This window comes from Arachis stenosperma, chromosome 3 (genome assembly GCF_014773155.1).
Source record: "Arachis stenosperma cultivar V10309 chromosome 3, arast.V10309.gnm1.PFL2, whole genome shotgun sequence".
NCBI classification, from domain to species: Eukaryota; Viridiplantae; Streptophyta; class Magnoliopsida; order Fabales; family Fabaceae; genus Arachis; species Arachis stenosperma.
In genome coordinates this window covers 153,668,010-153,726,834 of record NC_080379.1, presented here as the reverse complement: position 1 = coordinate 153,726,834, position 58,825 = coordinate 153,668,010, and the positions used below count along the sequence as shown (strand labels likewise).

Here is a 58,825-nt window from a genome sequence, read left to right as displayed (position 1 = left end):
TTGTGGTTTTGTATGAAAATATGGTTTTTGGGCTTACTTTGACGGGACATAACTTGGACTACGGATCCTCGTTTTGTATCAAACCTGTTTAGAAATGAAATTGGATCCGGGATGTCCATACCGTTCGAAGAACGGGTGAAAACGATTTAAAATGAGGAAGTTATGTCCGTTGGAAGATTGGGGTTCAAATCTGTAAATTCTGCAGCTTTTAACTTAGAAAATTTTTAGCAGAATGAACCCTTGCGCGTGGGCGCACCTGGCGCGTGCGCGCCGATCTTCCGAGAAGTGCCATCCACGCGTATGCGTGATGTGCGCGGGCGCGCCGATTGTGCTGCACCCAATGTCCGGTCATTTTCCCGAGAGTTATGCCAGAACCGTGCCTGTGTTGTGCCTGGGGCACGAGAACACCCGCGCGTACACGTGGTTGACGCGTGCGCGTCGATTGGCAAGTTTTTAACCCACGCGTTAGCGTGCATGACGCTTGCGCGTCGATGAAGTTTTGAGGCCACCCACGCGTGCGCGTGGAGTGCGCGTACGCGTGGCCCTGTTTTCATCCCAAAGTTGATTTTTGAGTTTTAAAAAGCCAAATCTCATACTTCTAAGCCTCCGATCTCACCATTTATGTCTTAAATCTTTATGACATGCCTAGCTATTAGCAAGGAGCTAGTGAATGAGGTAACTTGCGAGTGAAGCAAGGGAAAAATGAATGATCAATGAGGATCAAGATGATTATGTGAGATGCGGAGGATGGTGGTGGAAGTGCTTGTTATGCCATTGGCCGAAAGGCCGTAATTGTTTATGTATTGGCTGGTTCTGGATTGAACCGTGAGCCGGAATAGCTGTGTATGCTATGAGTATTGGCTGGTTCTGGATTGAACCGTGAGCCGGAATGGCTGATATGGATGTTGATCCATGGATGAGAATTCATGCATGTTGATGCTGAATTATTGATAATTGTGAAATTGCACTTCCACTATCTGAGGTACGAGTTTCCTTGGGTAGTAGCAGTGGCTAGCCACCACGTGCTCCAGGTTGAGACTCGAAGCTCTGTTAACCCTATGTTGCAAGTGTGGCCGGGCACTGTGAAAGGCCCGGATGAGCTCGAACCCCCGTAAATATTCACCAGTGAGGGTGATGGATATGGATCATGTTTATGATCAAGTTTATAACGAGTATAACTCGAGTTTGGGGATGCGCGACAGAGGGACAGTCCAATGGTTAGCGACCAGGACTTGTCGGGTTGGCTCTATAACCGACAAGATGATATCATCGGCCACTAGGGACAGGCATTCATCATATGCATACTATGTGAATTGTTTGAGATTGCCTATTTGACTGCATATTACTTGCTAATTGTCTAAATGTCTTAACTGCTCCTATTTGTATATTCTTGTCTGGTATAACTGTGTTTGTTACATTATACTCCTGCTGGTGGTTGGGAGGTGAGAAGGAATTGGAAAGGGAAGTATTAGTTAGACTGAAGAATCTTTAGTCAGATGCCCTTACATGGTTTAGCTTGTTTATAAGCTTTGATATTATCTGGAGGGAGTTATAGGATTGCCTTTGGCTTTCCTCTATTATTATATATTATATATGTGGAAGCTGTTACCATGCTGGGGACCTCTGGTTCTCACCCATGCGGATTTTGTGGTTTTCAGATGCAGGACGTGAGGTTTCCCGCTGAGGCATGCTGGAGACTTCTATACTTGCGAAGATCCTTTGTTCTCGGGGCTATTTTTGGTTTATATGTTTTGTTTAGATACTTTTATCTCCATTAAATAATACAAACTGTGATGACTCCTTTTATGGGAGAATTTTGGAGAATAGGTTTTATGTATTTGTGTCCCTTTGGGTTTCCTTGGGGTTTTCCTTATTTTATCATATGTGTATATTGTTATGCTCGGACCGGTTATCTTCGCAGCCGGATCTTGAGTCTTGATATTCCTGTTTTTGACACTCTCTTGTATATATATAATCTCGCGTTGGTTTATCCTTGTGCGTTACGTTATCGATCGGAGTGTTGCGCTTTTGAGTTGCGGTTTTTGTTTACCACTTTTTCTACAAAGGCTCCTAGTTATAATCAATCATTCATACTACTATACGTACTAAATTTTTATTTTAGAGGTCGTAATACCTTGCCATCTCTGAATTATGACTTAAGCATAAGGCTAAGTATGGTAGGGTGTTACAATTTGTAACAGGCCTCTTCCCATATTATTTTTGCTCTTTTCCCATGAGTATTTGGTTACTTGTGATATCTTCCTAAATGATGTGTGTAGGGATATCAATCTATATATGCCTATTAGTCTATCTCTGTCCCATATGTGAAGCTTTCATTGTAAGCTTTAGTGTTTGTTAACTTTGGGAGTTTATAACTCTAACTCATCTGTTTATCTTCTCATCTTAGTTTTGAATTTTTCTCTTTATATTTTCTCCTTTTGGTGTTCTTATCCTATATATGTTGGGAATGAATAACCGTGTTGATTTGGTGGAGAAAATCACTCCCTGGAGAGAATCATGGAAAGTGCATGTTAAAGTTGTGAAGTTGTGGTACCACAAGAATCCTGCTTTGGATCGTTCTCAAAATCTGTTGCATATGGTCTTAATGGATGAGAAAGTCAGTTTTATTTTATGTTAGTATTTCCTTAAGTTGTTGCAACTTTTCTTTTTTTTTTTTTAAATATGCAAAAGGGAATTTTTATTTTTGGTTGCAAAGTGATGTGTTTTTGTTGTTTTATTTTTTTAATCAATTGTTTTTATGCTGTTTGGATACCTAAATACCTTAATAAATTCAAAATATGAGCCATTTTTTTCAATTGTAGTTACACAAGATCCAAGCAACGATTAGAGATCCGCTTATATCAAATTTTGCTGTGTCTCTAAACGAAGAGGATCTGTATTTGATGACCCATTTTACAGTTGTACCAAACACTGGTTTGAACAGAGTGACCAAACATCGATTCAGACTTTTGTTCCAATACAAGACCTCTGTTGTTTCTGTGGTATCTCCAAGAATACCTCATTCGGGTTTGTGTTTTACATCAATAGATGAAATTGATCAAATAACAAAGGACCACAATTTCTTCATTGGTTTGTACAAGTTTCTTGATCTACCTTTTTAGGATCATAGTATTATGTTTTAAAAAAGTGTGGTTTCTGATTCAAATTTGTATATGTTTCAATCTAATTATTAGACTTTGTTGGGATCATTACTGGTGTTTGAAAAGAAAGAGATGTAGCATCATATGGGAAGCTGATCAAAGCAGTTGTGCTAGAAGTTTTTAGTGATGGGTAATATGTCTCTGACTTTCTTCCATATCAGTAGTTATCTTCTATTCATTCAATTTTTTTTGTTCTAGCCTTTATGTTTATAACAATAAATATATAGTTAAATCCTTTTGATCTTTTGAAACTTATTTCTCCAGCAAAAGGGTGCAATGCAATGTGTTTGGAAATGCTTGTGATCTGTTGGAATATGATAAGTTACAAAAATATCCAAGATCTCTGCTGATTGTCCTCGAGTCTTTTAAAATCAAAGCAATTGAAGGTTAGTTTCAGGCATATTCAGCGAATTTTTACTCTAATATTTACTTTTCTGATCTTTGACTTTTTAATTTAAATATGGTTTAAGGCTAATAGAATATGATTCTTGCATGCAGGTGGAGTAATTCTACAGAATGTGATAAATGTCTCTAGGTTATTCATTAATCCCGATATTCCTGAGTCAGTTGAGTTCCTAAGCAGGTTAGTTGTGATAAAATATTGTAAAGCTACAATCTGCTATGCTTATTTTATTGGTATTCATGTACATGTTTTGTGTTATGAAGATTAGTTATTGTATCTTGTATGTAGATTTAGTGTTGCCAATTATGGATTCTCAAGACTTGTGACCAATGACCTTGGATACTTAGTTTCTAAAGTTGATGGTGATTATTTCAATCCCAAAGAGATCAGTAATATTCAAGATCTTCATGCAGATAAGGGGGTACTATTTTAGATTGGCAAACTCTCGATTTAATACTTAAACTTGAATTTCTTAAACATGTGTGTTGGGTTTCGTAATCTGGTTTGTTATTCATTATTCTATAGTATATCATTGTTTTTAAAATTTTACAGGATGCTCATTGCTTTGTTATTGGGACAATTAAGGAAGTTATGGATGAGCCAGATTGGTGGTACTACTTATGTGTATGTGGTCATGCCCTTGTTGAGCATGAGGATCTCTACCTTTGTGATGCTTGTGGTTCATGTGTTGAACATGTTATGGTCAAGTAAGGTTCATATGTAACTCTATTATGGAATAGATTAATTATCAATTTTTTGGATTTTTGGTTAGTTCTTTGTTATGCAGCACTCTATGTGTTGTTAAGCAGATTTCTTGGTTTTAGTTATCATTCTTGGTTGTTAATTGTGTTAGATATGGGATTTGGGTAAAGATTCACCATGCTGGGTGTGCTGTTTTGTTTGTTCTGCTTGATAATGCGGCAACAAAACTATTTGGAAAAACCTGTTCTGAAGCATTTCTCAGGATAGAAGAAGAATTTTCTGTTGATCCTAGTGTGCTTGCAGTATAAACTCTTTCATAGTGAACCTCATTTAATTTTTATTATTTATATTTTGTGTTCAAGTTTATTGATTCTTTTATATTAAACTCTCAAGGTCTGTCGGTCATATTCTCCATAAATGTTTGATGATGCTGTTGGAGAGGAGAAAGTTTTCAAGGTTGAAATTCATTCTGCAGTTGATCCAGATTACTCCAGGTGCTTTAAAATTGTAAATGTCTTTAGTCATAATCCGGAACCAGCTGCAACTGATGATTATATCAATGTATGATTCCTCACTCTATGTTACAACATGTTCATGCAATTTCCTTTTTTCTCAATCAATGCATTCGATACTTATTCTAACCAAATTATCCCAGGCAATGCTTCACGGTCCCATTTTTCCACCAATCTATGACACCTACTTGCAGTATGCAACTGGCAAAGATTACAAGACTCAAGTAGTTTGTGATAATTCTATTCAATCAGAAACTATTGAAGATATTATTACTGATCTTATTTCACCCAATCGCTGCTATTATGTTGCTGAGAATGTATTTTTTTCCTCATTTGCGATAAAATCTCTTAGTTCTTTTATTTTTGTTATTCTTGTTTTATCATACGCTGAAAAGTTAGTAATTGATAGTTTTGTAAATTATTTAAAATTTAAAATGCTGTAATGATTTTTTCTTTGCTGGCAGGGTGGTTTTGTTTTTATTTTGGGAACTATATCATCTGTTTTAAAGAATCATAAGTGGTGGTTCTCAACTTGTTTATGTGGTTCTCTTGTGTCAGCTAATAAACAAATTTTATCATGTGATCTATGTCAGCTTCAATGCATTGATGCTGTCCCAAGGTGTTTTGTTCTTTAGTTTATTCTGTTTTAGTAACTAATTATTATTTCAATGTTAACTCAAAATTTTCTTGTTTTCTCCTGATTTTCAAGATTCTGCTTGAAGATTGTAGTGTCTCATGCAAGTGGCAACAATATATTTGTTCTTAAAGATCGTGAGGTTGTGCAAATAATAAAGACAAGATGCTCGAGCTTTTTGAATAATCACCCAGAGTTGAATCAGGTTGTCATCCAGTTGTGGTTTTGATTAGTATATAGATATAGATATAGTTAGTTTGTATCTATTGACATTCCTAAGGAAAACCTAAATTATTATTATGCTATTTTTTAACTATTTTATTTTTTTTCGTTTTTAGGGATCTTATTACAAAGTTGTTCCATTGAAACTCATTTCAAGTGTTTTGCACAAAAAAGTTGTATTCATGGTTGATGCTAGGCCTGTGGGTTATGAGATGAATCGATCTGTGTATATTGTTCAACAAATTTGGGATGATGCTTTCGTTATTAATGTTTTTGAGGCTGCTGCTGAGATGAATGAGCATAAAGTTTGGTTGTATAGTTTTTATAATTTGTTCAATTATTAGTATTTAAAAATATTAATAACTGAGAGGATTTCAATTTTGTTCAAATTCATGTTCTGGTTGATTCTATGCCTGAAGTTGAAGATGCTTTCAGCCAATGTGGAAGCGATCATGAGGCTATGGAGGATCTGCATGCTTTTTAGTTTAATATGTTAAGATACTAATTTAAATTGTTGTTGTGGAGGATCTTCATGCTTTTTAGTTTAATATGTTCAGATACTACTTTAAAGTGTTGTTTGATTTGCAATACAATGTTAGTATCTTCTGAATTCTAATGTGGATATAACTATGATATTTATATATTTAATCAAAATTTTTTTTAATTACAACAAAAAAATTTGTGTTTATTTTACCAGTTTCAAATAAATCGGTGCAATCATTAATTAATTATTAATCAATATTAAAAAAATGATAATTGTTGAAAAAAATATAGATACTGTTTAATAAAATGGTTTTCATTACCATTTTTAAATGTATTTAAGTTAAGGTTAAATTTAATTGTTATTTAAAAATATATATCTCCTCAGTTTTTTTTGTATATTTAATCAAATTCTTTTTTAATTACAACAAAAAAATACACATTTATTTTACCAGTTTTAAATAAACCTGTGCAATAATTAAATAATTATTAATCAGTATTAAAAAATGATAATTGAGAAAAAAATATAGATACTGGTTAATAAAATAGTTTTCATTACTATTTTTAAATGTATTCAACCTAAGGTTAAATTTAATTGTTATTAAAAAATATATATCTTCTCAGGTTTTTTAATTTTCTTTTTTAGCAAAAAAATGCCAATTCAAGGGTGCCATACTCTCATTAACACATAACTCATCTTGTTCCTTTTCTTCATTTTCTTCATTTACGGGTCCCTTCCTCTCTTTTTCTTTCTCACTTTGAAACCCGAATTCATTTCCGTCACTTCAAGGATCACTTGCTCGCACTCGTCCTCTCCAGAATCAGAAAGCCAAGCACCCAGACCTGGGAACTGTTCTCTTGAGGTCATCGATCTTGTTTGTTGGTTGTGTGATTCAAGGAGAGTCGCGATTGATGCTGTTTGTCAATCAGGGGGCTTTTCTCTCTTCCAATTATCCCAAAAACAGGTTTTTATACTTGTCACAAGGTTTGAAACACATTACCTAACATTTATCATGGGTTATTATTTCCCAAACTGATTAATGGGTTTCCCGCAGAATCTAACATTTATCATGGGTTTTCCAAAAATGAAAAAAATTTGCTCCTTTGCAAAGCTGAGGCGCCTTCTTCTGTTGCTGATGGGTTTGTCAAAGGCTTGATGAGTCTCATTTTATCTACTATTTGAGGATTGGATTCTGTGGCTATGGTTTTCGCTGCTATTTCAATCATCCGCATGACCGTGAGGCGGTAAAATTTTTTGTTCGTTTCATTTTTGAGTTTGGAAAGGGTTTTTCATTATGTTATTTTTACGCTTGATGTGATTAATTATTCATGGTTGTACTTTGGATCTGTTAGTTAATTTTGTACATCCTCTAATTCAGTGCTACTTTGGTTTTATTTTCTAGGTTTAATTGATTTGTTCAGATAAAATATTTTTGCTGTTCTTTATCTGAGTTGATCTTCTTGGTTTTTTATTGTTGTCTTCTTGATTTAATGATTGGGCTCAAGAGTTGATTATCAATTTTCAGTTTCAATAATGCAATCTATGTTTCTGATTGCCAATAAGTTGAGATGTCTTCTATTTCACCAGTCATATTTATTGGGAATAGTATTATTATATAGTCAAAGATAGGATCAATCAGTAGGTATGGTTTTTTTTATAGATTTATAGATAGATAGATAGATGTATATAGATTCATAGATAGGTTGATATGACATATCTATATTATATAGAGGTATGAATATATCTAATTTAATTACCTATGGACACATTGAATGTCATATGTCAATCAATCAATCAATCTAGCCAAGGAGTCCAACAGAAACGTATTCTACAAGCTTTGCCTTACAAACTTGCTCATTTCTCTGGTATAAGTAGTAATGAGGTGATGGAGTATTGTTGAGATTTTTCAAGAGCTATCACTTGTTCCTTACTTGCCTTTTTTCCCTTGCATTCCCTTCCGTTGAGATAAATCTCAGATCCCACACAGTTTTCTGTTGCCGATATTTTGTTCTTTGTTTTTTTCATCCATATTCTTTCATCTTTACTATTTATTTATTGAAAAGATGAGCTTACTATTGATCCTCTTCAGAAAATCTCTCCATGGAAGGAAGCTTGGAGTATTGAGGCTAAGATCTTGACCATTTGGGAAGATGCTAGCATTGTTAATGAAAATATGCAGAAACTCTTATATGTGGTCTTGATTGATAAGCAGGTGAGTGTGTGTGTGTGTGTGTGTGTGTGTGTGTGTGTGTGTGTGTGTGTGTGTGTGTGTGTGTGTGTGTGTGTGTGTGTGTTTTATCAAAAACTCAGTTTTTAGTTAACTAAATTCTATATTTTAAAATTGTGTATGTGATCAGTTTTAGCATGTAATATGTCATGGTATGATATTTAGAAATTGTCAGATGATTTTTTCTCTTTTTTTAATTTGCAGCACGACAAGGTCCAAGCAATTGTTGAGGATGATTTGATCACAACTTTTATTCATTAGTTAAAAGAAGGACACGTATTCATTATTTCCGACTTCAAAGTGATACCTAATGGTGGATTAGTTAGGGTTACAAGACATCGGTTCCGCATCCTTTTCAAGTGTAGTACCTCTGTTGTTGTAGCTGCAAGTACAGTCATAGCTAATCCTGGTTTAAGTCTAACTTCTATGGACGAGATTCTTCAAAAGCGCACTGATTATGAGTACTTAATAGGTAAATTTTGCTTTTTCAAATTTGACCCGGAATAAAGGTATTTTTAAGTGAGATTAATAACAACTCAAGGAAATGTCTCGTGGTATTGTATTCCACGGTTTAATCTTTTCTGCTATAATTTAGCTAAACAGCTTTTGTTGGGGTCTTGTGCGGATTGAAAAGGAAAACGGATGTTGAGTGTAATGGAAAGATATTCAAAGTTATCGTCCTTGAAGTTTTTGCTGATGGGTATCCATTGCCTTTCTATTTTTCATCCTTTTTTTAAATTATGTTATGTCTGTTTTTCATTTTTTTATTACTGTTGAATTATTCTATTGTTGTCGCTCATTTATTATAATGATTATCCAGGAAAAAAAATCCCCTGCAATCTTGTTGGTGACTGTTTTGCTCTTATAGACATCAATAGTTTAAAAAAGTATCAGAGACCACCCGTTCTTATTTTGCAATCTTTCAAGATCAAAGTCAATGGAGGTGAAAAGTTGTCCATGTTGCACACATGTCTCAGTTTGATTTGTTTATATATATTTTTTTTACCAATGAATTGTTTCTTTATGAATTAATTTCTTCTTATTGTGTTTTGTGATTTGTAGATAAAGTTAGTCTCCAAAATGTGATCAATGTTTCTCAGGTTTCAATCAATCCTGATATGCAGGAAATTGTGAATTTTCTGAATGAGTTAGTTGGATTCAATTCTTCTCAAATTTTGTCCCACTGAACTAAAAATGTCTGCCTTTCTCTCCATCGCTCACTCACTCACACACTCTCTCTCTCTATTGCTCGGTCGCTCACTCTCTCTCTCTCTCTCTCTCTCTCTCTCTCTCTATTGCTCACTCACTCACTCTCTCTGTCTCTCTCTCTCTCTCTAGCTATTTTCCTGAAATTCTTTTACCCTAATATTAATTTTTTTCATAGATACCGTATTGCAAGCCACCATTTCAGTAGACTGCGTAGTAATGAGATTGGGGATTTAGTATCTGTAATTGATGATGAATCTTTTGATTGGAAGCTAATATGGACTATTGCTAATCTTAGGGGAACAACGAGGTGTGTACTATTAGGTTTTTAACATCCTTTAGTGCTATGTAAGAAGTACTCATGTTAATTGATTTTTGCATATTGTAGACATGCTTTGTCCATTCAATTCATAAATTTTTTTTTTAATAGGGTGGACAATTCTTTGTGGTTGAAAAAATTAAAGAGATTGTTGAAGATTCAGAGTAGTGGGTCTTTTCTTGTGTTTGTGGTTATCCAATTGTAGGTGATGATAATGTGTTTCATTGTCAGCTGTGCATCAGATAAGTCCAGCATTTTATGATCAGGTAAATCCAGGTTATGATTTAGAGATTTTCTTTCATCTGTTTTGATTCAATAATATAAGTAAGCTTCACGTATCAGCTTCTTGTGAGACTCACAAATAGATTAATCTGATATTTACTTTCTTGGTTATAGTTACAGGATTAAGATAGTTGTTGAATACGGGACTTCTTGTGGAATGTTTATCTTGTTAGACAGTGCAGCCACTAAGCTATTAGGGAGAACCTGTTCTGATGTGTTTTTGTTGTTAGAAGATGAAATGGAGGTATGGTTAATGCTCTTAAATTTTATTTCTGTATACTGTATCAATAACTATTTCTTATTCTTCAATTTTGTCCATTAATTAGTGATCACTTTTCAATATCTATGACAAAAAATTGAGCACCAATACTGTCCACAGTTTTTTCATCAACTCATTGGGAAAGAGATTGTTTTAAAAGTTCAAGCAAAGAGGATTAACACTCCGGGTTATTGTGGTACCTTTAAAATCATCAATGTCATTAGTGATGCACGTTTTTTCAACAAACTTCAGGCTGATCAGTGCATCAAGATTAGTACTCTTTCTTTATCTTAGATATTAATGAATTGGAGGTATCATTTTTAGATATAGTTTGTTGATCCCCAGTTTCTAATTCTTTGGCTGTTGTTTTGAATGGTATCTTTTACATGCCCACATGATTTTGCCTCATACTTTACAAAGTTGGCTACGTTTTGTAATTCGTTTTTCGCTTCCAAATTTTAAGGATGTTAGTTCTGATTTGGCCTTTAGCCCAACACTTGAAGACTTCCCTCAGTATGGACAGCTTAGAAGTTATGAGAATCAAGTCATATCTGGTGTTCCAATACAACTGCATAGCATTAAAGAGATGCTTGCTGACATTCTTTGTGCTAAAATATATTCTTCTGCATCAAGAAATGTTAGTATTTATGTTTATGTTCTCAACCGTCTGAACTATGTTTCAACATGTGTAGTATGATAAAACATGTATCATAATATACCAATTACTGTTTTTCTACAGGATCATATCTATTTTTTGATCGGTGAGATTATTGATGTGCTGAAACATCAGAAGTGGTGGTACTACTGCTATTTGTATAATGCACTTGTTTCTCATGTTGGGAATGTATTTTATTGTTATCTGTGTAGAGTTGAGTGTGTTGATGCCATAAGAAGGTATCTATTTTATCTCTCGGAGTTGTTGGTACCAGTTTTATTTTTGCTTTATTGCATCTTCTGCACATGTTTCTCAGTGTATATTTTGCTTTTGTTTACATTATTTAGGTATCGCATCAAAATTATTGTTTCCCATTCAAATGGCAGCAATATTTTCATACTTGAGGATGATGAGGTGATGCAAATACTCAAAAAGAGTTGTTCAGACTTTTTGATAGACGAAGGAAATTCCTCCCAGGTAATCATTTTGGTTTTAATTTAATTTAATTGTCCTTCTTTTCAGTTTAGTGTTTATGGTTCAGGTATGTGAATTTTGCTAATGTACCTTTTATTTTTTTTCCTTAGTCAAAGGATGATTACACTGTTCCAAATAGCATAATTTCTCAGTGGATGAACAAGAAAATTGTCTTCATAGTGGATCCTAGACCCGTTGGATATGAATTGAATAAATATCTTCATGTTGTTCATGCAATATGTGATGATATTGATATTGTAAGGTTTTTGGAGGACTCCACTCATGATAATCAACAGCAGGTGATAACATTATTATGTAAATCTGATGTTGAGTTTGTCCACTTTGTTTCTGATCAAGTTAACCTCAATTGGCTATATTGTTTTGTGTTTTTCATGTGTGATGTGTTAAGAGTTACTGATGTTATTCCTCTCTTGTTCCATTTAGAAATTTCATCTGGATCCCTTTGTTCCTCATTTTCCTTTCGAATTTAATAATCCAGTTGAGTTTCAGTCCAATGCAAGCATTCAATGTTCGTCGAGCTCAAGTCCTCCAGTGCGTCAGGTTTCACCAATTTCTGTTCTCAACTGGAATTTTTGGGTATTTCTTGATCTAATGGACTTTGATTCTTTATCTCTTAATAAACTATGTAAACAGTAATATGTATATGCATACATGTAGATCAGTTAAATTTGTTTTCTTTAATTTTTTAATATTTCTTTTATTAGTCTTCAAATTTTGATCATAACTTATTTGTTTTTCATCTCAATTTTTTTTGGCTTCTGCATTCCTTGTTCTTATATTTCACTGTGTTCTCTGTAGACTGTTAACCATAATTTTCATGCAAAAATTTTGTCCTCACAAGGTTCCAATTTATTTGAGAATCATCAGCCTCTCACTATTAGGAAAGAGCTTCGGAGTACTTTTGGACAATGTGAAAATACTGGCAACACTGTTGAAAGGATGGATGAGTGTAGTGGTTAATCATTTATTACATTAATATATATATATAATTCCAAGCTTGTAAAGAATTGTTAGAATTTTGTTTAGTTGTGTTAAGTAGTTAAAAAATTGGTAAAGTATGTTGTTAACAGATCTATTTTGGTATGTAATATCAACTCATTTTCTGGAGTTGTGATTTTTATGAAATTTATTGTTCTCTTTCGCATGCTTAAATTTGTATGTTTCTCTGTGTTTTTGAATAAAGCATGGTTATTATATATAGACATGTGCTTTGTTTGGTATATATATATATATATATATATATATATATATATATATATATATATATATATATATATATATATATATATATATATATATATATATATACAAGTTATTAAAATGTATGCAATAATTTAAATAATGAACCTAAGAATCATCTAAAAAATGTATTTTTTCAAGCGTGTTATAATTTTATATTTAAATATCTCATATAAAAAGATATTTTTATGTAAAATAAGTTAAAGGTACTTTTTTATTTATTTATCATGTGAAAATATATATTTAAAAAAATAAAAATATAAATTTGACCTTCTCAAAAAAAATTATAATGAATTTTTTAGTAATTTTACTTTTATTATTAGAAATTTACCAACTATACTAAAAAGTAAGTAAAAATATATTTTTCATCCTTTTTTTTCGATTTAGTCATGCCTAAACAAATACTTAGTTACTTTTATTAGTTTATTGATATATTTAACATAGTTATCTATCTTAATACTTTAATAGTCTAGGGATACACATTTTTTGGTAAAAAAAGTTAAAAATTTCTAGCATACTGGATGCATTAGATGAATAGATGTGGACCACATGATGGAGTTAGAATGATTCTGATTGGGGAACACGCATGTTCCATTGGGAAGACATTATCTCTTCCTCACTACTTTCTTTTTCGTCAAGCCGGTTCTGATTCGGAGCCTTCTCACTCACACATCTCTTCTCACTCTCCCTGAAATTTCGGCGAAGATAGAGTCCGATCGGAAGAGTAATAAGTCTCCGGTGGTGCCGGCGGAGCAGAAGGAGAAGCATAAGCCGCGTTTGAACAAGACGAAGAACATATCGTACTGTAGCAACAACCACGGTGGTGATGGAGGTGAGGTTAGGGCATCGCACATACTGCTGAAGCACCAAGGTTCCTCACTACTTTCCTTTTTATGAAGCTGATTCTGATTTGGAGCCCTCTCAGTGACACATCTCTTCTCACTCTCTATGGAATTCCGGTGAAGATAGAGTCCGATCGGAAGAGGAAGCAGTCTGCGGTGGTGCCGGAAGAGCAGAAGGAGAAGCATAAGGAGCATTTGAACATGACGAAGAAGATGACGTACTGCAGCAGCAGCCACGGTGGTGATCGAGGTGGGGTTAGGTATCACAAAAATATCTATTTACTTAGTAGAGGAAGTGAAAAAGTGTTGTTAATATTTCCTATTATGTTTAGATCTTGCTTGAGCAGTTAGATATCATTATGAATTGTCGTTGTTCACTCTGCAATCTCTGATTTGTTAGCAACTTATCACGATAAATAGGTCACTTCCAATTTGTTTTGCAGAAAACTTCAAATACTGCTAGAGGATGGGAACCATATTCATAAATTTGGTTGTTAAAGGGGTGTTTTCATTTACACTGGTATGTCATCAATTGAGATTTGTGTTGGAACTATTCTAAAATTCCAAAGGCATTGTGTTTGAATTTGGATGGCTTGATTTGTTAGTTTGTTACCTTTTGGATTGATGCTTTTTTTCCTTCTGGTTGTGAGTGAATTGTGTGTTTTGAGAATCATTTTTATGCTTATTAATTATTGAGATGAAATACTGGTTTATGAATTCAGGGAGTCAAGTAGAGGATATGGTAACTAAAGCTGGTGGATATAACAGAGTAGTAGAAGAGAATAGGAAATTATTTAACATGGTTCAAGATCTGAAAGGTTGAATTTTTAATTGCTTATTTAATTAATGGCCACTTTCTCTTTATATATTATTGACCAAAGCTAATTTTGTCAAACTTTTCAAGTCCAAATGATAGGTAATATTCGAGTTTAATGCAGAATCAAACCCCACATTCTAGGCTGAATCCAAGAATATTATTGATTTCATTGGGGAGGATGGTTTTGTATTCGTTTTAGATCCATCCAAAACATTGAAAGATGGAAGGAAACTTTTTCAGTTCAGTTGGATTTTTGGTGCAAAGGCTGGCTAAGGTAGAGTTCCACATGCTGATTGCAAAAATTTTTGCTCCCCTTCCCTCTCTTTTACATCATTTTATTGAAATTTATTTTAACTTTGTACACAGATGAGGTTTTTAAGGACACAGAGCTGTTAATTAGATCCGTGATGGATTGATATAATGTTTGTATTTTCGTATATGGTCAAACTAGATCTAGGAAGACATACACCAGGGTAAGATAAAAGAAGTATGATACACATTGTATTCGTTCTTCCATATATTAATTAATGTGGACACAGACCAATGAAATAACAAGCAATGCCTGCTTACTATATATGCAAACTTAAACCAATTATATATCCATCTAATATTTTTTGTTTCTTCTTTCTTTTGGCAGAGTGGTCCATCAGGTGGAACGTCTAAGGATATGGGGATCAATTATCTCGCTCTTAATGATTTGTTTTGAATGTCTACTGACAGAAAAGACATTATGACATATGACATTTATGTTCAAATGGTCGAGGTTTACAATGAACAAGTTAGAGACCTACTTGCCGAGGACAAAACAAATAATAAATTAGAGATTAGGAGTTGTAATGATGATGGATTGAGTCTTCCTGATGCTATATTGCGTCCGGTGACATCTACAAGTGATGTTTTGACCCTCATGAAACTCGGTGAGGTCAACCGTGCTGTCAGTTGCATTACACTGAATAATAGGAGTAGACATTCCCACAGGTATTTTTTAAAATTTGTTCAGACCCTATAACTTGAATTTAAATGTTTAATGCAGACACTGATAATAAAGGTTGTTTAATTCACTGTACTCACCGTGTATGTTCACGGAAAAGATACATCCGGTAACACAATTCGCAGTTGTCTGCATTTGATAGACCTTGCTGGAAGTGAATGAGTAGAGAAGTCTGAAGTCACAGGGGAAAGACTAAAGGAAGCACAATTCATTAACAAGTCTCTTTCTTGTTTGGGAGATGTGATCACAACACTAGCTCAAAAGAATTCTCACATTCCATACACAAATAGCAAACTCAGACTTCTTTTGCAGGACTCCTTAGGTACACACTATGATGAACTGTTTGACTTTTTTGGTGAACTGTTTCACTTATAAATTTTAATTTAGGATAGAAAAAGATTGGAGCAACTTTACTCTGAGCCATTCCTGAGGTTAGTTTATGATTGCATTCTTATGGATGCTGAAATGGGTATTGGCTGTCGTTTCTAATATTAAAGGAAGCATTGCTATTTTATGTTTAGATAATTTTAAAAGTTAGCCTTCTTTTAAACCAACTTCTCCTTAATGATTTTCTATCACATCTTTGATGGAGTTTGTTTTTTTTAACTCCTAATTCTTAAACCATTATTATAACTATATATTTTCTTTAGACTAAATTATAATTTTAGTTCTCATACGATTCAATTTATTTATAAAATTATTTTTGAAAAAATGGATATTTTAAGTTTTCAAATGTCATCTTAATTTGATAGAAGTTTTAAATTTTATTTTGTACTTGAAGATAATTGATATATTTAATATTTAATTTTCTTCTTTTTTTCTTCTTGGTTTGTGGGTTAATTAGAAACTTTATTCTAGAGTACATATAAACAATTATTATCTACATAAACTTTACTTTTTTATGTTATAAAAGTTATTCATTCGGCCGATATAAGAAAAAAGGAAAGATTAGTTTAAAAAATTGTTAGGAAGATTTTATTATTAAAAAGAATTTTTAATGATAAAATTATTAACAATAATTAATTTTTCTTTTAACAAGTATCATGTTTAAGAGGAAGAACCATATTTTTTTATAAAAAATAAATATATTCTTAATTATTTTTGTTAATTTGTATGTTAATCTCTTTTATATTTCGTAAAATTTTTGTTGATTAATTATTTCTTTAGTTTTTCATTTTTTCTGTGATTTTTCATCATTTTTTCTCTAATTATCAATAAAAAATAAAAATCGAAAAAATATTGTGAAAATTAGTTAAATTTTGGGACACATAAAATTTATTGATATCAAAAATATTGAAATGAATAAAAATATTATATTAAATATATTTTTCTCAATATTTAGTTATTTTTAGCTATCATAAATATTAAAAAAATTTGTGATTAATAATTGTGAAATTAATTGTATTGTCTAATGATTAATTTCTGATAATCATTCTTTTAGTGTCATTTATTTTAAAGAAATTATCTAGATTATTTACATTATAATCTTATATCTTCTATTGGTATTTTTACCTCTTTAACATTACCATGAAAACATTAAAAAACCTAAAAAACCAAAGGTCACTCTCTCTTCTTCCACCCCTCCCTACCCCTACACACACGCGATAAAAAAAACAGAGGTTACAAACAAGATACACACACGCAATAAAAAAAAGAAGGTCACAAAGAAGACCTAACGCAGTGATCGACCATCCTCTCTCTCTGGGGTCTCAGCTCACTCAACCCAGAAAGACACCACCCAACTTTTTGCAGGGTTAAACCCCAAATCATTCTACAAGATACAAACTTGTCGTCATCTCCAGTGGTCCCGGCGTCTCCATTTCGTTCAACAAGTAAATTTTCTGACAATCGAATAACAAGTTAAGGTTTTGCCCTAACTGTTACAGTCCCAACATAATCTTCTCTTCACTCTGTTGTCTTTTGCTTTTCTTCTCATTTTTCGTAGCTTTTCTTTCGGTCATTTTATCAACTAAAGTTTTGTCTTCTGAAAATATCCAGTTAATACCTTTATGCGAATAGGCTCAGTTCAAGTATCCTTTGTGATTATTTTTTTGACTAATACTAAAATTTTTATTGCTCTCGCATGTTGCTGAGTCTTAATTTGAACCAATATAAGAGATCGTCATATATTTTGGCATGCATGTATCATTCAAGGATATGTCCAACATCTGATTCTTATTAAGTTCTTTTTTTATGCTTTTTGTTAGCAGGTTGTAATACGTGGGTAGCTGCTACTTTTGTTAATCGTCTTGATTAGGAAGCTACATTTAAGGTAACATACTAAAATGTAAGTTATTAACATGAAAGAAGTTCAAAGGATAATAACAGAAAGCTATTTTTTTTATTAATTTCTTTTTAGCAAGTTAATTAATTCAGTTTCACTGGGGTTGTATTGGCAATGTGAAATTCTGTAATTTTGGTATTACTATATTATATCCAATAAGAAAAAATATTAAGCAGATAATTTAAAACAATTTTAATAGTAAAAAAAGAAAATCATATTTATAAATTTTTAATATTGATTCTGGTCTTTTATATTTTAATATTAATCTAATTTTTGTATATTTTCTTTTTTTTTTCATATCGTTTGTAATGCATATTCTAATTAACAAATTCATAATTCATGATTGTTTGTTTAAATTATTATTAGTAGTAGTGGTTAGCTTTCTGAAACTTCTCAACATTATAATTAGCATTAGTAGAAATTTAATTTACTAGAATAAATAACGATATTTTTGTTCATCTATTTCTTCTTTTGTTTATCAATGGTTGCTGTTCCTTCTTTATGTTTGTTCTTTATGTTTATGGATTCAATTTTATCACCTGTTTTTCTTAAATTTGTTGAAATCTCCTATTAGGGTTTACTTTATTATAATGCTCTTTTTTGTAGTAAGAGACAAGATCTTTTCTTTCTTCTTGAATCTTTATACCAAGTCTCTCTATCTGATAAGGCTGAATGGCGATGGATGCCAATAGAGAAGATCCAAACAGGTATGGTGCTCAGCATTAGAGAAGATGTTTTCTTTGTTGCATTTTCAATTCTATTGAATTTTTATTTATTTTTTCATTGAATATATTTCATATTAACTTTTGAAAATTTTAATGTCAATTAAATATCGATGTTATGCCATCTATAGTTTTTTTTTAAATTCTTTCTCAAATATTTTTCATGTTGTAATTTAATTCTCATTTATATGTAGGCCAGATTTCAGAAGTTGTCGTAATCTGTAAAATATGTTGTATAGTAGTTTTCCAAAGTAGTTTCTTGGGTATTTTTCATTAATATGCCTTTAATTTGTTACTTTTTTGTATACTTAGTTAGTTGGTTTCTTGGTTAAAAGTCTCAGTCTTAGATTCTAATCGTACCATTATTTGCTAATAGGAGATTTTTGGCAACCCAGTAATATTGGCCCAACGGAAAAGAACTGATTTTTAGATTTCGCATTTTTAGTAACCAGGTAACGAAATATATTATGGAATATATATCATGCATGTTAACTGATTAAAGCGGTGGGTTAAATCTTTAACTTTGAATGGTTTGTTTTTAATTTATATTCAGTTAGTGGTCTTTTCTACTTTCCTCTTCTTGATAGTTTCTTTTTCCTGTTAGATGAGTTTGATTAGCTAATTCTGAGTTCTTAATCTTTCTAATCTCAAATGGATGTAGACTATAACAACTCTAAAAAGATTAGTTTTGATAATTATCAATGTCCATTCAAAATAAATAATATAATCTTTACTAATCATATATATATTGATACTGACTTTAAAAATTCAGCATTTATTAATACGTAAAAAGATGATTCGAAGTTCATGTACATGATTTGGTTTCAGAATCCATCAAGATAACAACAATTTCTTTTTCATTGTTTCTTTCAAAGCTTCAGTATTTTTTCTTGGACATTCAAAAAGACCTCATATGTGTTAGTTACTTAGTTACCTATTTTGTGATGCTCATTATAATGTCAGTTCATTTATGTGATTATTGTTCTCTTGTGTTGCTTAGTTGATAATAATGGTAGATTTAAAGGTATATATACATCTCTTTGTTAAATAATTAGGTAAAATTATGTGAAACATTTTTAGCATATTTTGTTACACATGAATTAACTTTGGGAAGAAATTTGAATATAGGGTGAGAGACCTCTTCCCTCAAGTTTTGTTTCAACTCATGGCGAAGGATTAGGGCTAATTGTTTAGTGCTGGAGGTGATAAGAAAGAATGATCAGTTGCTCATAACTGACTACTCATTTAAACAGATTAGAACTTTCTATTTTATCGATAGAGGGGCATTTGTTCAATTTAGGTATGTCGGTTTTGGTATTTTTTTATTTTATTGTGGAATCATGACAACCAACCCATCCAAGTTCACCTTGATCCTCACTCATATGTGCCTGAGCTAATGGACCCAGAGACACTTGATAATGTATCAAGAGTGTTCCACATAAAGTATACCAGGATTGATGAGGACTCATCAGCTGATGTAATGGTTCTATCTAGGTTTGAACCATCTGATGATCAGTTTTCATCGGATGGTGATGAAAACAATGACCAAGATGAGACACTGGTTGGGGATAATCCGCATAATCTGATAGATTTGTCTAGTGGAAGCACTTTATCATTGGAGGTCAACGAACAAAGTAACGCGATAAACGAATTGTCTGATCATAGGTAATGCTAAATGTTACTTTTTTTCCTTCTGTTTTGGATTTTAATATCATGGGATAGCTTGCTATTTTTTAGTGTGGTGACTAACATATTCATATTATCCTGAATTAGATACACTCCAGAGGTTTATTATGAAAAGATCATCACAGCTTCGGATCTGGGTCAATCTAGATTGGTAACTTGATCTCAAAAGAGTGGTTTCTTTTATTTTTTTTCTTGCAAGCTTATTGAATATTCTTCCTAAATCTGTTATTCATTGTGTATGAAAATATTATGTTTATCTTAACTATGAATTATTCGTTGCAGTATTTGTCTTCAAAATTTGCTGCGTATCTTAAACTATCTGGAGATGGTTCGATTTGGACGATCACTGGTCCAGATTCCAATGTAGAGAAAAATGTGTTCTTTTTCCACTTACTGAAAAGTGGAGGAAGAGGTGGAGAATGGAAGTTTGGGATCGGGTGAAATGAATGTTGTAGAGTATATAATTTAAAGGAGGGGAACTCATTACCTTGAAACTCGGCTCGATAGCTAACCGCCAGATAGAGTTGTCGATTCACCGATGTTAGGCCTCCTATGTATAACTCTATTTGATACATATTTTGAATTATATGTTAAGTTGTTTTGGACATATATTATTTTTTTATTAATGAACAAATTTATATATGTTGGAAATATTTTGTTTTGGTATTAATAGGTATCTTGACGTTATGTGTTTTTAAGATTATACGTAATAGTAAACTACATCTCTTTTGGACTTTTTTTTCCTGTTTTTTAGTGTCTAACAATTGTTATTATATTTTATTATCTTTTATTATCTTAGAAAATATGTTATACCATTTATTCACATACTGAATAATTGTTGTATTATATTTTTTATTTTAACGTAGTGATAATTTTGTAATTATCCAAATTTAATACAACATATCTATTTTTATAGAATACATTTTAGTTATATTCTTAATATTTTTCTTTTAACTAGTTTAAATTTTGTGCGTGCATTACACAAGTTATCACGCTAGTATATATATAAAAGCCACGTTAACTTTTTTTTCGTTTCTCTTAATGGCTTCGACAAAAAACTAAAAAATAAAAAAAATGGTATTAGATAGTGATAACTTAAGGTAATAATAATAATAATAATAATAATAATAATAATAATAATAATAATAATAATAATAATAATAATTTAAAATTCAAAGTATCATAAAATTTAATTTAATTATTTTTAAAAAAATAATTTTTTTAATTAAAACAATAAATCATGAATAATTCATTATTTAATTTTAAAAATTCGAATTGTTATACATACTCATGATGTGTAATCTATCTTGAAGTTACCCATATTGCTCCTCGTCGTTGATGTACTCTCTAGCCACATTTTGGATTTCTTGCAATGTCCACACAGACTTGGTAGTAAGGTGTTTCCTGAAATCTTCGTTCAACAGCCCGTTTGTCAGACACAAACTGGTCATCGAGTCGGTCAGGCCGTCTATCTCCAGACACTCGTCATTGAACCTGTCCAGATACTTTTTGGTTGATTCTCCGCTTTTCTGTGTCACTCCTAGCAAGTTGATCGAGTGCTTAGCTTTGGCAATATGCGTGGTAAATTGAGCCCGAAAAGCACGGGTTATGTTCGCGAAGGTTGACATAGATCCTTGGAGAAGAGCGTTGAACCAACGAATTGTTGGCCCTGCCAAGGTAACGGGGAAGGTGCGACACCTCACCTTATCGCCCACACCTGCCAGATTCATCCTGGCCTCAAAGGCTGTTAGATGTTTCTAAGGGTCCTGGGTTCCGCCGTATCTCATGTCCGTTGGCTTATTGATGAACGGATAATTTATACGCTTTTTGGCATTGTTTTTAGTATATTTTTAGTATATTTTAGTTAGTTTTTATTACATTTTCATTAGTTTTTAGTTAAAATTCACTTTTCTGGGCTTTACTATGAGTTTGTGTGTTTTTCTGTGATTTTAGGTATTTTCTGGCTGAAATTGAGGGACCCGAGCAAAAATCTGATTCAGAGGCTGAAAAGGACTGTAGATGCTGTTGGATTCTGATCTCCCTGTACTCGAAGTGGATTTTATGGAGTTACAGAAGCCCAATTGGTGCGCTCTTAATTGCGTTGGAAAGTAGACATCCTGGGCTTTCCAGCAATGTATAATAGTCCATACTTTGCCCGAGATTTGATGGCCCAAACCGGCGTTGCAAATCAGCTTCAGAAATCCCGGCGTTAAACGCCGGAACTGGCACAAAAATTGGAGTTAAACGCCCAAACTGGCATAAAAACTGGCGTTTAACTCCAGAAAAAGTCTCTACACATGAAAGCTTCAATGCTCAGCCCAAGCACACACCAAGTGGACCCCGGAAGTGGATTTTTACGTCATTTACTCATTTCTATATACCCTAGGTTACTAGTTCACTATTAATAGGACCTTTTGATATTGTATCTAGACCTCATGACACTTTACACGTTTCTCATTGTATCTTCTACGGCATGAGTCTCTAAACCCCATGGTTGGGGGTGAGGAGCTCTGCTGTGTCTTGATGGATTAATGCAATTACTACTGTTTTTCATTCAATCATGCTTGCTTCCATTCTAAGATATCACTTGTTCCTAAACCTGATGAATATGATGATCCGTGACACTCATCATCATTCTCAACTATGAACGTGTGCCTGACAACCACCTCCGTTCTACCTTAGATTGAGTAGATATCTCTTGGATTCCTTAATCAGAATCTTCGTGGTATAAGCTAGAATTGATGGCGGCATTCAAGAGAATCTGGAAGGTCTAAACCTTGTCTGTGGTATTCTGAGTAGGATTCAAGGATTGAATGACTGTGACGAGCTTCAAACTCCTGAGTGCTGGACGTTAGTGACAGACGCAAAAGAATCACTGGATTCTATTCCAACCCGATTGAGAACCGACAGATGATTAGCCGTGCTGTGACAGAGCACGTTGAACATTTTCACTGAGAGGATGGGAGGTAGCCATTGACAACGGTGAAACCCTACATACAGCTTGCCATGGAAGGAGCCTTGCGTGCTTGAAGAAGAAGACAGTAGGAAAGCAGAGGTTCAGAAGATAGAGCATCTCCAAAACCTCAACCTGTTCCCCATTACTGCAAAACAAGTACTTATTTCATGTTCTTTTGCTTTTTACAATCAACCCTGATAATTATTGATATCCTGACTAAGAGTTACAAGATAACCATAGCTTGCTTCAAGCCGACAATCTCCATGGGATCGATCCTTACTCACGTAAGGTATTACTTGGACGACCCAGTGCACTTGCTGGTTAGTTGTGCGGGATTGCAAAAGTGTGATTGCAATTTCGTGCACCAAGTTTTTGGCGCCGTTGCCGGGGATTGTTCGAGTTTGGACAACTGACGGTCTATCTTGTTGCTTAGATTAGGATTGTTTTATTTTTGTTGGTTTAGAGTCTTTTATTTGAGTTTAGTTTCATATTTTAAGTTTGGTGTCAATTGCATGCTTTTGTTTTCTTTTAATTTTTTGAATTTGCATGTTCTTAGTCCTTTCTTGTTCTTTAAAAATTCAAAGTTTGGTGTCTTCTTTGTGTTTTTCCTTTAAAATTTTCGAAAATTTGTGTTTGATTTTCTAAAAATTTTAAGTTTTGTGTCATTTTGTTGTTTTTCTCTTTCCTCATTTCAAAAATCAAATCTTTTTCAAAATAATTTTCAATCATATATTTTCAATTGCTAATTCCAAAATCTTTTTAATTAACTAATTGATTTAGTTTTCAATTTTCTTTGATCTTATTTTCTTTTAGTTTTCGAAATTTGATTTTATTTTCCATTTGTTTTATTTTATTATTTTCGGTCAAATAAAAAAAATACTTTACTGGTGAATTCATATCATATTCTCTTTCTCCATCATGGACCTAAGTGGAATTGAGCAGTCCAGAAGGACTCTGGGGTCATATGCTAACCCCATTACAGTTGCATATGGGAGTAGCATCTGTATACCTCCCATTAAAGCAAGCAGCTTTGAGCTAAATCCTCAACTCATTATCATGGTGCAGCAAAATTGCCAGTATTCCGGTCTTCCACAGGAAGAACCTACTGAGTTTCTGGCACAATTCTTACAACTTGCTGACACAGTACGTGATAAAGAGGTGGATCAGGATGTCTACAGATTATTACTGTTTCCATTTGCTGTAAAAGATCAAGCTAAGAGGTGGTTGAATAACCAACCTACAACAAGCATAAAGACATGGAAACAGTTATCAGACAAATTCCTGAATCAATTTTACCCTCCAAAAAGGATGACACAGCTAAGGCTGGACATCCAAGGCTTTAAACAAGAGGATGATGAATCCCTTTATAATGCCTGGGAGAGGTATAGAGGTATGCTAAGAAAATGCCCCTCTGAAATGTTTTCAGAGTGGGTACAGTTAGACATCTTCTACTATGGGCTTACAGAAAAAGCTCAGATGTCTCTAGACCACTCGGTTGGTGGATCTATACATATGAGGAAGATGATTGAAGAGGCTCAAGAGCTTATAGATATTGTTGCTAGAAATCAACATTTGTACTCTAGCAATGAGTCCTCTACAAAAGAAGAAGTTATGGCAGTAGCCACTGATCCTAATCCTCAAGAGCAGATAGTTGAGCTTAATCAGCAACTACACCTGATGATAAAATAGTTAGCAGAATTTAAAGAGATGCTCCAAGAAACTAAAATTGCTAACAAGAACATAGAATCACAGTTGAATCAGACAAAACAGCAGTTATCTAGACAGATAACAGAAGAATGCCAAGCAGTTCAACTGAGGAGTGGGAAGACATTGAATAACACTGCTCAAAGTAGCAAAAAGCCAAGAAAGGAACAGTTGACAGAGGATAACCAAACCACTGCTCAAAATCCCTCTGAGGACAGTAAGAGCCCAGAGAGGAATACTCCTGGTGTTCAAACGCCAGAAAAGGGGGAAAAGCTGGCGTTAAACGCCCATTCCCTGCCTAGTTCTGGCGTTCAAACGCCAGAAAAGGGGGAAAAGTTGGCGTTAAACGCCCATTCTTCACCCAATCTTGGCGTTCAAACGCCAGTGAGGAATCAGACACCTGAGAGTGCTGATAGTAACCCCTCTAAAAAGGCTTCTCCAACCACTTCTATAAGGAATAAACCTGCAGCAACTAAGGTTGAAGAATATAAAGCCAAGATGCCTTATCCTCAGAAACTCCGCCAAGCGGAACAGGATAAGCAATTTGACCGCTTTGCAGACTATCTAAGGACTCTTGAAATAAAGATTCCGTTTGCAGAGGCACTTGAGCAAATACCCTCTTATGCTAAGTTCATGAAAGAGATCTTAAGTCATAAGAAGGATTGGAGAGAAACTGAAAAAGTGTTTCTCACTGAAGAATGCAGTGCAGTCATTTTGAAAAAAGCTTACCAGAAAAGCTTCAAGATCCAGGAAGCTTTATGATACTATGCACATTAGAAGGTGCTTGCACCAAGACAGCCCTGTGTGACCTTGGAGCAAGTATCAATCTAATACCTGCATCCACTATCAGAAAGCTTGGGTTGACTGAAGAAGTCAAACCAACCCGGATATGTCTCCAACTTGCTGATGGCTCCATTAAATATCCATCAGGCATAATTGAGGACATGATTGTCAAGGTTGGGCCATTCACCTTTCCAACTGACTTTGTAGTGCTGGAAATGGAGGAGCACAAGAGTGCAACTCTCATCATAGGAAGACCTTTCCTAGCAACTGGACGAACTCTTATTGATGTACAAAAAGGGGAAGTAACCCTGAGAGTCAATGAGGATGAGTTCAAGTTGAATGCTGTCAAAGCTATGTAGCATCCAGACACATCAAATGACTGCATGAGCGCTGACATTATTGACTCTTTGGTGGAAGAGATCAATATGACTGAAAGTCTAGAATCAGAACTATAGGACATCTTCAAGGATGTTCAGCCTGATCAGGAGGAACCAGAGGAAATAAAAGAATTTTTGAAAATTCCTCAAAAAGAGGATAAGCCTCCAAACCTGAGCTCAAACCACTACCACCATCCCTAAAGTATACATTTCTGGGAGAGGGTGACACTTTTCCAGTGATCATAAGCTCTGCTTTAAATCCACAGGAAGAGGAAGCAATGATTCAGGTGCTAAGGACACAAAAGACAGCTCTTGGGTGGTCCATAAGTGAACTTAAGGGCATTAGCCCAGCAAGATGCATGCACAAGATCCTATTGGAGGATAATGCCAAACCAGTGGTTCAACCACAAAGGCGGCTAAATCCAGCCATGAAGGAGGTAGTGCAGAAAGAGGTCACTAAATTACTAGAGGCTGGGATTATTTATCCTATTTCTGATAGCCCCTGGGTGAGCCCTGTCCAAGTTGTCCCCAAGAAGGGAGGCATGACAGTAGTTCATAATGAAAAAAATGAATTGGTTCCTACAAGAACAGCCACAGGGTGGCGTATGTGTATTGACTACAGAAGGCTCAATACAGCCACCAGAAAGGATCATTTTCCTTTACCATTCATAGACCAAATGCTAGAAAGACTAGCTGGTCATGATTATTACTGCTTTTTGGATGGCTATTCAGGTTACAACCAAATTGTAGTAGATCCTCAGGACCAAGAGAAAATAGCATTCACTTGCCCTTCTGGCATGTTTGCCTACAGGAGAATGCCTTTTGGTTTATGTAATGCTCCTGCAACCTTTCAGAGATGCATGCTATCCATCTTCTCTGATATAGTGGAGAAATTCCTGGAAGTCTTCATGGATGACTTCTCAATATATGGAGACTCATTCAACTCCTGCCTCAACCACCTAGCACTTGTCCTGAAAAGGTGCCAAGAGACTAACCTGGTTTTAAACTGGGAGAAATGTCACTTTATGGTGACTGAAGGAATTGTCCTTGGGCACAAAATTTCAAGCAAGGGAATAGAGGTGGATAAGGCAAAGGTAGAGGTAATTGAAAAATTACCACCACCTGCCAATGTTAAGGCAATCAGAAGCTTTCTGGGGCATGCAGGATTCTACAGAAGGTTTATAAAGGATTTTTCGAAAATTGTAAAACCTCTGAGCAATCTGCTAGCTGCTGACACACCATTTGTGTTTGACACACAGTGTCTGCAGGCATTTGAGACCCTGAAAGCCAAGCTGGTCACAGCACCAGTCATCTCTGCACCAGACTGGACATTACCATTTGAACTAATGTGTGATGCCAGTGACCATGCCATTGGTGCAGTGTTGGGACAAAGGCATAACAAGCTTCTGCACGTCATTTATTATGCCAGCCGTGTTCTAAATGATGCACAGAAGAATTACACAACCACAGAAAAAGAGTTACTTGCAGTGGTCTATGCCATTGACAAGTTTAGATCCTATCTAGTAGGATCAAAGGTGATTGTGTACACTGACCATGCTGCTCTTAAGTACTTACTCACAAAGCAGGATTCAAAACCCAAGCTCATAAGATGGGTGTTGCTTCTGCAAGAGTTTGATATAGAAATAAGAGACAGAAAAGGGACAGAGAACCAAGTAGCAGATCATCTGTCCCGAATAGAACCAGTAGCTGGGACGTCCCTCCCTTCTACTGAGATCTCTGAGACCTTCCCAGATGAGCAACTTTTTGCCATTCAGGAAGCTCCATGGTTTGCAGATATTGCAAATTACAAAGCTGTGAGGTTCATACCCCAGGAGTACAGCAGGGTGCAAAGAAAAAAATTAATTTCAGATGCCAAGTACTACCTATGGGATGAGCCATATCTCTTTAAGAGATGTGCAGACGAAATGATCCGCAGATGTGTACCCAGAGAGGAAGCACAAAGGATCCTGTGGTATTGCCATGGATCACAGTATGGGGGAATTTTGGAAGTGAGCGAACAGCCACTAAGGTCCTCCAATGTGGCTTCTACTGGCCCACTCTCTATAGAGATGCCCGAGAGTTTGTGCGTAACTGTGACAGTTGCCAAAAAGCTGGTAACTTGCCTCATGGATACGCCATGCCTCAACAAGGGATCCTAGAGATTGAATTGTTTGATGTATGGGGCATTGACTTTATGGGTCAATTCCCACCATCATACTCAAACACTTACATTCTGGTGGCAGTGGACTATGTATCTAAATGGGTAGAAGCAATTGCTACACCCACTAATGATACTAAGACCGTGCTGAAATTCCTCCAGAAATACATCTTCAGCAGGTTTGGTGTTCCCAGAGTACTAATCAGTGATGGGGGCACTCATTTCTGCAATAAACAGATGTACTCTGCTATGGTCCGATATGGAATTAGCCACAAAGTGGCAACCCCATATCATCCACAGACAAATGGGCAAGCTAAAGTCTCTAACAGAGAGCTAAAAAGAATCCTAGAACGGACTGTAATTGTCCATAGAAAGGATTGAGCAAAGAGCTTGGATGATGCTCTGTGGGCATACAGAACAGCATTCAAGACTCCAATAGGAACCTCTCCATACCAACTTGTGTATGGCAAGGCCTGTCATCTGCCCGTGGAACTGGAACATAAAGCTTACTAGGCAACCAGATTCCTAAACCTGGATGCTAAGTTAGCCGGTGAAAAAAGATTACTCCAGCTAAATGAGCTAGATGAATTTAGACTCAGTGCCTTTGAAAATGCAAAAATTTATAAGGAAAAGGCAAAGAAGTGGCATGACAAGAAGTTGTCATCCAGAGTCTTTGAGCCAGGACAAAAAGTTCTGCTCTTCAACTCTAAGCTCAGACCGTTCCCGGGAAAACTTAAATCCCGGTGGAGGGGTCCGTATGTGATTACAAGAGTGTCACCATATGGATATGTTGAGCTTCAAGATACTGATTCTGACAAAAAGTTCATTGTTAATGGACAGAGGATCAAGCATTATCTTGAAAGCAATTTTGAGCAAGAATGCTCAAAACTGAGGCTTGAATGATTCTCAGTGAAGGTCCAGCTAAAAACAATAAAGAAGCGCTTGCTGGGAGGCAACCCAGTCATTAGCAGGTTATCTATTTTGTTTAATCAAAGTTTGATACATATTCTCAAAGGGCAATCATCAAAATTGAAGGAATTCACAGAGTTACAGAAGGATTCAGTGCAAAAAGCAGAGAAAAGGAGCTTGCTGGCGAAAAAACGCCAGTAAAGGGTACTTTGGGCGTTAAACGCCAGAATGGGCACCATTCTGGGCGTTTAACGCCAGTAAAGGTGCCATTTTGGGCATTAAACACCAGAATGGGCACCATTCTGGGCGTTTAACGCCAGGTGTGCAGCATCCTGGGCGTTTAGCAAAACGCCCAGTGATGAAGGGGTTTCTGGCGTTTAACGCCAGCCAGGGTACCTGGCTGGGCGTTAAACGCCCAAATTGGCCAATATTTGGGCGTTAAACGCCAGAATGGATACCATTCTGGGCGTTTAACGCCAGAAAGGTGGGAGACAGAGATTTTGCTTTCACCTTCAAATTTTCAATTTTCAAATCATTCTTCAAATCTCTTTCAAATTCTTTCCAAATCTTCTTCAAAAAACTCAAATATCTCTCAATTTCTTCCCATATCTTCTCAAATCTCCTTCAAAATTTTCGAACTATCTCTCCCTTACTTATAAATATATGTTCGGCCACACTCCCCTTCCCCACCATTCGAATTTGCTCTCCTCCTCTCTCTCCTCTTTCCTTTCTTTTGCTTGAGGACAAGCAAACCTCTAAGTTTGGTGTGTTTTTCCATGATCACTAAGTTAAGGCTCATCAAGATCATGGCCCCCAAAGGAAAACAAACCAATTCAAGAGGCAAGAAAGAGAATGCTCCAAAAGACCTTTGGAGTCAAGAGAAGTTCTTAACCAAAGAACATGCAGACCATTACCACAAAATAATGGGTCTAAGGTCAGTGATCCCGGAAGTTAAATTTGATCTGAAAGAAGATGAATATCCGGAGATCCAAGAGCAAATTCGAAACAGAGGATGGGAAGTTCTAACCAACCCTGAGACAAAGGTTGGGAGAAATATGGTTCAGGAATTCTACTCAAATTTGTGGCTGACAGATAAGCAGAGAATGACTGGAACCGCTTTTCATACCTACAGAACCATAGTCAGAGGGAGAATTATTTACTTCCATCTGGACAAAATAAGAGAGGTCTTCAAATTACCTCAACTACAAGATGATTCTGAATCCTTTAATAGGAGAATGGTGAGAGTAGATAAGGGGTTGGATCAAGTTCTAGAGGACATATGCCTCCCTGGAACCAAGTGGATGACCAATTCAAAAGGTGTCCCAAACCAACTCAAGAGGGGAGATCTCAAACCAGTTGCAAGAGGCTGGTTGGACTTCATAGGGCGTTCTATCTTGCCCACTAGTAACCGTTCTGAAGTTACTATCAAGAGAGCAGTGATGATTCATTGTATTATGCTGGGAAAAGAAGTGGAGATTCATCATCTGATTGCTTGTGAGATCTACACAATTGCAAACAAGAACTCCACTGAAGCCAAACTGGCTTACCCAAGCTTAATCTCTTTGCTATGTAAAGATGCTGGGGTGAGGATGGGAGTAGATGAATTCATCCTAATTGAGCACCCAATCACCAAGAGGTCAATGGAAGGACAAATGCAAGATAACTCTATCAAAAGGAGGGCGCAGGAGTTCCTCCCTGAACTTCCTGAAATTGACTACTGGACTCGTCTAGAAGCATCTGTTGCCAAGCTGCAAGAAGCTATGGAACAAATTAAGGAAGAACAGCAGAATCAAAACTGCATGCTCTGCAAATTGCTGAAGGAACAAGAGAAGCAGGGGCGTGAGCTACAGGAGTTGAAGCGCCAAAAGCTCTCCCTTGAAGGGTCAAATACCCCACAAGTTGAGGGAGCATCCACTTCTCAAAATCAAGGTTGTTGAGTCCTAACTCTGTGATAACCTCTATCATTAGGAGTCTATTTAAATTTTTGTTTTCTATTACTATTAGTCTTATCTTATATCTATTTTTTAGTCTTGTTCTTAATTCATGATTAATAAAAATTTAAGGTTCATGTCTTAAAGCTATGAATGTCCTATGAATCCATCACCTCTCTTAAATGAAAAATGCTTTAATCACAAAAGAACAAGAAGTACAGGATTTCGAATTCATCTTTGAAACTAGTTGAATTAGTTTGATGTGGTGACAATACTTTTTGTTTTCTGAATGAATGCTTGAACAGTGCATATGTCTTTTGAATTTGTTGTTTTAAGAATGTTAAAATTGTTGGCTCTTGAAAGAATGATGGAAAAGGAGAAATGTTATTGAGGATCTGAAAAATCATCAAATTGATTCTTGAAACAAGAAAAAGCAGTGAATACAAAAAAATGAAAAAAAAAGAGAGAAGAGGAAAAAGAAAAAGAAAAAAAATAATAAAGTTGTGATCCAAGGCAAAAAGAGTGTGCTTAAGAACCCTGGACACCTCTAATTGAGAACTTTAGCAAAGCTGAGTCACAATCTGAAAAGGTTCACCCAAGTATGTGTCTGTGGCATATATGTATCCGGTGGTAATACTGGAAGACAGAGTGCTTTGGGCCACAGCCAAGACTCATAAAGTAGCTATGTTCAAGAATCATCATACTTAACTAGGAGAATCAATAACACTATCTGAGCTCTGAGTTCCTATAGATGCCAATCATTCTAAAGTTCAAAGGATAAAGTGAGATGCCAACACTGTTCAGAAGCAAAAAGCTACTAGTCCCGCTCATCTAAGTGGAGCTAAGTTTCTTTGATATTTTGGAGTCTATAGTATATCCTCTTCTTTTTATTCTATTTTGAGTTTCAGTTGCTTAGGGACAAGCAACAATTTAAGTTTGGTGTTGTGATGAGCGGATAATTTATATGCTTTTTGGCATTGTTTTTAGTATATTTTTAGTATATTTTAGTTAGTTTTTATTACATTTTTATTAGTTTTTAGTTAAAATTCACTTTTCTGGGCTTTACTATGAGTTTGTGTATTTTTCTGTGATTTCAGGTATTTTCTGGCTGAAATTGAGGGACCCGAGTAAAAATCTGATTCAGAGGCTGAAAAGGACTGTAGATACTTTTGGATTCTGACCTCCCTGCACTCGAAGTGAATTTTCTGGAGCTATAGAAGCCCAATTGGCGCGCTCTCAATTGCGTTGGAAAGTAGACATCTTGGGCTTTCCAGCAATATATAATAGTTTATACTTTATCCGAGATTTAATGGCCCAAGCTGGCGTTGCAAATCAGCTTCAGAAATCCCGGCGTTAAACGCCGGAACTGGCGCAAAAATTGGAATTAAACGCCCAAACTGGCATAAAAGCTGGCGTTTAACTCCAGAAAAAATCTCTACACATGAAAGCTTCAATGCTCAGCCCAAGCACACACCAAGTGGACTCCAGAAGTGGATTTTTACGTCATTTACTCATTTCTGTATACCCTAGGTTACTAGTTCACTATTAATAGGACCTTTTGATATTGTATCTGGACCTCATGACACTTTACACGTTTCTCATTGTATCTTCTATGGCATAAGTCTCTAAACCCTATGGTTGGGGGTGAGGAGCTCTGCTGTGTCTTGATGGATTAATGCAATTACTACTATTTTTCATTTAATCATGCTTGCTTCCATTCTAAGATATCACTTGTTCCTAAACCTGATGAATGTGATGATCCGTGACACTCATCATCATTCTCAACTATGAACGTGTGCCTGACAACCACCTCCGTTCTACCTTAGATTGAGTAGATATCTCTTGGATTTCTTAATTAGAATCTTCGTGGTATAAGCTAGAATTGATGGCGGCATTCAAGAGAATCTAGAAGGTCTAAACCTTGTCTGTGGTATTCTGAGTAGGATTCAAGGATTGAATGACTGTGACGAGCTTCAAACTCCTGAGGGCTGGGCGTTAGTGACAGACGCAAAAGAATCACTGAATTCTATTCCAACCCGATTGAGAACCGACAGATGATTAGCCGTGCTGTGACAGAGCACGTTGAACATTTTCACTGAGAGAATGAGAGGTAGCCATTGACAACGGTGAAACCCTACATATAGCTTGCCATGGAAGGAGCCTTGCGTGCTTGAAGAAGAAGACAGCAGGAAAGCAGAGGTTCAGAAGATAGAGCATCTCCAAAACCTCAACCTGTTCCCCATTACTGCAAAACAAGTACTTATTTCATGTTCTTTTGCTTTTTACAATCAACCCTGATAATTATTGATATCCTGACTAAGACTTACAAGATAACCATAGCTTGCTTCAAGCCGACAATCTCCGTGGGATCGACCCTTACTCACGTAAGGTATTACTTGGACGACCCAGTGCACCTGCTGGTTAGTTGTGCGGGATTGCAAAAGTGTGATTGCAATTTCGTGCACCACTTATCGAAATGTTTCGGTAGTCAAACTTCGAGAATGGAGTGGTGAAAAGCGGTTGCCTCCATGATTACAGGGTGTCGTCGCCTCCTTAGTCTTTCTCTGCTATCTTCTCGATTTTCTTCCTCGGCGTGTCTCGTTGGAGGGCGAGTGTAGATTATAGGGTTTTGCCGTCTCCTCGGCACCTCCCTGCTTTCTCCTTGGCTCTCTGGCTCGGACCGTGGGGTCGGCGTGCGTTGGGCTCGGTCTCTTCGGGGGCTTCTTCCTCTGGGTTCCTCCCTCCTTTGAGGAGACCGGGAACGATGTTGCCTTGGGGCGGGCTGGTAGCGCTCTTTGCTCGCTAGCTCCCGCTCCAGGTTCTGCATCCTGTGGTGCAGCTTCTGCATTATCCTAGCGTTGTCGCTTCCCATCCCTTCGAAGGGACGCCTTTCCTAGGAACGGGAAGGAGGCTCACCTCGCCGAGGGGGTGGGAATTGCGTGTGTTCGTGAGAGAAAGCCAAGGAGACTACCCTATGATGCGGAATTTACAACCCACACTACTAACCCGCAAGTGCACCGGGTCGTACCAAGTAATACCTTACGTGAGTAAGGGTCGATCCCACGAGGATTGATGGATTAAGCAACAATAGTATTTGATAGGATTAGTTAGGCAAGCAGAAAAGGATGTTGGAAGTTCAAAAGCATTAAACAGTAATGTTAGACTTTCAGAAAGCAAAAGCAGCAATGCGTTGGGAATAAAATATGTAGAAAATAGTTAAGGCTTCAGAGTTATCTATTTTTCTGGATTAACTATTCTTACTAATTATTTTAATTATGTAGGATTTAATTTATGGCAAACTATATGTGACTAGACCCTAATTCCTTAGACCTTCCTAGTCTCCTCTAAAATTCATTAACTGCCAATTCCTTGGTCAATTAATTCCAATTAGAGGGTAAAAATCAATTTTCAGTTTTCATGCCACAAAAACTCTAATTACCCAAAAATAAGGGGATTATATGTCACGTATCCCCTTAAATCCAAATAATTAAAATTTAGGAGAATATGTTTTCAAGCTATTGTTCAAGTATAGAGCTTTTCCAAGTTATACAAGAACTCAAATAGAAAGAGGGTCATACTTCAGTTCCACCCAAATTCATAATATAAAGAACGAAAACAATTCTTAAATATAAATCCAAAACATAAATTAAAATAGAAAAAGTAATAAAATCAATCCATACAAATAGACAGAGCTCCTAACCTTAACAATGGAGGATTAGTGGCTCATGGTTCAGAGTAGAAAATAAATAAGGGTTCAGGTAACAAAATGTATTCCAATGATGGGATCCAATCCCCCCAATGGAGTCTCCCCTTTTTATAACTAATCCTCATTAATTTAAAATCTAATTATCTAAAAATAAAAATAATATCTTTTCCTAAAAGATAAGATTTGAATTTAAATTTGAATTAATTAACAGATCTTCAGTTGATGGGTGGGGACCACTTGCTTTGTCCATTCTGCAGCTTCTAATCTGTATTTTCTGGGCTGGAAGTGAGTCAAAACAGCCCAGAATTTGCCTCCAGCGTTTTTCTGTATTTTCTGCACGTGGCGCATGTCACGCGGACGCGTCAGGCATGCGATCGTGTCATTTGTGCAAATTCCAATCCACGCGTTCGCGTCAGGCACGCGATCGCGTCATTGCGCTTTCCTCCATTCCGTGCGATCGCGTGAGCCATGTGTCCGCGTCGGTCTTCGCTGGTCATCTCTTTGGTTTCTTTTTTTTTTCTGCAGAAACTTCATCAAATCCCTCCGAATGCTACCTAAAATAAATAAAATTACGCAAAACTCAAAATAGCATCTATAGTGGCTAAAATATAATTAATTCTAAATTAAACTCAACAATTTAAATGCAAATTCACTAGGAAAAGATAGATAAGATGCTCACGCATCACAACACCAAACTTAAACTGTTGCTTGTCCTCAAGCAACCAAAACTAATATAAGCTTAGGATGTGAATTTGCATGAGAATGAGAGTTCAATTAAGCTCATGTCTCTTTTTATAGTGGGATGTATAACTGTAATCCTGAATAGGTTTGGCATCTCACTCTCCTTTGAATCAGAAGGATGTCACTGTCATCCGGAATTAGAATCCGGTAATATTATGAATTCTCTGATTTTTATATTTCAGTTTAATCCTTGAACACAGCAAAATTTAGTTTAATTTATTTTTTTCTTTGGTGTTTTGCACCTTGAGACTAGCCGTGACTTTAAATGTTTTGTCTCAAGGATTACTTGACACCGAAACACCACAAGCACTTAACTGGGGAACTCTCTTTGAGTTCTGATTTTTCTTTCAGTCACTCCCAGACAGTGGTGCTCAAAGCCTTTGGCATACTCTGTTAAATGCACTTGGTCTCGACCCTAAGTGTTCTGTCTCAAGGATTACTTGACACAATCACACCACAAGCATGTGACTAGGGAAACAACTCTTTGAGCTTTTAATCCTATCTGACCTCCCTAGTCATTGATGCTCAGAGCCTTGGACCTTGCTTTTATTATTATTTATTATTATTTTTTTTTCTTTTGTTATTTCTTTTGCTTCAAGGATTAAATTTTTGTTTATTTCAGAGAAGTCATAATAATTTTCTAAATTCCTGTTCCTTATACATTAACATTCCTTGATTCAAATTCAAATATGCACTGTTCATATCATGCATTCAAAAATCACAGAAAATACCACCACATTTAAGTAAATAAGACTATTCTTAGAATTAACTCAATTTCTCATGCAATACATCACTTCTTTTTCTTTTCTTTTTGGATTCAAGTTCAGTGAGTGGTACATGAAACATCTTTTCAGCATTAAAGATATTAAAAAAAACTAATCCTATGATTCTAACTAATAAAAGATCATATAACAAACAAAGCAAAATAACAGAAAGCCAGAACATAACATAGAAAAAAAAAGAGGGGAGGAATAAAAATGAAAGGAACTCAACCACCTTAGTTATCCTAGCGGTCGCTTTATTCTTCAGGTTGTGCTCCTCCGTGAAGATGATTTGCCTCCCTTTTTGGTGCCATAGGAATAAACAGAAAAGCTTTAAGCGAAGCGTCAACACCAAACTTAAAGGTTTGCTTGTCCTCAAGCAAATAAGAACTGAAAATAGAAAGAGGTAAATATTATGAGGAAAGAAAAATAAAAGGATAAAAGAATAAGAGAGAATTAGGATTGGGAGAGAGAGAGAGAAAACTGGGCGGTGAACTAGTGTGGCGCAAGCGACGCGAACACGTGGGGCACGCGTTTGCGTGGGTCGCGCCTTCCCAAAATGACGCGGAAGCGTCAGGCACGCGATCGCGTGCCATGGATTTTATGCTAGTCGCGCAAAGGCAGCAGCGTGCCCGCGCGACTTTCTGTTTGCATGGCTTGGGATGCCTATTTTCATACGACGCGATAGCGTCGATCACGCTAACGCGTGGATGACCGTTTGTGCAATCGACGCGATCGCATTGGTCACTGATGAGCGGATAATTTGTACGCTTTTTGGCATTGTTTTTAGTATGTTTTTAGTAGTTTTAGTTAGTTTTTAGTATACTTTTTATTAGTTTTTAGTTAAAATTCACTTTTCTGGACTTTACTATGAGTTTGTGTGTTTTTCTGTGATTTCAGGTATTTTCTTGCTGAAATTGAGGGACCTGAGCAAAAATCTGATTCAGAGACTGAAAAGGACTGCAGATGCTGTTGGATTCTGACCTCCCTGCACTCGAAGTGGATTTTCTGGAGCTACAGAAGCCCAATTGGCGCGCTCTCAATGGCGTTGGAAAGTAGACATCCTGGGCTTTCCAGCAATATATGATAGTCCATACTTTTCCCAAGATTTGATGGCCCAAACCGGCGTTCAAAGTCACCTTCAGAATTTCCAGTGTTAAACGCCGGAACTGGCACCAAAATGGGAGTTAAACGCCCAAACTGGCATAAAAGCTGGCGTTTAACTCCAAGAAGAGTCTCTACACGAAAAATGCTTTATTGCTCAGCCCAAGCACACACCAAGTGGGCCCGGAAGTGGATTTTTATGTCATTTACTCATCTTTGTAATCCTTAGGCTACTAGTTCCCTATAAGTAGGACCTTTTACTATTGTATTTTCATCTTTTGATCATTTTAGATCTCTAGATCATCTTTGGACTTCTAGTTCTTAGATCATTGGGAGGCTGGCCTCACGGCCATGCCTAGACCTTGTTCTTATGTATTTTCAACGGTGGAGTTTCTACACACCATAGATTAAGGTGTGGAGCTCTGCTGTACCTCGAGTATTAATGCAATTACTATTGTTCTTCTATTCAATTCCGCTTGTTCTTATTCCAAGATATCACTTGTTCTTCAACTTGATGAATGTGATGATCCGTGACACTCATCATCATTCTCACTCATGAACGCGTGACTGACAACCACTGCCGTTCTACAAGCAAACAAGGCTCTAGTGTTTATCTCTTGGATTCCTGATACACGATGCATGGTTGATCGCCTGACAAACGAGCTAGCCATTCCGTGAGATCAGAGTCTTCGTGGTATAGGCGAGAACTGATGGCGGCATTCAAGAGAATCCGGAAGGTCTAACCTTGTCTGTGGTATTCTGAGTAGGATTCAATGATTGAATGACTGTGACGTGCTTCAAACTCCTGAGGGCGGGGCGTTAGTGACAGACGCAAAAGAATCACTGGATTCTATTCCGGCCTGATTGAGAACCGACAGATGGATAGCCGTGCCGTGACAGGGTGCGTTGAACATTTCCAATGAGAGGATGGGAGGTAGCCACTGACAACGGTGAAACCCTTGCATAAGCTTGCCATCGAAAGGAGTAAGAAGGATTGGATGAAGACAGTAGGAAAGCAGAGAGGCGGAAGGGAAAGCATCTTCATACACTTATCTGAAGCTCTCACCAATGATATACATAAGTATCTCTATCTTTATCTTTATGTTTCATTCATCATCTATACCCATTTGAGTCTGCCTGACTAAGATTTACAAGGTGACCATAGCTTGCTTCATACCAATAATCTCCGTGGGATCGACCCTTACTCACGTAAGGTTTATTACTTGGACGACCCAGTGCACTTGCTGGTTAGTTGTGCGAAGTTGTAGTGATCACAATTTCGTGCACCAAGTTTTTGGCGCCGTTGCCGGGGATTGTTTCGAGTATGGACAACTGACGGTTCATCTTGTTGCTTAGATTAGGTATTTTTTTTTTCAGAGTTCTTAAGAATGAATTCTAGTGTTTCAAGGTGATGTTCTTATCATCACCAAAGCTGATTGATCCTCATCAATTTAGCTCTTGAATGCAATGTCCTGCTGAAGCTTGGCTAGCTGTGTCTAATTCCTTTAGACTAAAGCTTTAGACTAAACATTGCATGATTCCTGGGATTCTTATTAAGAATTTTGATACCTTTATTTTCTTTTCCACTTAATTTTCGAAAAAGAGCCCAAAAAAAATTTACAAAATCATAAAAACCAAAAATATTTCTTGTTTGAGTCTAGTGTCTCATGTTAAGTTTGGTGTCAATTGCATGTTTCTGTTCTTCTTGCATTCATTCATGTGTCTTCATTAATCTTCAAGATGTTCTTGATGATTTCCTTGTTTTGATCTTTGAATTCTATTGACTTGAGTGTTTTGTTGTTTCTCATGTGCATTATCATTTTGTTAGTGTCAACAGTATACAAACTGCTAAGTTTGGTGTCTTGCATGCATTGTTATTTGATTTTAGTTGCATTATGATTATTAAAAATCCAAAAATATTTTTAATTTGTGTCTTTTCAAGTCAATAATACAGAGAATTGAATATTCAGAACATACAGCAGAGGAATTACACAGAACGCCCAGTGAAGAAGGACAGACTGGCGTTTAAACGCCAGCCAGGGTGCCTGGTTGGGCGTTTAACGCCCAAAAAGGTATTGCATTGGGCGTTAAACGCCAGAATGTGCACCATTCTGGGCGTTTAACGCCAGGATGGCACAAGAGGGAAGATTTTGTTTTCAAATCAATTTTTTTTCAAGTTTTCAAAGTTTTTCAAAATCAAATCTTTTTCAAATCATATCTTCTCAATCACATCTTTTTAAAAAAAAACCAATCATATTTTCTTAACCACATCTTTTTCAAATAGTTTTCAATCAAATCTTTTTGATTTCTAATTTCAAAATCTTTTTCAAAAATCACTTGATCTCTTTCCCACTCTTGGTTTTCGAAAATTAACTAGTGTTTTTCAAAATGTTTTTAAAATCTTTTACTTAATTTTCGAAAATTACTTCCCTTCTTCTCACATCCTTCTATTTATGGAGTACCACTCCTCCTCAATGCACAATTCGAACTCTATCTGATTAAAGTTCGAATTCTTCTACCTCTTCCTTCTAATTTTCTGTTCTTCTGACACCTCAAGGAATCTCTATCCTGTGACATAGAGGATTCCATATTTTCTTGATTTCTTCTCTTTCATATGAGCAGGAACAAAGACAAAGGCATTCTTGTTGAAGCTGACCCTGAACCTGAAAGGACCTTGAAGCGAAAGCTAAGAGAAGCTAAGGCACAACTCTCTGTAGAAGACCTAACCGAATTCTTCAAAGAAGAAGAACCCATGGCAGCCGAAAATAATAACAATGCCAACAATGCAAGGAAGGAAGGTGCTTGGTGACTTTACTGCACCTACTCCCGACTTCTATGGGAGAAGCATCTCTATCCCTGCCATTGGAGCAAACAACTTTGAGCTTAAGCCTCAATTAGTTTCTCTAATGCAACAGAATTGCAAGTTCCATGGACTTCCATTGGAAGATCTTCATCAGTTCTTAGCTGAGTTCTTGCAAATCTGTGACACTGTCAAGACTAATGGGGTTGACCCTGAGGTCTACAGACTAATGCTATTCCCTTTTGTTGTAAGAGACAGAGCTAGGACATGGTTGGACTCTCAACCTAAAGAAAGCCTGGACTCTTGGGAAAAGCTAGTCAATGCTTTCTTGGCAAAGTTCTTTCCACCTCAAAAAATTGAGTAAGCTTAGAGTGGAAGTCCAAACCTTCAGACAGAAGGATGGAGAATCCCTCTATGAAGCTTGGGAAAGATACAAACAATTAATCAGAAAGTGTCCCTCAGACATGCTTTCTGAATGGAGCATCATAGGTATTTTCTATGATGGTCTCTCTGAACTATCCAAGATGTCTTTGGATAGCTGATGAGCGGATAATTTGTACCCTTTTTGGCATTGTTTTTAGTATGTTTTTAGTATGATCTAGTTAGTTTTTAGTATATTTTTATTAGTTTTTAGTTAAAATTCACTTTTCTGGACTTTACTATGAGTTTGTGTGTTTTTCTGTGATTTCAGGTATTTTCTGGCTGAAATTGAGGGACCTGAGCAAAAATCTGATCCAGAGACTGAAAAGGACTGCAGATGCTGTTGGATTCTGACCTCCCTGCACTCGAAGTGGATTTTCTGGAGCTACAGAAGCCCAATTGGCGCGCTCTCAACGGCTTTGAAAAGTAGACATCCTGGGATTTCCAGCAATATATGATAGTCCATACTTTGCCCAAGATTTGATGGCCCAAACCGGCGTTCAAAGTCACCCTCAGAAATTCCAGCGTTAAACGCCGGAACTGGCACCTAAATGGGAGTTAAACGCCCAAACTGGCATAAAAGCTGGCGTTTAACTCCAAGAAGAGTCTCTACGCGAAATTGCTTCATTGCTCAGCCCAAGCACACACCAAGTGGGCCCGGAAGTGGATTTTTATGTCATTTACTCATCTCTGTACACCCTAGGCTACTAGTTTTCTATAAGTAGGACCTTTTACTATTGTATTTTCATCTTTCAGTCTTGGAAGCTTTTGATCATGCTTTGATGATTGAACCCTCTTTGGGAGGCTGGCCATTCGGCCATGCCTAGACCTTGTTCTTATGTATTTTCAACGGTGGAGTTTCTACACACCATAGATTAAGGTGTGGAGCTCTGCTGTACCTCGAGTATTAATGCAATTACTATTGTTCTTCTATTCAATTCCGCTTGTTCTTTGTCCAAGATATCACTTGTTCTTCAACTTGATGAATGTGATGATCCGTGACACTCATCATCATTCTCACCTATGAACAAGGTGATTGACAACCACTTTTGTTCTACAAGCAACCAAGGCTCTAGTGAATATCTCTTGGATTCTTTAACCGGAATCTTCGTGGTATAGGCAAGAACTGATGGTGGCATTCAAGAGAATCCGGAAGGTCTAAACCTTGTCTGTGGTATTCTGAGTAGGATTCAATGATTGAATGACTGTGACGTGCTTCAAACTCCTAGCAGGCGGGGCGTTAGTGACAGACGCAAAAGAATCACTGGATTCTATTCCGGCCTGACCGAGAACCGACAGCTGATTAGCCATATGCTGTGACAGAGCATAGGAACATTTTCACTGAGAGGATGGGAGGTAGCCACTGACAACGGTGAAACCCTTGCATAAGCTAGCCATGGAAAGGAGTAAGAAGGATTGGATGAAGACAGTAGGAAAGCAGAGAGACGGAAGGGAAGGCATCTTCATACGCTTATCTGAAGTTCCTACCAATGAATTACATAAGTATCTCTATCTTTATCTTTATGCTTTGTGCGTTTATCACCTATACCCATTTGAGTCTGCCTGACTAAGATTTACAAGGTGACCATAGCTTGCTTCATACCAACAATCTCCGTGGGATCGACCCTTACTCGCGTAAGGTTTATTACTTGGACGACCCAGTGCACTTGCTGGTTAGTTGTGCAAAGTTGTGTAGTGAATCACAATTTCGCGCACCAAGTTTTTAGCGCCGTTGCCGGGGATTGTTTTGTGTATGGACAACTGACGGTTCATCTTGTTGCTTAGATTAGGTATTTTTTCTTCAGAGTTCTTAAGAATGAATTCTAGTGTTTCAAGGTGATGTTCTTATCATCACCAAAGTTGATTGATCTTCATCAATTTAGCTCTTGAATGCAATGTCCTGCTGAAGCTTGGCTAGCCATGTCTAATTCCTTTAGACTGAAGCTTTAGACTAACATTGCATGATTCCTGGAATTCTCATTAAGAATTTTGATACCTTTATTTTCTTTTCATATAATTTTCGAAAAAAAGCACAAAAAAAAAATTTCAAAATCATAAAAACCAAAAATATTTTATGTTTCTTGTTTGAGTCTAGTGTCTAATTTTAAGTTTGGTGTCTTGCAATGCATTGTTTATTTGATCTTGGTTCTATTTTCAAGTCAATAGTACAGGGAACTAAAGATTCAGAACATGCAGCAGAGGAATTACACAGAAAAAGCTGGGCGTTCAAAACGCCCAGTGAAGAAGGACAGACTGGCGTTTAAACGCCAGCCAGGGTGCCTGGTTGGGCGTTTAACGCCCAAAAAGGTAGTGCATTGGGCGTTAAACGCCAGAATGTGCACCATTCTGGGCGTTTAACGCCAGGATGGCACAAGGGGGAGGATTTTGTTTTCAAATCAATTTTTTTTCAAGTTTTCAAAGTTTTTCAAAATCAAATCTTTTTCAAATCATATCTTTTCAATCAAATGTTTTTAAAAATCAATTTCTTTCCTTTTTCAAAGATACTTGCTAACAATTAATGATTTGATTGAACATTTCAAGTATGTTGCCTTTTCTGTTGAGAAAGGTTTAATGTTTGAATCATATCTTTTCTTGTTAGGCAAGTCATTAATTTTTTTCAAATCTTTTTTTTTAAAAATTGTTTTCAAATCATATTTTCTCAATCACATATTTTTAAAATCAATCATATCTTCTTAACCTCATCTTTTTCAAAATAGCTTTCAATCAAATCTTTTTGACTTCTAATTTCAAAATCTTTTCAAAATCACTTGATTTCTTTCCCACTCTTATTTTCGAAAATTAATTAGTGTTTTTCAAAATGTTTTCAATTTCTTTAACTTAATTTTCGAAAATTCTCTTCCCCTCTTCCCACATCCTTCTATTTATGGAGTACCACTCCTTCTCAATGCACAATTCGAACTCTCTCTCTGATTAAGTTCGAATTCTTCTACCTCCTTCTTCTATTTTTCTGTTCTTCTGACACCTCAAGGAATCTCTATACTGTGACATAGAGGATTCCACATTTTCTTGTTCTCTTCTCTTTCATATGAGCAGGAGCAGAGACAAAGGCATTCTTGTTGAAGCTGACCCTGAACCTGAAAGGACCTTGAAGCGAAAGCTAAGAGAAGCTAAGGCACAACTCTCTGTAGAGGACCTAACAGAAATCTTCAAAGAAGAAGAACCCATGGCAGCCGAAAACAACAACAATGCAAACAATGCAAGGAAGGTGCTGGGTGACTTTACTGCACCTACTCCCGACTTCTATGGGAGAAGCATCTCTATCCCTGCCATTGGAGCAAACAACTTTGAGCTTAAGCCTCAATTAGTTTCTCTAATGCAACAGAATTGCAAGTTTCATGGACTTCCATTGGAAGATCTCATCAGTTCTTAGCTGAATTCTTGCAAATTGTGACACTGTCAAGACTAATGGGGTAGACCCTGAGGTCTACAGACTTATGCTATTCCCTTTGCTGTGAGAGACAGAGCTAGGACATGGTTGGACTCACAACCTAAAGAAAGCCTGGACTCATGGGAAAAGCTAGTCAATGCCTCTTGGCAAAGTTCTTTCCACCTCAAAAATTGAGTAAGCTTAGAGTGGAAGTCCAAACCTCAGACAGAAGGATGGAGAATCCCTCTATGAAGCTTGGGAAAGATACAAACAATTGATCAGAAAATGTCCTTCTGACATGCTTTCTGAATGGAGCATCATAGGTATTTTCTATGATGGTCTTTCTGAACTATCCAAGATGTCTTTGGATAGCTCTGCTGGAGGATCTCTTCATTTGAAGAAGACACCTACAGAAGCTCAAGAGCTAATTGAAATGGTTGCAAATAACCAATTCATGTACACTTCTGAAAGGAATCCTGTGAACAATGGGACTAATCAGAAGAAAGGAGTTCTTGAGATTGATACTCTGAATGCCATTTTGGCTCAGAACAAGATATTGACTCAACAAGTCAATTTGATTTCTCAAAGTCTGTCTGGAATGCAAAGTGCACCAAGCAGTACTAAGGATGCTTCATCTAAAGAAGAAGCTTATGATCCTGAGAACCCTTCAATGGAAGAGGTGAATTACCTAGGAGAACCCTATGGAAACACCTATAATTCTTCATGGAGAAATCACCCAAATTTCTCATGGAAGAATCAAGAGAAACCTCAACAAGGTTTCAACAACAATAATGGTGGAAGAAACAGGTTTAGCAATGGCAAGCCTTTTCCATCATCTTCTCAGCAACAGACAGAGAATTCTAAGCAGAACCCCTCTGACTTAGCAACTATAGTCTCTGATCTAATTAAAACCACTCAAAGTTTCATGACTGAAACAAGGTCCTCCATTAGGAATTTGGAGGCACAAGTGGGACAGCTGAGCAAGAAAGTTACTGAACTCCCTCCTAGTACTCTCCCAAGCAACACAGAAGAAAATCCAAAAGGAGAGTGCAAGGCCATCAACATGGCCGAATTTGGAGAGGAAGGAGAGGAAGTGAATGCCACTGAGGAAGACCTCAGTGGGCGTGCACTAGCCTCCAATGAGTTCCCCAATGAGGAACCATGGGAATCTGAGGCTCAAAATGAGACCATAGAGATTCCATTGGACTTACTTCTGCCTTTCATGAGCTCTGTTGAGTATTCTTCCTCTGAAGAGGATGAGTATGTCACTGAAGAGCAAGTTGCTAAATACCTTGGAGCAATCATGAAGCTAAATGACAAGTTATTTGGAAATGAGACTTGGGAGAATGAACCTCCTTTGCTCACCAAAGAACTGGATGACTTGTCTAGGCAGAAATTACCTCAAAAGAGACAAGATCCTGGGAAGTTTTCAATACCTTGTACCATAGGCACCATGACCTTCAAGAAAGCTCTGTGTGACTTAGGGTCAAGTGTAGACCTCATGCCTCTCTCTGTAATGGAGAAGCTAGGGATCTTTGAGGTGCAAGCTGCAAGAATCTCATTAGAGATGGCAGACAACTCAAGAAAACAAGCTCATGGACTTGTAAAGGATGTTTTGGTGAAAATTGAAAACCATTACATCCCTGCTGATTTCATAGTCCTAGAGACTGGGAAGTGCATGGATGAAACCATCATCCTTGGCAGACCCTTCCTGGCCACAGCAAAGGCTGTGATTGATGTTGATAGAGGAGAGTTGATCATTCAAGTGAATGAAGAATCCTTGGTGTTTAAGGCTCAAGGATATCCCTCTGTCATCATGGAGAGGAAGCATGAAGAGCTTCTCTCAAATCAGAGTCAAACAGAGCCCCCACAACCAAACTCTAAGTTTGGTGTTGGGAGGCCACAACCAAACTCTAAGTTTGGTGTTGAACCCCCACATTCAAACTCTAAGTTTGGTGTTGGGAAGTTCCAACATTGCTCTGAGAAAATGTGAGGCTCCATGAGAGCCATCTGTCAAGCTACTGACATTAAAGAAGCGCTTGTTGGGAGGCAACCCAATGTTATATTTTATCTATTTCTTTTGTTATTTTATGTTTTTTGTAGGTTGATGATCATAAGAAGACACAAAATCAATTGAAAGAGTAAAAACAGAATGAAAAACAGGAAGAAAAACAGCACACCCTGGAGGAAGAACTCACTGGCGTTTAAACGCCAGTGAGGCTAGCAGTTGGGCGTTTAACACCCAGTCTGGCACCATTCTGGGCGTTTAACGCCAGAAAGGGGCACCAGACTGGCGTTAAACGCCAGAAAAGGGCAAGAACCTGGCGTTAAACGCCAGGAATGGGCACCAGCCCGGCGTTTAACACCAGAAATGGCTCAAAACGTGATTTTGAATGCCATTTGGTGCAGGGATGACTTTTCCTTGACACCACAGGATCTGTGGACCCCACAGGATCCCCACCAACCCCACCACTCTCTCTCTCTTCTTCACCCATTCACCAATCACCTCAACTCCTTCCCCAAAAACCCTTCACCTATCAAATCCCATCTTTCTCTTCACCACTCACATCCATCCTCCATAAAACCCCACCTACCTCACCATTCAAATTCAAACCACTTTCCCTCCCAAACCCACCCTCACTTGACCGAACCTTACCCTTCCCCCCCCCCTATATATACCCTTCTTCACCTCTTCATTTTCACACAACCTAAACACCACTTCTCCCCTCTTTGGCCGAACACAAAAGCCATTCCCTTCCTCATTTCTTCTTCTTCTACTCTCTTCTTTCTTCTTTTGCTCGAGGACGAGCAAACCTTTTAAGTTTGGTGTGGTAAAAGCGTTGCTTTTTTGTTTTTCCATAACCATTTATGGCATCCAAGGCCGGAGAAACCTCTAGAAAGAGGAAGGGGAAGGCAAAAGCTTCCACCTCCGAGTCATGGGAGATGAAAAGATTCATCTCAAGGGTGCATCAAGACCACTTCTATGAAGTTGTGGCCTTGAAGAAGGTGATCCCCGAGGTCCCTTTTTCACTCAAAAAGGGTGAATATCCGGAGATCCGACATGAGATCCGAAGAAGAGGTTGGGAAGTTCTTACCAACCCCATTCAACAAGTCGGAATCTTAATGGTTCAAGAGTTCTATGCCAATGCATGGATCACCAAGAACCATGATCAAAGTGTGAACCCGGATCCAAAGAATTATCTTACTATGGTTCGGGGAAATACTTGGATTTTAGTCCGGAAAGTGTAAGGTTGGCATTCAATTTGCCCATGATGCAAGGAGATGAACATCCTTACACTAGAAGGGTCAACTTTGATCAAAGGTTGGACCAAGTCCTCACAGTCATATGTGAAGAGGGCGCCCAATGGAAGAGAGATTCAAGAGGGAAGCCGGTTCAATTGAGAAGGCATGACCTCAAGCCCGTGGCTAGAGGATGGTTGGAGTTTATCCAACGCTCAGTCATTCCCACTAGCAACCGGTCCGAAGTTACTCTAGACCGGGCCATCATGATTCATAGCATCATGATTGGAGAAGAAGTGGAAGTTCATGAGGTTATAGCCCAAGAACTCTATAAGGTGGCGGACAAGTCCTCTACCTTAGCAAGGTTAGCCTTTTCTCATCTCATTTGTCACCTCTGTTATTCAGTTGGAGTTGACATAGAGGGAGACATCCCCATTGATGAGGATAAGCCCATCACTAAGAAAAGGATGGAGCACACAAGAGACCCCTCTCATCATGAGATCCCTGAGATACCCCAAGGGATGCACTTTCCTCCACAATAATATTGGGAGCAACTGAACACCTCCCTAGGAGAACTGAGTTCCAACATGGGACAACTAAGGGTGGAGCACCAAAAACATTCCATCCTCCTCCATGAAATTAGAGAAGATCAAAGAATCATGAGAGAGGAGCAACAAAGACAAGGAAGAGACATTGAGGAGCTCAAGCACTCCATAAGACCTTCAAGAGGAAGAACAAGTCTCCATCACTAAGGTGGACCCGTTCTTTAATCTCCTTGTTCTTTATTTTTCTGTTTTTCGAAAATTTATGCTTTATGTTTATCCATGTTTGTGTCTTATGATCATTAGTGTCTTAGTGTCTATGCCTTAAAGTTATGAATGTCCTATGAATCCATCACCTTTCTTAAAAGAAAACTGTTTTTATTACAAAAGAACAAGAAGTACAGGATTTCGAATTCATCTTTAAAACTAGCTTAATTAGTTTGATGTGGTGACAATACTTTTTGTTTTCTGAATGTATGATTGAACAGTGCATATGTCTTTTGAATTTGTTGTTCATGAATGTTAAAATTGTTGGCTCTTGAAAGAATGATGAAAAAGGAGACATGTTACTGAGGATCTGAAAAATCATAAAAATGATTCTTGAAGCAAGAAAAAGCAGTGAATACAAAAAAAAAAAGAGAAGAGGCGAAAAAAAAAAACCGAAAAAAAAAGGGGAAAGAGAAAAAAAAAGAGAAAAAGAAAGAAAAAAAAAGAATAAAATTGTGATCCAAGGCAAAAAGAGTGTGCTTAAGAACCCTGGACACCTCTAATTGGGGACTTTAGCAAAGCTGAGTCACAATCTGAAAAGGTTCACCCAATTATGTGTCTGTGGCATGTATGTATCCGGTGGTAATACTGGAAGACAGAGTGCTTTGGGCCACGGCCAAGACTCAATAAGTAGCTGTGTTCAAGAATCATCATACTTAACTAGGTGAATCAATAACATTATCTGGATTCTGAGTTCCTAAAGAAGCCAATCATTCTGAATTTCAAAGGATAAAGTGAGATGCCAAAACTGTTTGGAGGCAAAAAGCTACTAGTCCCGCTCATCTAATTTGGAGCTAAGTTTCATTGATAATTTGGAGTCTATAGTATATTCTCTTCTTTTTATCTTATTTGATTTTCAGTTGCTTGGGGACAAGCAACAATTTAAGTTTGGTGTTGTGATGAGCGGATAATTTGTACCCTTTTTGGCATTGTTTTTAGTATGTTTTTAGTATGATCTAGTTAGTTTTTAGTATATTTTTATTAGTTTTTAGTTAAAATTCACTTTTCTGGACTTTACTATGAGTTTGTGTGTTTTTCTGTGATTTCAGGTATTTTCTGGCTGAAATTGAGGGACCTGAGCAAAAATCTGATCCAGAGACTGAAAAGGACTGCAGATGCTGTTGGATTCTGACCTCCCTGCACTCGAAGTGGATTTTCTGGAGCTACAGAAGCCCAATTGGCGCGCTCTCAACGGCTTTGGAAAGTAGACATCCTGGGCTTTCCAGCAATATATGATAGTCCATACTTTTCCCAAGATTTGATTGCCCAAACCGGCGTTCAAAGTCACCCTCAGAAATTCCAGCGTTAAACGCCGGAACTGGCACCTAAATGGGAGTTAAACGCCCAAACTGGCATAAAAGCTGGCGTTTAACTCCAAGAAGAGTCTCTACACGAAATTGCTTCATTGCTCAGCCCAAGCACACACCAAGTGGGCCCGGAAGTGGATTTTTATGTCATTTACTCATCTCTGTACACCCTAGGCTACTAGTTTTCTATAAGTAGGACCTTTTACTATTGTATTTTCATCTTTCAGTCTTGGAAGCTTTTGATCATGCTTTGATGATTGAACCCTCTTTGGGAGGCTGGCCATTCAGCCATGCCTAGACCTTGTTCTTATGTATTTTCAACGGTGGAGTTTCTACACACCATAGATTAAGGTGTGGAGCTCTGCTGTACCTCGAGTATTAATGCAATTACTATTGTTCTTCTATTCAATTCCACTTGTTCTTTGTCCAAGATATCACTTGTTCTTCAACTTGATGAATGTGATGATCCGTGACACTCATCATCATTCTCACCTATGAACAAGGTGACTGACAACCACTTTTGTTCTACAAGCAACCAAGGCTCTAGTGAATATCTCTTGAATTCTTTAACCGGAATCTTCGTGGTATAGGCAAGAACTGATGGCGGCATTCAAGAGAATCCGGAAGGTCTAAACCTTGTCTGTGGTATTCTGAGTAGGATTCAATGATTGAATGACTGTGACGTGCTTCAAACTCCTAGCAGGCGGGGCGTTAGTGACAGACGCAAAAGAATCACTGGATTCTATTCCGGCCTGACCGAGAACCGACAGCTGATTAGCCATATGCTGTGACAGAGCATAGGAACATTTTCACTAAGAGGATGGGAGGTAGCCACTGACAACGGTGAAACCCTTGCATAAGCTTGCCATGGAAAGGAGTAAGAAGGATTGGATGAAGACAGTAGAAAAGCAGAGAGACGGAAGGGAAGGCATCTTCATACGCTTATCTGAAGTTCCTACCAATGAATTACATAAGTATCTCTATCTTTATCTTTATGCTTTGTGCGTTTATCACCTATACCCATTTGAGTCTGCCTGACTAAGATTTACAAGGTGACCATAGCTTGCTTCATACCAACAATCTCCGTGGGATCGACCCTTACTCGCGTAAGGTTTATTACTTGGACGACCCAGTGCACTTGCTGGTTAGTTGTACAAAGTTGTGTAGTGAATCACAATTTCGCGCACCAATAGCTCTGCTGGAGGATCTCTTCATTTGAAGAAGACGCCTGCAGAAGCTCAAGAGCTCATTGAAATGGTTGCAAATAACCAACTCATGTACACTTCTGAAAGGAATCCTGTGAACAATGGGACAAATCAGAAGAAAGGAGTTCTTGAGATTGATACTCTGAATGCCATATTGGCTCAGAACAAAATATTGACTCAACAAGTCAATTTGATTTCTCAAAGTCTGTCTGGAATGCAAAATGCACCAAGCAGTACTAAGGATGCTTCATCTGAAGAAGAAGCTTATGATCCTGAGAACCCTTCAATGGAAGAGGTGAATTACCTAGGAGAACCCTATGGAAACACCTATAATTCTTCATGGAGAAATCATCCAAATTTCTCATGGAAGGATCAACAGAGACCTCAACAAGGTTTCAACAACAATAATGGTGGAAGAAACAGGTTTAGCAATGGCAAGCCTTTTCCATCATCTTCTCAGCAACAGACAGAGAGTTCTAAGCAGAACCCCTCTGACTTAGCAACCATGGTCTCTGATCTAATCAAAACCACTCAAAGTTTCATGACTGAAACAAGGTCCTCCATTAGGAACTTGGAGGCACAAGTGGGACAGCTGAGCAAGAGAATTACTGAACTCCATCCTAGTACTCTCCCAAGCAATACAGAAGAAAATCCAAAAGGAGAGTGCAAGGCCATCCACATGGCCGAATATGGAGAAGAAGGAGAGGAAGTGAACGCCACTGAGGAAGGCCTCAGTGGGCGTGCACTGACCTCCACTGAGTTCCCTAATGAGGAACCATGGGAATCTGAGGCTCAAAATGAGACCATAGAGATTCCATTGGATTTACTTCTGCCATTCATGAGCTCTGATGAGTATTCTTCCTCTGAAGTGGATGAGTATGTCACTGAAGAGCAAGTTGCTAAATACCTTGGAGCAATCATGAAGCAAAATGGCAAGTTATTTAGAAATGAGACTTGGGAGGATGAACCTCCTTTGCTCACCAAAGAACTGGATGACTTGTCTAGGCAGAAATTACCTCAAAAGAGACAAGACCCTGGGAAGTTTTCAATACCATGTACCATAGGCACCATGACCTTCAAGAAGGCTCTGTGTGACTTAGGGTCAAGTGTAAACCTTATGCCTCTCTCTGTAATGGAGAAGCTAGGGATCTCTGAGGTACAAGCTGCAAGAATCTCACTAGAGATGGCAGACAATTCAAAGAAACAAGCTTATGGACTTGTAGAGGATGTTCTGGTGAAGATTGAAGACCATTACATCCCTGCTGATTTCATAGTCCTAGAGACTGGGAAGTGCATGGATGAATCTATCATCCTTGGCAGACCCTTCCTAGCCACAGCAAAGGCTGTGATTGATGTTGATGGAGGTGAACTGATCATTCAAGTGAATGAAGAATCCTTTGTGTTTAAGGCTCAAGGATATCCCTCTGTCACCATGGAGAAGAAGCATGAAGAGCTTCTCTCAAATTAGAGACAAACAGACCCCCCACAGTCAAACTCTAAGTTTGGTGTTGGGAGGCCACAACCAAACTCTAAGTTTGGTGTTGAACCCCCACATTCAAACTCTAAGTTTGGTGTTGGGAGGTTCCAACATTGCTCTGAGCATTTGTGAGGCTCCATGAGAGCCCTCTGTCAAGCTACTGACATTAAAGAAGCGCTTGTTGGGAGGCAACCCAATGTTATACTTTATCTATTTTTCTTTGTTATTTTATGTTTTCTGTAGGTTGATGATCATGAGAAGTCACAAAATCAATTGAAAAAGCAAAAACAGAATGAAAAACAGGAAGAAAAATAGCACACCCTGGAGGAAGGCCTTGCTGGCGTTTAAACGCCAGTAAGAGTAGCAGTTGGGCGTTTAACGCCCAGTCTGGCACCATTCTGGGCGTTTAACGCCAGAAAGGGGCACCAGACTGGCGTTAAACGCCAGGAAAGGGCAAGAACCTGGCGTTAAACGCCAGAAATGGGCACCAGCCCGGCGTTTAACGCCAGAATTGGCTAAAAACGCAATTTTGCATGCCATTTGGTGCAGGGATGACTTTTCCTTGACACCTCAGGATCTGTGGACCCCACAGGATCCCCACCAACCCCACCACCCTCTTTCTTCTTCACCCATTCACCAATCACCTCAATACCTCTTCCCCAAAAACCCTTCACCTATCAAATCTCATTTTCTCTTCACCACTCACATCCATCCTTCATAAAACCCCACCTACCTCACCCTTCAAATTCAAACCACTTTCCCTCCCAAACCCACCCATACATGACCGAACCATGAGCCCCCCTCTCCTATATAAACCCTTCTTCACACCTTCATTTTCACACAACCTAAACACCACTTCTCCCCCTCTTTGGCCGAACACAAAGCCATTCACTTCTTCCTCATTTCTTCTTCTTCTACTCTCTTCTTTCTTCTTTTGCTCGAGGACGAGCAAACCTTTTAAGTTTGGTGTGGTAAAAGCATTGCTTTTTGTTTTTCCATAACCATTTATGGCATCCAAGGCCGGAGAAACCTCTAGAAAGAGGAAAGGGAAGGCAAAAGCTTCCACCTCCGAGTCATGGGAGATGGAGAGATTCATCTCAAGGGTGCATCAAGACCACTTCTATGAAGATGTGGCCTTGAAGAAGGTGATCCCCGAGGTCCCTTTTTCACTCAAAAAGAGTGAATATCCGGAGATCCGACATGAGATCCGAAGAAGAGGTTGGGAAGTTCTCACCAACCCCATTCAACAAGTCGGAATCTTAATGGTTCAAGAGTTCTATGCCAATGCATGGATCACCAAGAACCATGATCAAAGTATGAACTCGGATCCAAAGAATTGGCTTACAATGGTTCGGGGGAAATACTTGGTTTTTAGTCCGGAAAATGTGAGGTTGGCATTCAACTTGCCTATGATGCAAGGAGATGAACATCCTTACACTAGAAGGGTCAACTTTGATCAAAGGTTGGACCAAGTCCTCACTGACATTTGTGAAGAGGGCGCCCAATGGAAGAGAGATTCAAGAGGGAAGCCGGTTCAATTAAGAAGGCATGACCTCAAGCCTGTGGCTAGAGGATGGTTGGAATTTATCCAACGCTCAATCATTCCCACTAGCAACCGGTCCGAAGTTACTCTAGACCGGGCCATCATGATCCATAGCATCATGATTGGAGAGGAAGTAGAAGTTCATGAGGTTATAGCCCAAGAACTCTATAAGGTGGTGGACAAGTCCTCTACCTTAGCAAGGTTAGCCTTTCCTCATCTCATATATCACCTCTGTTATTCACTTGGAGTGGACATAGAAGGAGACATCCTCATTGATGAGGACAAGCCCATCACTAAGAAAAGGATGGAGCAAACAAGAGACCCCTCTCATCATGAGATCCCTGAGATGCCTCAAGGGATGCACTTTCCTCCACAAGACTATTGGGAGCAAATTAACACCTCCCTAGGAGAATTGAGTTCCAACATGGGACAACTAAGGGTGGAGCATCAAGAACACTCCATCATCCTCCATGAAATTAGAGAAGATCAAAGAATCATGAGAGAGGAGCAACAAAGACAAGGAAGAGACATTGAGGAGCTCAAGCACTCCATAAGACCTTCAAGAGGAAGAACAAGCCGCCATCACTAAGGTGGACCCGTTCTTTAATCTCCTTGTTCTTTACTTTCTTGTTTTTCGAATTTTAGTGCTTATGTTATCTATGTTTGTGTCTTATGATCATTAGTGTCTTAGTGTCTATGCCTTAAAGCTATGAATGTCCTATGAATCCATCACCTCTCTTAAATGAAAAATGTTCTTAATTGAAAAAAAAAAGAAGAATTGCATGAATTTTAAATTTTATAACAGATTAATTATTTTGATGTGGTGGCAATACTTTTGTTTTCTGAATGTATGCTTAAACAGTGCATATGTCTTTTGAATTTGTGGTTCATGATTGGTTGGCTCTTAAAAGAATGATGAAAAAGGAGACATGTTACTGAGGATCTGAAAAATCATAAAAATGATTCTTGAAGCAAGAAAAAGCAGTGAATACAAAAAAAAAGAAAAGAAAAGAAACGAAAAAAAAAGAAAAAAAAAATGAAAAAGGGGAGAAAAAGAAAAAGAAAGGAAAAGAAAGAAATAAAGTTGTGATCCAAGGCAAAAAGAGTGTGCTTAAGAACCCTGGACACCTCTAATTGGGGTCTCTAGCAAAGCTGAGTCACAATCTGAAAAGGTTTACCCAATTATGTGTCTGTGGCATGTATGTATCCGGTGGTAATACTGGAAGACAGAGTGCTTTGGGCCACGGCCAAGACTCAATAAGTAGCTGTGTTCAAGAATCATCATACTTAACTAGGAGAATCAATGACACTATCTGGATTCTGAGTTCCTAAAGAAGCCAATCATTCTGAATTTCAAAGGATAGAGTGAGATGCCAAAACTATTCAGAGGCAAAAAGCTAAAAGCCCCGCTCATCTAATTGATACTGATCTTCATAGATGTTTTTGGAATTCATTGCATATTCTCTTCTTTTTATCTTATTTGATTTTCAGTTGCTTGGGGACAAGCAACAATTTAAGTTTGGTGTTGTGATGAGCGGATAATTTGTACGCTTTTTGGCATTATTTTTAGTATGTTTTTAGTAGTTTTAGTTAGTTTTTAGTATACTTTTTATTAGTTTTTAGTTAAAATTCACTTTTCTGGACTTTACTATGAGTTTGTGTGTTTTTCTGTGATTTCAGGTATTTTCTGGCTGAAATTGAGGGACCTGAGCAAAAATCTGATTCAGAGACTGAAAAGGACTGCAGATGCTGTTGGATTCTGACCTCCCTGCACTCAAAGTGGATTTTCTGGAGCTACAGAAGCCCAATTGGCGCGCTCTCAATGGCGTTGGAAAGTAGACATCCTGGGCTTTCCAGCAATATATGATAGTCCATACTTTGCCCAAGATTTGATGGCCCAAACCGGCGTTCAAAGTCACCTTCAGAATTCCCAGCGTTAAACGCCGGAACTGGCACCAAAATGGGAGTTAAACGCCCAAACTGGCATAAAAGCTGGCGTTTAACTCCAAGAAGAGTCTCTACACGAAAAATGCTTCATTGCTCAGCCCAAGCACACACCAAGTGGGCCCGGAAGTGGATTTTTATGTCATTTACTCATCTTTGTATCCTTAGGCTACTAGTTCCCTATAAGTAGGACCTTTTACTATTGTATTTTCATCTTTTGATCATTTTAGATCTCTAGATCATCTTTGGACTTCTAGTTCTTAGATCATTGGGAGGCTGGCCTCACGGCCATGCCTAGACCTTGTTCTTATGTATTTTCAACGGTGGAGTTTCTACACACCATAGATTAAGGTGTGGAGCTCTGCTGTACCTCGAGTATTAATGCAATTACTATTGTTCTTCTATTCAATTCCGCTTGTTCTTATTCCAAGATATCACTTGTTCTTCAACTTGATGAATGTGATGATCCGTGACACTCATCATCATTCTCACTCATGAACGCGTGACTGACAACCACTGCCGTTCTACAAGCAAACAAGGCTCTAGTGTTTATCTCTTGGATTCCTGATACACGATGCATGGTTGATCGCCTGACAACCGAGCGCTCGCCTGACAAACGAGCCAGCCATTCCGTGAGATCAGAGTCTTCGTGGTATAGGCAAGAACTGATGGCGGCATTCAAGAGAATCTGGAAGGTCTAACCTTGTCTGTGGTATTCTGAGTAGGATTCAATGATTGAATGACTGTGACGTGCTTCAAACTCCTGAGGGCGGGGCGTTAGTGACAGACGCAAAAGAATCACTGGATTCTATTCCGGCCTGATTGAGAACCGACAGATGGATAGCCGTGCCGTGACAGGGTGCGTTGAACATTTCCAATGAGAGGATGGGAGGTAGCCACTGACAACGGTGAAACCCTTGCATAAGCTTGCCATGGAAAGGAGTAAGAAGGATTGGATGAAGACAGTAGGAAAGCAGAGAGGCGGAAGGGAAAGCATCTTCATACACTTATCTGAAGCTCTCACCACTGATTTACATAAGTATCTCTATCTTTATCTTTATGTTTCATTCATCATCTATACCCATTTGAGTCTGCCTGACTAAGATTTACAAGGTAACCATAGCTTGCTTCATACCAACAATCTCCGTGGGATCGACCCTTACTCGCGTAAGGTTTATTACTTGGACGACCCAGTGCACTTGCTGGTTAGTTGTGCGAAGTTGTAGTGATCACAATTTCGTGCACCAGTCACGCGTTCGCGTGACCAATTCCGTGCGTTTAGCACGACTCTTGCCCCAAGCCAGCACAACTCTCTGCCCAAACACTCTTTTACGTCGATTTCGCAGGTCACGCGAACGCGTCAGTGACGCGGCCGCGTGGGTGGCGAAAAATCACAAGCGACGCGAACGCGTGGGGCACGCGTTCGCGTGGGCTTCTTTGTGCGAAAGGCTCCATTCTCGCGCCACTCCCGCGCAACTCTCTGTCAAATTTATTTTTTCACACACATACGTCTGACACGAACGCATCAGTGAGGCTTTCGCGTCGTGTGTGCATTTTTTTTTTGAAATATAGCTTGAGGTGTTCGGTTCCTGGGAGAACATAGCTGCATGATCAGAAAATTAGTAAGAACTCAATAAAAATAAAATAACTAAGAGAAATTATTACAAAAAGTAGTGAAGGATACGAAATTATCGGGTTGCCTCCCGATAAGCGCTTCTTTAACGTCACTAGCTTGATGGTCAGTTCTGCTAGTTCAGCAGATGAGTGGACCTCTGGCGGTCAATCTCGCCTCCAAGATAGTACTTCAACCTCTGGCCATTCACGGTAAATTTCCTATTAGAATTTTCTTCCTGTATTTCCACATGACCATATGGTGAGGCTCTGGTAACCACAAACGGCCCTGACCAACGGGATTTCAGCTTCTCGGAAAAGAATTTGAGCCTTGAATTATATAGAAGCACTCTTTGTCCTGGCTCAAAGACTCTGATGGCAATATTTTTGTCATGCAGTAACTTGGTTCTTTCCTTATAGAGCTTGGCATTCTCATAGGTTGAATATCGGAATTCATCAAGCTCATTCAACTGAAGCATCCGCTTAATTCCTGCAGCTTCTGAATCAAGATTCAGATACCTAACTGCCCAATAAGCCTTGTGCTCCAACTCAACTGGCAAGTGACAGGCTTTGCCATAGACTAACTGATATGGAGACATGCCAATTGGAGTCTTGTATGCTGTCCGGTATGCCCAGAGAGCATTATCAAGCTTCCTAGATCAGTCCTTTCTTGAAACACTGACAGTCTTCTCCAGAATCCTCTTAAGCTCCCTGTTAGAAACTTCAACCTGTCCACTTGTCTGAGGGTGATAGGGGGTTGCCACTTTATGACGGACTCCATATCTATGCAGAAGAGAGTCTAGCTGTCTGTTACAGAAGTGACTTCCTCCATCACTAATGAGTGTCCTTGGGACACCAAACCGGCTAAAGATATACCTCTGAAGAAAGCTCATTACCACTTTGGCATCATTAGTGGGTAAAGCTACAGCTTCCACCCACTTGGACACATAGTCAACTGCCACTAGAATATAGTTGTTTGAATGTGAGGGTGGAAAAGGTCCCATGAAATCAATACCCCACACATCAAACAACTCAACCTCAAGAATCCCCTACAGTGGCATTTCATAGTTGGCAGGGAGATTCGTGGCTTTCTCACATCTGTCACAGTGCTTTACAAATGCTCTTGAGTCCCTGAAGAGAGTCGGCCAGTAAAATCCGCTCTGAAGGACCTTTGTAGCTGTCCTTTCACCACCAAAGTGGCCTCCATACTCAGAACCATGACAGTGCCAAAGAATCTGCTGCTTTTCCTCATCTGGGACACATCTCTGAATTATTCCATTTGAACACCTTTTAAAAAGGTATGGTTCTTCCCAAATGTAGTACTTTGCATCAGTCAATAGCTTCTTCACTTGTTGCTTACTGTACTCCCTTGGGATAAAATTCATGGCTTTGTAATTTGCAATGTCCGCAAACCATGGTGCCTGCTGAATGAGGAACAATTGTTCATCCGGAAACATCTCAGTCACAGCTGTGGGTGGTTGTACTCCTGCTTCAGGCTCAATTCTGGAAAGATGGTCAGCTACTTGATTCTCTGACCCTTTTTCTGTCTTTTATCTCAATATCAAACTCCTGAAGGAGCAACACCCATCTGATTAATCTTGGTTTAGAATCCTGTTTGGTTAGAAGGTACTTCAAAGTAGCATGATCAGTATAAATAACAACCTTAGAATCAAGTAAATAGGACCTAAACTTATCAACAGCATACACAACAGCTAATAATTCCTTTTCTGTAGTTGTGTAGTTCTTTTGGGCATCTTTAACACACGACTGGCATAGTAAATGACATGTACAAGCTTACCATGCCTCTGTCCT

At 37.8% G+C, this 58,825-nt stretch overlaps 2 non-coding genes across 2 annotated transcripts; both read right to left on the bottom strand.

Annotated features, from left to right (window-relative positions):
* Window positions 1-40,431: 40,431 nt before the first annotated feature.
* LOC130972223 (small nucleolar RNA R71) lies at window positions 40,432-40,539 on the bottom strand. The gene has a single exon (XR_009083416.1). It is a non-coding gene; the product is annotated as a small nucleolar RNA R71 (small nucleolar RNA).
* A 3,535-nt stretch (window positions 40,540-44,074) lies between these two features.
* On the bottom strand, window positions 44,075-44,181 carry LOC130971955 (small nucleolar RNA R71). Its single transcript, XR_009083161.1, has one exon. It is a non-coding gene; the product is annotated as a small nucleolar RNA R71 (small nucleolar RNA).
* Between the last annotated feature and the right edge of the window lie 14,644 nt (window positions 44,182-58,825).